This window comes from Melanaphis sacchari, unplaced genomic scaffold (assembly GCF_002803265.2).
Source record: "Melanaphis sacchari strain LSU unplaced genomic scaffold, SCAv2.0 Contig178_pilon_pilon, whole genome shotgun sequence".
Taxonomy (NCBI): Eukaryota; Metazoa; Arthropoda; class Insecta; order Hemiptera; family Aphididae; genus Melanaphis; species Melanaphis sacchari.
Window position 1 is genome coordinate 345,471 of NW_020270843.1, and position 72,089 is coordinate 417,559.

The 72,089-nt window shown below is 28.9% G+C and overlaps 5 protein-coding genes across 10 annotated transcripts; 2 read left to right on the forward strand and 3 right to left on the reverse strand.

The window, feature by feature from the left end:
* Positions 1–2,819: 2,819 nt before the first annotated feature.
* LOC112592520 lies at positions 2,820–15,918 on the forward strand. Its single transcript, XM_025336603.1, has 4 exons — positions 2,820–2,925; positions 9,571–9,682; positions 11,667–11,777; positions 15,641–15,918. The coding sequence occupies exons 3-4, from the start codon at positions 11,693–11,695 to the stop codon at positions 15,916–15,918; spliced, it is 363 nt and encodes a 120-aa protein (XP_025192388.1). The 5' UTR covers positions 2,820–2,925; positions 9,571–9,682; positions 11,667–11,692.
* Positions 15,919–18,174: 2,256 nt separating this feature from the next.
* LOC112592551 (mitogen-activated protein kinase kinase kinase 10) lies at positions 18,175–44,797 on the reverse strand. 3 transcript variants are annotated; one of them, XM_025336640.1, is made up of 15 exons: positions 43,375–44,797; positions 31,619–31,799; positions 30,829–30,977; positions 30,578–30,753; positions 30,480–30,500; positions 30,152–30,413; positions 29,970–30,083; positions 28,098–28,298; positions 25,494–25,794; positions 24,536–24,627; positions 23,250–23,443; positions 22,317–22,377; positions 21,513–21,910; positions 19,351–19,438; positions 18,175–18,580 (listed from the first exon to the last, which is right to left on the reverse strand). In XM_025336640.1, exons 1-15 carry the CDS (start codon positions 44,201–44,203, stop codon positions 18,327–18,329), a joined length of 3,321 nt encoding a protein of 1,106 aa, XP_025192425.1. In that variant the 5' UTR covers positions 44,204–44,797; the 3' UTR covers positions 18,175–18,326. The 3 variants fall into 3 exon arrangements, with proteins under 3 accessions (XP_025192425.1, XP_025192427.1, XP_025192426.1); XM_025336642.1 differs by lacking the exon at positions 28,098–28,298; XM_025336641.1 differs by lacking the exon at positions 30,480–30,500 and having other exon boundaries at positions 18,176–18,580; positions 43,375–44,796.
* Positions 44,798–45,051: 254 nt separating this feature from the next.
* On the forward strand, positions 45,052–49,523 carry LOC112592500 (tetratricopeptide repeat protein 8). Of its 2 annotated transcripts, none has more exons than XM_025336569.1 (9): positions 45,052–45,754; positions 46,085–46,321; positions 46,877–47,043; positions 47,152–47,446; positions 47,529–47,803; positions 48,093–48,242; positions 48,338–48,509; positions 48,573–48,779; positions 49,256–49,523. In XM_025336569.1, exons 2-9 carry the CDS (start codon positions 46,193–46,195, stop codon positions 49,370–49,372), a joined length of 1,512 nt encoding a protein of 503 aa, XP_025192354.1. In that variant the 5' UTR covers positions 45,052–45,754; positions 46,085–46,192; the 3' UTR covers positions 49,373–49,523. The 2 variants fall into 2 exon arrangements, with proteins under 2 accessions (XP_025192354.1, XP_025192355.1); XM_025336570.1 differs by having other exon boundaries at positions 45,052–45,704.
* On the reverse strand, positions 49,522–59,035 carry LOC112592501 (neuroendocrine protein 7B2). 3 transcript variants are annotated; one of them, XM_025336572.1, is made up of 7 exons: positions 58,867–59,035; positions 57,723–57,828; positions 53,202–53,457; positions 51,555–51,683; positions 49,939–50,090; positions 49,804–49,854; positions 49,522–49,691 (listed from the first exon to the last, which is right to left on the reverse strand). In XM_025336572.1, exons 2-7 carry the CDS (start codon positions 57,804–57,806, stop codon positions 49,620–49,622), a joined length of 744 nt encoding a protein of 247 aa, XP_025192357.1. In that variant the 5' UTR covers positions 57,807–57,828; positions 58,867–59,035; the 3' UTR covers positions 49,522–49,619. The 3 variants fall into 3 exon arrangements, with proteins under 3 accessions (XP_025192357.1, XP_025192356.1, XP_025192358.1); XM_025336571.1 differs by having other exon boundaries at positions 49,924–50,090; XM_025336573.1 differs by lacking the exon at positions 58,867–59,035 and having other exon boundaries at positions 49,924–50,090; positions 57,723–57,865.
* A 10,447-nt stretch (positions 59,036–69,482) lies between these two features.
* LOC112592521 lies at positions 69,483–70,868 on the reverse strand. The gene has a single exon (XM_025336604.1). It carries the CDS (start codon positions 70,866–70,868, stop codon positions 69,483–69,485), a length of 1,386 nt encoding a protein of 461 aa, XP_025192389.1.
* Positions 70,869–72,089: the final 1,221 nt, after the last annotated feature.

Below are 72,089 nucleotides of genomic sequence, written 5' to 3' on the forward strand. Positions count from 1 at the left end.
TTAGCACCGCTGGCGAGTCGTGTTCGAGAGGAGGGTTACAAATGAAAAACATAACACAATATAATAATTGCAATAAAACATAGGTATGATGGTGATAACACTGTATCGCCACAATACTAATATAAAAATTAGCTCAGATAATAAATATAGCATAATAAATTGTATAACAATAAAATTTATTTTTAACCATACCAGTTACAGTTAAATAAAAATCCCAAATCTTTAAAAAATGGGAAGGATCAGTCTATAATATAAATTTCACAAACATATATTTATATATAAGTTTGCCCAAACAATATAATCGATAAATTAGGGGTCTGTGTAAATTCTCTCAAACGATATTTTATTTTGGGTCATTTGCCCAAGTGAAAGCCGCCCGTCTAAGGGACACCCGTGTATCTCAATGACAACATAAACGGAACTCCGTTCTTTTGTTATCCATTAATACAAAGGTTTCCAAAAATGTGTTAATCTTAATTTATACTTCTTGCCCATAAAACGATAGCTGTCAAGTGTTTTGTATAGATCAGTAAATCACAAATACTTGATCGAATATGTACTTTAATGGATGTTGTATGTTATTATATAAAGGACCAGGTAGTGCATATGAAGTGTCTTGGGGTTTTTTGTGTCCCAACCATATAAATAATATCAATGGATAGTTGTATAAAATATATATATATATACTATTGAAATTCCAGACGAAGAAACGTGTTTGTAAAAGGCATTCAGAAATTTTGAAGAAATGCGTTATGACTAAAAGATTATATAGAAGGAAAAAAATATTCAAATGGTTCTAATTTCATTATTAAAAATAAATAAATACACAATTTATAAGAATCATTAAAAACAACTTTTAAAAACATACATTTGTGGATTTAGGAAGTGCCTAACTATATTAATAACTCTAATTACTCTATTCAGTTTAAGAATGCTTATTCGTTCGGCGAATGGCTGCGTTCACGCATGTCTCTCACCACTGCAGTGCACACTAATATCTACCGTATAGTGCCGCCATCGACGTGCAAAAATACGTAGTGAACTACAATATTATACATTTTTTCACGGTACTACTGCTCGAACGATTTACGCTAATAATATGTATTGAAATTATTTATGAATTCATTATTCCCAATAATAAATATAAAAATATAATTGCGACCGTTCACTACCTAATATTACAACATATCAATCATATAATGATGTTTTTATGACTATCTGTATGCACGACGATGACCTTCGACCCTTCGACGCGACGAATAATGGTAGTGGTCGACACTAACGACCAATCACAACATACTTGATCAAACCAGGAGGACCTTACCGTGCCGACGGCTCGTGTGAATGCACGAAATTTGACTTTCTTGAATAATTGCACGCAGTGTTGCAAATATTTACTGTTAACTAGTATAAATACGTACAGCAATAAATATATACCAATAAAATTTAAGTTATATAATTTAAATATCTAAAGCCTTGTAAAAGGTATGCATATTAGTTCATCTTTACAATACATTTCAACAAACCAACCATCTATTAAAATTAAACATTGTTTCTGAAAACCTGTATGAAATGGAAAAATTATAAGGTCCTAGCTTTAACAGGTTTTACTTTAATAATAGTATTATCTCCGTTCATATAAAACTCAATGCCCAATAATCTATTCACATTTTATGAAATGAGTGATATACAAAATATACGAAATCGAATAACAAATAGATAAAGAAATAATTTTTTTACAACTATACAGTTTTAGTGAGGTTATTTTAAAGATTAGTTTTTTTATTAAACGACTCCGGGGAATTGTATATAATATAATAACGATGATGGTATAGACTATAGAATATCGGTGTGAAATATTGATTTTCCTTTACACAGTTAAACGTCACGAGAACGTGTCAACATAAAGAGATCAATAATATTATACCAACGATAAAATAACAATAAATATACGAGGGTAGAAAATGAAATGTATAATGGATGCCTAAAACCAGTTTGGACCGATAGTGTCATATAATGTGGATCTGTGAGGGTCAGCGTGCGTAACCTTCCGATGAATAGGACGACTTAAGGTTCGACTACCTACCACTGCGACGGTTTCGGTCTGGCCACGGGGTTCTACATGTAAATTATGCCTATTGAAAAATCTAACAATCATGGCGCCGATTGTAGACAAAACTCAACATTTTTCTTACATAAAAAGGCATGGAAAATAATCCGACTGATCTGGGTCTGCAAAGAACGACAATATCGCCACATGACATACATATTCAATGTCAGCATTGAATAAATTGTTTGAACGCGTGAATGTGGTGCGCACCAGAAAGGCCAGAGTTTATCTGGAACATAAATGAAAAGCACAACAGTGGGATTCCAGATTGTACAATTATAGGGACCCACACCCAAACAAAAAAAAAAAAAAATGTGTGTCCAGTAAGGCATGTTAACATGATCTGAGTAATTTTATCTATAGCACTGTTTGGTGGGGGAGTAAGCATTTTGATGAGTTCTTAATGTTATAACCTATAAGTGCCTACTTCATTTTGTCACGGGATTCAGACCGTATTTGTTGTCCGTCCGTCGCCGGCTACAACTGCAATACAGCACCTCCATCTCCATATCACTCGGCAATAATTTATTATTGACGATCGATCTACAACATGAATATGCGTGGAGGTAATGTATACAATATAATACAATAATATTACGACGTGTATTACTACGTCTGTTACGTTTTCACGTGTTATAATTTTTATCTTCATCCTTTAAATTATTTTTTATAGGAACGTTTGAGTGTCTTTTGTGTGCCCGTAACTATAACTTGAGGTCCGGATTGGATGGCCATATACTGAACTATCATAAGAAAGGTGGCTTGAAAAAAAAAAAATCTTAAAGTAGCTGGAAAGAAATCTACTGACAATCTTCGTAAGTTTATTATAACATTACAATAAGTCTAACATTTGCTACTAAACAATAAGCCCCTCTGGTGAAAATATTGGTTTTACCATTAATTTTAAAATATACAAAAAATATTCTAAAATCAATGCTTTTAGTTGATAATTAAAAAATTTAGTACTTGAATTTAATTATTAAGTACCTGGTAAACATTTTAATGAATGTATGATATTTATCGTTTAAAAATAAAACCAATAATTTTTATTGTTTCCAATAATTCATTCATTTTGTTGGTATATTTTTTTTGAGCACGGTATTTACCTATTTTGTGAAAAACTATTCATATAAAAAAAGGTTTAATGCACACTAAATCAGAGCGTATTTCTTGTATCTCATATACGAATTATCAGTCGAAATAAGCACTAATATTACCTAGACGGATTGTATGTTTCATCAATTATTACGCAGTTAATTTTCAATACATGTAAATTTTACCAGTACATTATTTTACCTATAAAAAAAAATGTTAACTTCACCTTTTATAACTAATTTTAGTATAGAGTCACATTAATTATCACACAATTTCAAAATTAACATGACATTATATTAAAGAGCATAAACAATAACCTAATAACCTTAAATACTGACAATTAAAAGACACCAACATTAGTTACAGGTGGCAAAATTTACAATGAAAAAATGGGTTTATATAGTTGTAATCGGTAGAATTCAATGTCAGTTAAACCTATCTAGTTTTGTTTCATAAATAATATTTTCATTTAAAAATGTACGCCTTATTGTGATGCGATATTTTTAATTGGCCTAACCTTAACCTTTACATTTTATTAAATAGTAATTTAATTAATTATTTTTATATTTAAAATCTAACAAACGTAGGAACAAAATAGGGAGCTCAATGAAATGAATTATATATTGCTATCTAAATATTAGAGTAAATTGATTATTATTATAAAACTTAAAAATTATCTTTGTTTTTGCAATAGGTTTTTATGTTATAGTGAATTTAATTAATAAGTTAAATATGTAACACATTAAAATTTAAAATGCTCGTAATGCACGAATAAAACATTCCTAATAAAACTATGTAGGTACAACACGTAACATTTATTTATACGTATAAGAATTATAATAGACTAATATTGTACGTTTCTAAGACTGATACAAGACAAGTGGATATGATATTATTTTTATTAATTTTAAATGATTAAAATATATTTTATTATTTGTGAAGTCAACCTATTAGGTTTTTATTTTTTAATATTTATAACCGGATATGCACGTTGGTTTATGTTGGTTAAATGCATTTTAATGAGTTGAAATTTGTATAGAATCTAAAATAAAATAAAATAAAACCGATATGGAATTCGCCATTGTAGTCGATGGGTGGTATATAAGGAATTGCACAACAAAGCAATACATGGCATGCTAACAACCTAGTGGTCGGTGGCGGCCATGTCGTAGCCATAGAACATATTATAGTAGAAGCGATATTGAAATAGCTAATCGTTTACATTTTGACGGAGGCTCGACATGATGTTGAAACCGTATCATCATTCAAAATCCGTATTAAAACTTTACTTTAAAACATATTTTTTATAACATTTCTTCGTGTTTATTAAAAAACCAACCATACAAACAAATTGTAAAACATAATTTAAGTTTTACTAAAATTACTAATGTATAAATAGTTGATATTAATTTTTATGTACGTATATAATATTTTAAATCTTCTCTTTTAATTACAATTATACAATAGATACTCATGCAATATCTAATATAAATACACATGCACACAAGAAGGATAAGGAATCAGTGGCATCTCGAAATGAGGCACGCGGGCACGTGCTCTACCTAAAATATTTAAAATTAAATTTATTTATTTAAACATTTGTACTTAATTTCAAATTAATGTATTATTTATTTAATTCTATTAAAATATTTAGTTAGTTTATTTGACAATATTATTGTAACAAAAAATGAATTCGAAAATGCGGTCGTTCTTACCTACAAGACGTCGGACACAATATCCGATTTTCCCCGATTAACAGCAGTAGATTTCACCCATTATGGCTTTGTTAGACACAAATTCGTAAGCGCCCGAATTCTATTTTTATTACGATTTACTCAAACCGCCAGTCTTATTGCCTTCGTTGTAATCGTCAGTTTTAGCCACAAACCAGAATTTAGTCACTATTTAACCACCATATATACAACCAGACAAACGTAAATTGCACCAAGTATTTTTCAGGTATAAATTTCTATGTAGTAAATTTGACATTATCCTGTAGAGAACATCACGAAAAGACGACTATCACTGTCCACCGAAAAGTTGTTTGTTACTTAGTTTGCATGAAATAAATAAATTAGTAAATATATAATTTTCGTAGATTATAATTTCATTTTCTTTCTGGCTAAATACAGTTCATATATCAATGTTTTCCTGTGATACGAAAAAACCGTACTAAATTATTAGTAGTCGTAATATGTGTAAAAGTTATTGTATACCTAATATCATAACAATTTAAAATACTTTTGTACATTTATTGGTGTAAAAACCAAACGATAAACGAATAAATGTAAAAAATTGATAAAAACAGTTATCGATGAATTCAAGATCACTTAGATACTATAAGTGCAATTTAATACATAGAACTTTATACAGTCAAACTTGGTTAACACGAAGTTGAAGGGACCGGAAAAAAGTTCGAGTTATTCAAATTAAAAATTTTTAAAATAGTACAAAATATATTAATTCTTATGTATTTATTATAAATAAAGTAATGTAATAAAAAATATTTACTATATATGTATATAAATAAAAATGAAGCTAGAAAATGATTTTAAAAAAGTATTTATTTTTGTTTGAGGTTTGCTGTTGATCGCAACGTTTGTAGTGAATCATTCTAAACCATTTATCGGTAAAGATAACATTAATGACTAATGAGTTATTTTCTATTATAAAATATACATAAAGGCACATAAAGGAAACATCATAATTTTATAATACTAATAAAATTCAAAACTTAGAGCTATCTACCAAAACAAGATTTGTTTACATTGTTTAAATAGAAAATTCTAGGAACTGGAGAAAAAGTACGAGGTATCGACGATTTCGAGTTAAAATAGTTCGAGATAACTAAGTTCGAATGTACCTGATAAATGCCGGGCGCAATTTACCATACTAGTTTTGCTACCTGTTCACTGTATGCGCCATTTACAATCACCCATACAACCTAGGGGTTAAAGTGGGAGGAGTGTAGGACAACAAGGTTCCCTTACCTTTAATGGTGATTAAAAAACGTCCTTCAAAACAAATTATGCGTACGGAACGCTGAAACGCTCCAATTTTAATCTAACATTAGTTTATATAATTCAAAATTCCATTGGGTTTAAATCTAGATTTTATTTTTTTTTATCAATAATTACTTTACATTTATAAAATGTATTTAATACAAATCATAAACTATCTTCACTATCTAATAAACATTTAAAAATAATTGATTTTATTAGTTATTTTAAATGGCTATACTGTGATTAATAGGTATTCGATTAGCCGATTACATAATGATTTGTAAAATTGAACTTAATACATTAATATAAAATTTATATATATATAGGTAGAGTGTGAATGTGTGATTTTTTAACATTCTCACTCCGCTATATATAGAATTTGAATTTTTCTTGTAAAATTTAAAGCATTGAAAAGTAAAATACTATATTTTTACGATATAAATATTTTTTGTCTAGCTGATTCCTTTAGTTTCCTTAAAAGACAACCCCTGCATACAACACAATTTATATAAAATATTAATTATTGTTAATAAAGTATTGTTTGTGATTTAAATTTTCCATGAAGTTAATTACAATTTCGAACTTTATTCATGGTTAAAAGTTGTATGAGTATGTTATACAAACGCCGTTTATACATTACACATACTATATGTATTATAAATTATACATAAAATGATAAATAGAACGCTTAAAACTATAATAAGACATAAGTCTCTCCAGGAATTTTTCCCACTTTAAGCCCTGCTATATGGACGTATTATATAGTATTTTAATACAGTTATTACTATATTATACAATAGTCAATATTACAATTTATAAATTTGTCTTTTAAATTCGCATCGTCTTATAAGAAATAATGTAAATTAATACTATAATAATTAATAATTATTATTAGATATAGTATAAAAGTTTTAGGTTTATAAAAATTTATTTATTATTATTATACCTACCTATCGCAATACTGCACAAGTGTGTATTAAAAGTTTTTTATACATAATACAAAATATATTTTGCTTAATACTATTGTACTCGTAACAAAATGATTACGTCAATTGTAAAATCTTTAAAATGTTGAAATACTTGTTGGCAAATAACAAATACACATACTAAAGTTTATTTTTTTTAAATAATTTATATTTTTCAGCGGAAAATAGTAGAAAATTTTATGATATTTTGAATGCTATCTGTACAAATTAAAAAGTTTTTATAACCGAAGTTCGTTTTAACATGATAACAATTTTATTTTAAAACCCACGTTTATCTCGGTGTAATGAGCATTACCCTAGGTACACATCAAGTCAATATTAAGTGGATCATACCGCCAAAATTTCAAATTTTAATATTTTTCCTTTAGTGTACTAAAAACTACGCTTTAACAATATTAAATTTACGGTTTATAAAAATCTAATAATTTCCCGAGTTTGTCCTGTAATTACCCACAAATATGAATTAAAATATGAATACAGACGGTCGGACTGATATATTTGGTCATCGCCGGTAAAAATATTTTGTGTTTCAATCATTATCGTAAAACATATTTTTATAAACTACGATTAAACTAAAATCGCATTAATATTTAATATTCATTTAATGACAGGAATTTTTAACTTGGTAAACGATTATAATATTTAGACAAAAAGTGTTTTAGTTATGTTCTAATGCCATTATAATCATCGTTTAAAAAATGTTAATGCGATAATTGTTAAATTTTTATTGATTTCTAAACTAAAATTTGAGTGCAAAATATTCTGAACAATATAAACTTCTGAAAAACAAAATTAGATACTTTGATAATTTGATTATAAATTCCTACACAATCATTGAATACTGTTAGTGTGCGTCACTTATACCGGCGGAGTAAAATTGCGCGCGAAACAGGGTGCAAAGTTGCCAAATTTTTAATTAAATAAATATTAAGTTATATCATAATTATTTTTAATATTTAAATACATAGACAAATACTTTAATATAATACAAATATAATTTAAAAAAATAACTATAAAATTTAACATTGTAACACAGTTGAAACATGAACACAATTAACAGTAAATAGGTATAGTCATTAGTCACAACGTTGCTTTAAGATAAAAATATTTTAGCGCGTGCAACCGCATGCCTAAAAAGGTATTACCTAATAAGGACCGCGCGCAATCGTATCGCGCCTACAAATACAATATAGGCATCAGCGTTTCTTTATGATGCTACATCATTAATTACAATACGATAGTAATAATTCAGTACTAGAAAAGCATTACATTTAAAATAGAAAATCAAAGACATATTAATGATCGCTGTTAAATAAATTACCCATGTATAAATGTAATTTTATGTATTTTATATTTATATATGCGATGAATCTGTAGATCGTGTACACCTGAACACTAATGTTATTACTTGTAAGATTACTGTAGGCAGAGCTCTCACATCATGTCCACCGTTAATCACATATAACTACCTTAAATAATGTCAGTCACAAACACACCTAAAATAAAATTCACGATTGGCAGCAAAAAATATTGTACATGCTAAAATTATGTTTAAATCTAAAATATTATACATTGTTACCAGAATGCACTTTATCGAAGCGTAAACGAAATGAAATTCAAATACGAGTATAAATGAACATCTTATCCAAATTATAACTAATGAACGGGAGGGAGGGGTCCAATGTCTCACCATTACCATTTTTTTTGAGCATCTAGGCTATTGATTTTATTGAATTGAAAGGAAGTTAACTTCTTCAAGAACTCCTGAAATAATATAATATATAATCGAAAAATTATGATTAATAAACATTTTTCATATTTTTCATATACTTACTAAAAAATTAATATAAACATAATACTTTTTTATAATACTAATTTTTTTCATAGCACCCTCCATGGAAAAATCCTGCGTACGGATTCGCACATACAGCTTATAGATACACCTTTAGGTATATTTTATATGGAAAACTGTTACTTGTTTTCCTTACAATAAAAGATTGCATTAGACAACCAAATAGTCAGAAACCACGAAAGAATAATTATTATGAAACTTTTAATTTACAATATTTTTTTCTCTCAAAGATTTTTAATCAAAAAATATACAGGAAAAAACAGTTTAAGAATAGATCCATAACTGTAAAATACTAACAAAACTTGTATAACTTTTAGATGGTTTGGATCTATCGGTAGCTAAAGCACATTTTATTTAGTTATATATATTATATATATATTTATTTAGTATATTATTATTACATACATATAGAAAGCGTATTTCTCGAATAATAAAATATAATAAAATAACATCTAAAGCGATTATGTATTAAGATTAAATAATTTATCAAACTATAATACTATATATTCAATTAAAATGTTATAGAAATCATTCATACTAAATCGAGTTGCCTTGCATCAGTAAAACCGAAAAAAAGCACTACCAACACCACCGGAAACTATTCCATTACTGCTCAGAAAACTTTTGGAGGAACATGGTAATTTTAATTATTTATAATTTTAGAATTAACAATTATTTTAAATAACATGTCCAATAAGATAGAACGTTGTTAAAATTAACTGTAATAATTTGAAAAGGGCTTATATATATATAGTATTATGTATTACCTTTTTCTTCTTTCTGACAATGTTTTCTCTATTGACGTCTTGAAGGTAACCGGTATGCGTTAAGAAATTACAATACTTATTTTATTTGATTAAACTTTTTAACTTAATTACAAAATTTTTTAATACATGATATATTTTTAATTTTTACTGTTAACAACCTTCAATGCTTATGTCTCCTTGTATATACGATCTGCATAGTCTTTTACTCTTGCTTGTGATCGTCTATACAAAGAGACATAGGACACTATGTGTGACCGGCGGTGATCGGCGGTGACCGGCTTTTTTATAATTAATATCCTATGTGTGTGTGTGTTTTATCTATTGTTCTTATGATCCGACTATAGGTCATTTTATTATATTATAATTAAATATTTAATTTTTGTCTTACATGATTATATTAATAAATTACTTATAGCTAAAAGTCATAATTATTTATTTTATTAAATAAATATTTAATTATGATTGCTTAGAAGCACATAATTACATAACTGATGCCGTGTGTATAATTTTGTACGTTGCTTAAGTTTGAAAAAGAAATATATTTACATGTTATACAAGAAAAAAAACTCAGTGCCATTTCAATATGACTCACCTAGATGTGTAGCCTGGAAGGGGGGTATTTGTGTGTTAAAACATCCCCTCGGCTATTTAAATTTATGTTTCAAAAATATATTTTATGCATAAAAAAGATTCAGGTTTTTACAAAATATATAACTAACAGCTACTATTATAAATATTAATAAATAACGTTGTGAACCGTGGATACAATTATAGATGAGCTTATTTTCTGAAGATTTGACAAGACAGGGTCACCGCATTAGACTGATATAAATACTTTTAACATTTGTATCATTATATAATATTACATAAAAATATATTTTGTTTGAAGAACATTTTTTACAATTTATTAATATGACCTTGTTATCCCATAATGGATATGAAAAAAACCCCTTTCTCCAAGTTATACATAATAATAAATTAAAACACCCCTTTAAAAAATGTCCTGGCTACACGTCTAGAATTACAATTAATTTTTTTTACCCAATAACTCATACCACTATTGCAACAGATTTCCTTTTTTTGAAATTAGTAAATAGGTAAGTAAATTTTGCATATTTTGATAGTATTTTTAAACTATTGTATTCTTTATAAATATTTATTTAACGTTTTAGTGCAATTAGTTTTGAACTTTAAATGAGTTGGGAATTAAAAAACACATCAATTTTATAAAATGTATTTATAATTCTTAATCTTATATCAACGTTTACCTTTACGCATTTCAAAAACTTTTGAAATTTGAATTTCAATGGCACTAAATAAACATAGTTTTTTTTATAACTATAAAATATTTTAGTTGAATCGATAAATCAACATAATTATTATCTATCGTCACTTATATCACGGAAGTCCATTAATGTATATTACCATATTTGTATTTCTGTTTAGTATCATAATAAGAGGAAATTTGTATTTTTTAGATACTAGTAATTTAATACCTATATTCTATTCAGCGAGAGAACAAACAGTGGCCTATAAAAAATTGGTTCTTCCGTACTCCCCCCACGCGATACCCTGCTATAGTGGAACCTATGTTGATGGCAGGGTGTTGCATGGGGATGAGCAGGATTATCATATACTCTCGTTGGACAGTCTGTAGTATGCAATGGCAATTTGTATCTTTAAAATGTTTAATGTATTGTTTGTTTAGCATAATTATAAATTATAAATTAATCTCATAACTATACCTTAGTAAATATAAACATCTATCAGATGTGTTTTATTATCATAGAATACCTTTATTAAAAATGCAAAATTTTAATTAATTGAAAACTAAGCATATATTGTACTTTTTAGATGAATCATTATCTTTCGAAATCGACATGATGTATTCATTCGACGCATATAAAAACATAGTAATCATGGATGATTTTGAAATGGCAAAATCTATTGAGCAGAATAGTAAACGTAAGTTAATAAAATACGTAATATATTCAAATAATATTAAAAATAAAATTGCAAAAAATATGAATATATGTTTAATTTCTTAGTTCACTTAAAATCTAGCTTATTAAAAGGAAATAGGAATAGAATGCATAGGTATGTTACAAACTGTTTAACACGTTTTCAAGCCTAGACTAAGTGAAAATCTAAAATCAAGTAAGCTTAAAAGTTGTGTTTGTATGTAAAAAAAAACAATAACTTTATTTGATTTTAATTTATGATTAGACATGTTAATGATCTTAATTTAATAACTGATATTTAAATATTAAATTTAAAGCTAAAAATATAATTTATATATATTTATAATAAATTAAGAAAAAATAAAATTATAGGGACAAACAAAGCACTTTCAAGAAGTAAAGAGTAAGATTTACAAATGGTTGTTTAAATGATTTCATTATACGCGCGATTTCAAAACAAACTAATTGAATTTTTGATGATACATAAAATTTAAAATCAATATCGATTGGTCTAATAACAATTCAAATACATTCTAAAACATCATAACTTTTTAAAAAAAAATTAGAAATAAAATACTTTTATTACGTTTTATAAACTCCGTGTTATTATTTTTATTATTATTTTTTTTTTAACTAATACAATTCATTTAAATTTACTACTAAATAGTGAATACTGTATAGTGTATATCATTCTCAGAATTGGATTCTTTTTTTTTTTTTAATTAGACCACTGTATAACACTGTAACTATTTTATTTATATCTAAATTACCCAAAACACCATTATCAATAAGTACTCAAAACATTAGTGAATAAAATCTATAGTCATTCATTGTTGACCTCAAGCAATATTTGATAATTGTAAATATGATAAATATCCATTTATTAGTAGCATTAGTAGCAACACGTTTAACGGTTAACAGATGCATTTAATATTAATTGATAATTAAAATTAAATACTATTAGCTTATGGCAGAATATCTTAGTATTTTTTCTTTTCCCATCATTTTTCAATCATTTTGATAAAACTTGTTGCCGTTGTTGAATAAAAATCTGTTGATATTACTTTTAATATTTCAAATTCATGTTGAATAGAAATGAAATCTTTGCATTTTTCGAAATTACTTTTGAAAGTAAATATGAACAGAACGTTTTGTATAATATTCTATACGGTAATATTTTCTTTCCTGAATAGAAATGAAAAATTTTTGTACGGAACACTATTGCAACAATAAATATTTTTAAATCATCCTTTAACAGACGTAGTAGTAAAGAAACTATACATTTAAAATATTTTTAATAAAACGTATAAAAATCCGTATCATAGATTTTAAATATAATTTTAAACTTTATATTACAATATTTACAACAAACGCCACCAAAGCTCCGTGATCGAAATTACGGACAACTAATGAGTCAAACCACCATGTTTATTATGCAAGCTTCCTATTCAATAATAAAATACCTAGCTCTGATTTCTTACCCGTCCATTTGTTATAAATGGTCATTCCGGTCACGAGAGGAATTATTTAAATCGTCAATAAATTTGGTTATAAAATAAACAATATCATAGCCTAGTATTTAATAAACAGATGAAATTAGTCGGGTATCTTAATCAATTATTCTAATGAGTATAGTTGTGGTTGTGCCGGTTGTGGTCCTAGTGTAGGGCCCCAAAACGTAGTTAAATATATCATTAGTGTTCGTTAAAATAGGGACATTATCAGGAGAAATCCTAATTTCTTACCTAAATTAATGATGTAATACAAAACTTTCATACCATTTCTAGTTTCTACTACCATTTTACATCACCAATTACATCACGACCGGCGTACTTAAATACAACGTGGTTTTTTATGTAAATACATTAGTATCAGTAGTAGTGATTAAGGTTAGACTTTTAATTACCTAAAAACCAAAAATTTAAATTATTATTCAATATTTAATATTGAAAGTATTGGGGAGATCAACCATGTCTCGTTCAGTTATTTAGATTATTTTTGATATTTTATTTAATGTTGCAAATCTAATATTTTTATTGAACACCGTTTTTTGTTTGTATACAATCAATATAGCTATATCAATTTTAAATTTTTATTTTTAAATTTTGTTTTGAAAATCAACCTAAATTTTATAGTTTTAATCAGTTTTGGACCCAAAATTTCTAAACGTTTGAATTATTTAGACAGTGTGTTAAAATCAACTTTTTGGTAATTATCTTTATAGTTTAATCGTCAATCAAATCTTAAATTTTACAAATAAAAATCTTCTGTATTAAATTCCTTCAAAAAATTTTTAATTTAACTCAAATTTTCATAGGTAATACTTGGTACTTACCATAGAATTGCATTCATCCGCGTTCCCAACTTACTGACAACAGAGTCGAGTGGTACAGTCGCTAATCGATATTAATGAATGAGATAAAAAAATTAATTTCTTTACTATTTTTGAACATAATAACATTTTATGGTTTTATAGAACATAATCATTATGTTTGTGCTTTTAATATTCACCGTTGCCGGTAAACGAATTTATTTATGACCTGCCTTAAGACATAGAGATATTGTTATAATTGAAACGGTTCTATTTAAATTCAAAAAGCACAAAACCTCGTGTGAGTAACAGTAGAATAGGTTTCTACTTAATAGTCGACCGTTTATAGAGAGTATGACATACATAATATGTTTGGGTTTAAAATATGAGTATTATTGTCGCTGCCATTGTACAGCCTACAGCTATAATTTTCACGCGCGGTAAACGCGTCCTAATTTATTTGTTTGATTCAAAGTAAGAAAGTACATACTAATTAATATGATTCGCAGTGTTTGTTGTCATCTATTAATTACTACACTAATAGCCTGTTTGTGAACAATCATTCGTTCGTCATTACATTCCACAGTAAGTTGAGCTGAGGAGCATACAAAATAAATACACAACACTCAATTGCGTTTTCTAAAAGTAATATAATTTAAATGGGTCGATCAAGAAAAAAATCCTGGTTATTAAATAAATATTTTCTTGTGCGACCTAAACTTAATTCTGAGCGTATACAATTTTTTTTTTCAGTCTACTAATCTACCGATAATATTATTTGCTCGATGTTTTATGCGTTTATATTGGATTTCCCCACTGCAATTTTTAATTACCCACCGTGTAGTACCTATTAATTAACCACGCCCTACGCACATATAATATATTATTAGCTTACATAAATTATAAATATGACGTTATGCCACAACTCTTTTTGCCAAAATCTAAATATCGTGTAAATACAGGTACATTAATTAAATATATATATATATATAACTCGCGCAGGTACTACAGTTTATCGAAGTAGCGTCTAGTCCGCGACGTGGTCGAACGTGCCTTACCGTAATTACCAACCGATCCCACGCGAATGCGAGTATTAAATTTCCATCAATACAGTCACAAAATCCAAACCACAATCATTGAGCATTGAACAATAATAACGCGCGCTGATCAATCGTAGGTACACAACGTAAAGCCTAAATTAAATTTATTATACACTACTTCTTCTTTGAACGCACACCGTAAATCATCGATTACAAACACTGGTATAATTCATATTTCATAATGAACGCTAAGGCTATGATACACTTAGATGTTAACATATTATTGTCTTGTTTTTTTCCGCCACCGTAAACTGAATGGTAACAACTTGGCGACAAAAGCGTAAATCGAAATCTATATAGTCAATTTTTCTCCGATAACCGACAATTATCGACACACTACAATAATAGTAATATAAAATAATGAAATAATATATTTTAACGATGATGTTCGAGTATTGCGCAATGACCAATCGCGAAACACATAATGTTAAAATTTTTTTCGCGTTATTCACACAGGTGATCCGACTCCAACCGAATCTACTGCATTGTCGGACAAGGACCAAAATACCAGCCAGTCCGATCATCAATTCCGACGACCGGAAGTTCCTTCCTTGCGCCATTATCGCCATCCGACCGCAAGCGGTTTGAATAGCAACCGCGGTAACGTGTTGACATCTAACACGTACGTAATCGGAGGTGTAGTCAATACAAAAGGCGGTGTTATCGTGGGCGACGAAGATCTCGGCAATGGATACGTTTACGCGGACGAAAACATTTGGAATTACTATTATTAGTAATTACTGATGGTAATTTTGTGATATTTATTATTATATAATTTTGTATCGTTAAATTTATTACCTTCATTTTAATGACAATATTCCATATTCATTTACTCTGTTCGCAATTGAATTGATTTTTAATCCACTTTGTATGTTTATAGACTTTTAAATAATAAATAATATACAAACGTGAATGTTATACTTAATATTTTTTTATTGTGATTTACGATCAATACTTCCTTTTTATAATAAGCATATAATTACACTGAATAACTCAATAATAATTTTTGATTTTATTACGAATTGGCCGGGTTATCCTAGTTATAAAATTAAGATTGGGTGAAAGTATTAGAGCATGGTCAAAATGACAAAATGCTCTTTTGTCTAAAGATAGAAAAATTACATTTTTGATGTACAATAACATAATAACTTTCGGTCCATTTCACTGCAATAAAAGATAATAATTGAAAAATAGAACATTTATTACTCAAGGGTTTTTCAAAATTTTTTATACAGTCACGTGGTTACGAGTTTCATTTTTTTTAACATAAAATATATTATTTAACTAAAAAATAGGGTTTTCTTGCACACATATCATCGTTTAAAGAAATAAATGCATGTAGTTTTAAGTCCACTATTGATAAAGAACCGCAAAACGCTTTTATTTTATAGTTATTATAGATCATAGATTCTCAACCTTTTCTGGTCCATGGATCCTTTTTAAGTACAAAATATAATCACGGACCCCCCCCCCCCCCCCCCCCCAACAAAAAAAAATAAAATATATATATGTATCTAGTTAAATAAATGTGGGCTAGACATAATTATTATTATCTTAAAAACGCTATTAAAACAAATTGATTCTGGGTGACCCCCGAGTAACCATCTACGGACCCCCAAGGGGTCCATGGACCCCTGGTTAAGAACCTATGTTATAGATGAAGACACAAATAAATAACCTTATATAATTATTTTAGTGTTAATAGTATTTCGTGCTGCTGTCAGTCGTCATATTACAACTGTACATTCATGAGTGTGACCTCTTTAACTGTACAAGTTAAATTAATTTTTTTTTTTTTTTTTTGAAATATTGCGTAATTGGGCAAACTAAATTAAATATGGTATTTAACAGTCTACTTCCTTTTATTCTCAAGTTACATTATTAATATATGATGATGAAGTTTTCCATACCTGTTTTGGAAACCAATATTGATACCGATTATTGTCTAGCGTAGAAGTTCCCAAACTTTTTATGGCCCATTTTGGAAATAATTTAAATTTTGGCAACCCACAATAACATGATGGTTGTATCTAGTTTTTTATCTGATGACATTTTTTTATACTTTTTCGATTTCAATGACCATATATTTAAAAAAAATATATATTATTTAAAAATATAATACGATCCACTAAAAATATGATCGCGATCCATAGTTTGGGAACCTCTGGTCTACCGTATTAACTAACGATAATAAAAAAGATTATTTAGTTCAGAGATTAATAACAGATTTTTCAAATAGTTTACATAATATAGATTTATACTTAAAAAGCACTGTCAATATTGATTACCTATATTATCAATGTTTATCTTCTAATAAAATAATATAATAATGATGGTAAAAACTAACTGTGGTTTGGAGAACATTTTAACACTGTTAAATTAAATAAAACTAAATAAAATAAAATAAAACATTATATTTAACAGATGTCACGATTATCTATATAATATTATATTAATAACTAAAACAAATCCTTTATATTTGTTTCAGTGTATAAATAGGTATTATGCAAAAACACATAAATGATAATATTTATAATAAACATTAAAAAATATATAAAAATAAAAATAATGGTCGTGAGGCCAACAAACGTACAAAAAATCTTTAACAAAAATCAACTCTATTCGAAGCGTCGATTACAAAAAAATATACTATCACGATGGCCGTTACAATGAACCGAAAATTTATCAGAAAACTTAATTCGCTATGTAAAAAAATAAGTTTGAACTCGTAAAAAAATCACAATTTATATTTTGATATCATAAATTATAAGTCATAATCAGATGATCTTACTTATTATATAATAATGGGAAACGTATAGACGATAACATATATATATATATATATATATATACGTATATAATATATGTAAAAAGACTGAAATGTCTGATAGTCGAAACGAACTCGTCGTACGAAAACTTAATAATAATGAATAAAACAAAATATATTATATTATACTTTATATAAAATTAAAGAAATAATAAATTTAAAAAAATTATATAAATTTAAATACGTATATAAAAAGAAAAATATTTACGCGAGAGTGGATAAAATGCTGCAGCTGACACCATAAATAAACGGTCATTTTTAACGTAAAAATCGCTAAAAAATTAAATAAGTACGATTATGACAGTTATTGATGAGTCACGCGATAAACTCCGAAACTGAGGACGATCGTCTGGAATTGGGAGCCGACGATGACGACGAAGTTGACGCGGCAGCTTGCAGGGGAACCGTTGAATCCTGGTGCTGACCGTGGGTGGGCAGGTCCAGTAAAGTAACTGGCGAAAACCGAACTCGAGCTGTAGACATAGACGCTGCCGAACTGTCCCTCGCCGACATGTAACTGCTATCGTCGCTAGTCAAGCTTTCCGGTGGCGTTGGATTGGTCGGCGACACTACAAAGACATGAGGGCAAATCATTATTTCGCGTAAATTTATATTTCATCACTCTAGTCTGCGGACACGTTCGCCGGTAAGGTAAGGGGAGGAATTAAAACCTTCAAACCACCCACCCTGCAATACCTAATAAAATTGTTTGGAAAATTTTAGTCCCAGTCGGAAATTTTATTATCATTTATACAAAACAACTAAACACACGTCTTATATTATGCAGTGGTATAAATTTACCTTTAACCGCAAAAAGGATTTTTTATTTACATATCTCTACATCTTGTTTTTCTCTCACATTAAACAATATGACATATATACTAAATACTTAAAGAAAACAATTCCATAAAAAAAATATTCACGGCGACAGTAAGTTGTGTTATTAGAAAGATTCTGCGTCGTCTATTTGTCTATCAACTTAAAAATGGCACATATAAGGTGGAGAAACCGTACCGGAATATGACCGTGAAAAAATAGAACACCTCACTAATCCAATTATACAAAATTATCATGATTCTAGAATTTGTGTAGCGTTACGAAATTCCAAGAAAAATCGCAAAGCTAGGACGCTAGGTACTGATAACTTGATATTGTATCTTTTTAGATACGCTATTTAAAAATAACAAATATACAAAGTATCTTTGTTTTATGCATTACATTATATCATATTATTTTTTATAGAGACATACCAATGAATATATAAATGTTTAGTTGTAAGTTAAGATTGTTTTCAATAGGCAAATGAGTGAAATTTTAAATTTATTATTAATATGCTTACCTCCGGGACTCGACGAACCAACAGCCGTTTGCCGACTACCATACACAGTTTTCTTTAGGCTGGACCGCAGCCTCGACGGCGTACCGGGCTGTAAAAAAAAAAGCCATCCATCTGGTTAAACGCGGACTATACTATATTTTATACATCTGCGTAAACTCTATCATATATAGAGTAACCTCCGACGGCGGAGCAATGTGTGTGGCTATAGAGTGCTAAATACTGAAAAATAGCGTCATTAAATTATTTGTTATTCCAACAACTGCCTAACTCGTATCTTGTCAAAATTAACGCGGTAAAGCAATTTTACAGCCATGATGGCCGATCGTCAAAAACGAGTGCTGGCCGATTTAATCGTGGGATGTTACCTGAGACAAAACCGAATGAAAATTTGTCTCTACCTGAGATTACTCTAATATGAGACAAAGTGCTTTCACCACTCAAACTATTTATGTTTTTTAAGTTTAAAATATGCAATGCTTAATTTTGCTGTTATGTTATTCTTAATACTAGCATAATCAATAATTATCATGTAAAAAATAATAATTATCATGGGCTTTCAGCCAATATTGCTGAATATCACATGAGTTTTTCAGACAGTTTGGTCGTCAGCAATCTAGCATGCTGATCGTCGCGAATAAACACTCCGTATTGGTACTTTTGACGTCAGGAGACGTACAACGGGTCTATTAACCTCCCGTCGACTGTGCGGCTACTATCTGACCTAATCTGTATTTTGTGGAACGCGAGTCTGACTGATGACATTGCCAAAGACACACACCATGAGTAAGCTCGCCTAATCGATCTATTCTAAGTGATCATACGTGCACATCACCATTCAGTAACAATTAGAAATGATTATTATACGATAACGTTATTATGCACGTAACAATTTTGAATATCAAGATGAAATAAAACAGCACGTATCGTATTGGGTAAGTTACTTACACAAATGTGATGGTTATAACTTATAATTTTATAAATCATAACAAATTTAAAAAAAACACCAGCTAGTAGAATAAAAAATCAAAAAGAATAAATAGTGCGGAACGACAACCTTGATATTCTCCAAAAGTAACAATGATCACCGACCAACAACAACTGTCGACGCTGGGGTCTTTCCGTGTGATGTAAGGTTTACCCAGCACCACAGGGGTCTTCGGGGCATGTTTGGTTTTTCTAAACACTACTGGATGCCATCGCGTTACCGACGTGAGGTTGGTAAATATGGGTACGAAACACTACCCGGCCAATAGATACGCGTTTTACAAAAACCAACAGTTACTAGAAACGGACAATTAATAAACTCAATAGAGCAAATTACAGTCCACTCAGTAGTCAAGAGCTCAACAAAACACAGAATATATACTATATATTAAACTCGTCATTCTGAACATAACACCACAAATCATCTTTTACAGGTAACCTATACTTATCTAAAAATGTATAACAAGTGGCGTAGAAGACGTAAGGGTAGAAAATTAGACATATTTTATCGAATAATGCATTAATGCTGAATTATAATAATTATATAATTGAAATAATTTACAGTAATTATTAAATAATTATTTATAAATAGTATGAAGTACCCATCAGTATTTTCAATTTTCGTTTGTTAATTAAGGTACTGTGATACACGTATAAAAACTTAGGTTAGGGCAAGGTCGAATCTAAGAATGTTAACACACATAGATAATAATAAGATATGCCTATTTTGATTTAAATAACTGAGACGTTACACTCTTAAAAAAAAGAAATTACTTCAGCCTCCTTTACATTTCACATTTACCACATACCTCCTAATTATTTTTACAGAAAATATTAAAACAACAAAAATGTCTTCGCGTAGACAAACTATGAAATATAATTCATGTGATTACTATTGTATCTATATTTAATTTCTCTATTTCGCATAACATTAACATATTAATTACCCGTGTACATTATACATACATTGTCATTGTAGCAACAATAACAAAATATATTTTATAGGTGTTTTTCATTTTAGAAAACGCAAAAAAAAAATGATGTACTCTCCGTATTTGTCATCCTCTCCCATTCTCCCCAACATGAAAAATAATTCCTGTGCCACTGCCATTAATATTATATATTAAATAAATAACACGGCGGTGTGAATTATACAGTACTGATATTTAAGTACGTACTTCCAACGAGGTTGGTCGGTTTGGAGCTTCGACTAAATGCGGCTGTGGTAGGCGATCGTCTCTTGAGAAGTAATTTAAATAATCGCCAACCCGCCTCTGGTGTAGATATGGGAGCGATGGCGAAATCGACGGCGCCCGCTGTGAGTGATGCGAAACCGCCGATGAAGTTTCGGCGGACTCCATGGTGAACGTCGGATTTCCGCCCCCGCATCGGTATCGACTTCGACTGAAAGACGGCGGATCGTCGACACCTCCAATCGCGTCATTGTGGTTAGCGGTCGGATTGTCGTACGCATACAAACCACCATTTTCGTACTCGTACCCCACACCGGTAACTCCACACCGGTCATTAGACAGCTGGCGGTATCCACTCCTGTCGCTGGACCACTGACGGTATCCTGTACAGTATACAATATAATATTACAATAATATTATTGTATACGTAAGCACTCCGTCGTCGAGCAAATCTAATTTCACTGGAACTTCGACAGTTGTACGCTTACATAACGTGAATAAAAATAAATACTTGATACAGGTATTCTTAAAAAACAAATATAATATATATTATTATTATGTTGCTGTAAGCATATTAGTGTTGTATCTTTGGTTAATGTTTTAATATTTATATCAACGAACACACACTGTTTTTTTTTTATTTTATTTTTAATATGGTCACTGTATTTTATAAAAATATAATGTATATATTAGAATACAATATTTGTATGATCGACGATCAAAAAAAATTTTTTTAGAAAAAATCATAGTTGCATAAGTAATAAAATGTAAATTGTAATAGGTACTCACTAGTATGAGACAAGTCCGTTTGCTGGTAGTAGTCGCTTGACGTCGTACCGTAAAAAGAATGCTAAGGAAAATACAAAAATCAAATTAGATACAATTGTAATCTTAAATTGATAATTATATTATATTGGTTCCTTTCAATAATGGATACATTATAAATATCTCATAACATCAAATTATTGACATTCAATAGTATTACAACAATGATGTATATTATTTATTTAACATAATATTATAAATTAAGCAAAATATAATTTGATAATACTTCAAATCACTATTAGTCTTTAATTTTTTTATAACTAAAAGTTATCTCTTTATCATACAATACAGTTACCAGCCAGTACGTAAAGCCACTACAGTAATTATATAAGTTGATACTAAACACCTTTTCAAAGAGAGATTAATGCGAACGAAAAAAAATTTCAGTAAGTAGTAATTTATATAAAACATGTATTAATTTTGAACTCATAGATTCTAATATGAATAATTATTAATCGCATTATTTAGGAATTATTTGTTTGGGGTTTTTGACGAAGTAACTGTTATTTTTCGGTTTTTTTTTTCTATCCATTCAGCACTATAATTAATATTTGTAAAGAACTTTTTTTTAAATGGTAATCTATTTTTTACGGTACATAATATTATTTTCGTGAAGCATCGATAATAAACAATATGGTTTTTAATAAATTAATATTGTATAGATATTCTTCACTTGTAAAAAAAAAAAAAAAATCTATAGAAAAATAGAACGTATAGCGCTTTTTTTACTATAAGGTTCATTTGAGAAATATGGATCAAAATTCCTACACGTGCCTATATGCCTATATGCTCTCTCACCTTATCTCCTCAAAGACTTAAATGCCCCAATAAAAACAAAAAACACCTGAGTAACTATAGTCATTCCCAGATCGAAAAGCATCAACGATATACACTTACGTGGTTCTTGTCATCTGTGCACCGGGTCACGCTGCTTGACTTCCTACGGGGCGGCGTTCTGGATTTCCGCCGAGAACGGCTCAACCGGTGTTGTGGACTGTCGGTGAATCGCAAAGGTTTAACGTCTGAACTTTGCGGCAACGGCAACCGAAAATGCTTAGACGAAGGGCCATGATACGTATTGTGTTTATGCTCTAGAAATTAAAACTGAGAAATCAACGCCGATAATTGGTATCTAAGTTGTGTAACGCGACGAACTCAGAATCTCTATGATAAACGATTCATATATTATTGTAGCGTATTGATATATATTTATATTCAAGATATGGAATTCCATGAAGTACCTAGTACAACACCAACAATTTCCGTGGGCACAAACTACAAATTTTAAAACCATCAGAAATGAGTAAATTCGAATCGTTCCGTTTTATTGTTTTAAACAAAACATAACAAAAATAGAAGGTTATTACTGGACAGTTCAAGACTTTTATTAAATAGATAATTAGTATGACCCGTTCAATTCATCTTAGCATTAAGAGACCACTACGGTTTTCTAAACAGGAAATTTGTTGAAAAACATTTTAATTCAAAATGTAATACTAACTTGATTAATACAATTATGAAAAAAGAAAAATATAGTTTTAAGACAATAGCTGCTATACTAATTTTTAAATGGATTTTATGATCAGTGCGTCGCCCAAGTATCACAATGAACTGAACGGGTTATAGTTTAACTTTATCATACAAAGAATACAGTTTAAATATTTTATAAACCGAAGTCTTTCCTTAGCTCTAAGAAATGTTTACCAGATTAGCATAGCGACAAGATATTAATTCGCATATTTGTTTGTAAAAAAAAAAACTAATACTTTAGGTATTTGACAATTATAATATCTTAAAAACATACAGTACCTACTTATCAAATTAACACCACTGCGAAAAACGCGTCAGATGTTGTTTTAGATCAGAGTATATGCATAGGAAATTAAAGCACACACATTTTCAGATTGCTACATATCCTTCATATAACACTATTTTTTTTTTAAATCGTATTACATGTACCTACAGTATTTTATGTAAAATAAAAATATTGATTAATGATGTTAGGAATAAGTTTTTTTTTTTAATTTACCAACTTAACATTATAGGTTTAGACCGATTGTCTTTGCCATGTGACAAAATACTGATGACGTAGTTAATCTAACAGTGAATACAGCGAAAAGTTGAACTTAAAGAAAAACATAAAACAATAACTGACGCAGGCATTCATCATAAATTATACTTACGGTGGCCAGAAGAGTTGTGTAGGCAGAAATTTAAGTCCGATGTGGAAGTTGTGGTATTGGCGGTATCGGTAGAAGTCGGCGCTACATTACGACTGAAAAGTAAAAATTTACATGAAGAATTAGTGGTCACTGGTCAGATAAAAAATAGTGGCTGTTTTAAAATATATTTCTAGAGTTGAGTGGTAACAACACGGAACGATTGCCTTTCTACTTAATTTGACATTGGATATTGTAAACGTTTTGAACTAGAGACATTTTCGAATATCTATAACCAAGATAATAGGACTAGGCTTAGTATAGCACGGTTAGATTTTAAGTATTGATTATATTGCGAATTTAAATCTATTATTATTGATATTCAATTTCATTAGTCAACCAATAATTAACTCGAGCAAATTTATTTATTTTGATTACTCCCACAATAGCTCACAAATCACAATATTTTAAAATATATACATTTAAGCCACATATAGGGTGACCATTTCTTTATTCAATTTTTTATTTAATTTTAGATTTTTTTATGTATATTTACGTCTACCACGACACTTTGTGGACTTGATAATAATTGTCATATAAATTAAGCAGATAATATGAGTTCTATTACAATTAAATAGGTAAACAAGTATAGTAATAAATAATTATTTAGTACATAATACGAGCGCATGGACGACGAACATAGATATCAGACCATCATAATAAAGCGAAATAAAAAAGTATTTTTAGAATATTTAAATAAATTTTTATGAGCTAAATATTCTTTAAATTCGTGGGTACTACACATTTAGATTTTTGTACTGCAAACTAAAATAATAAGGGATGAAGTCGACAACCGTTATTTTTTTATTACGCGCGATGACTTATTCATCAATTCATCTACTGGGTATTATAGTCAACACGAAATTATATTATCCGTAAACAGCATTATTATTTATCAAAACATATTCGTCCGTCATCTTACCTGGAAGAAGTACACGTCCTGATGTCCGCGCCGCCCAACGCAAGACCTGCCAACATAGATGCAGCTGCGCGCAGGACACTCTCCAACAGCGGCGTGGTCTTATGATTGGTAGTTGCCACCGCTGAAGGAGCAGTCGATGACGACGATTTCGACGATACAACTGTGGTTCCGCCGCCGTCGCACGGTGTGTTCGTCCAGTGACGATCAGATGATCGCGATCGCTGAATTCGAAGTAGATCATCGTCATCTTCATAGTCATCCGGCCAACAGTGTGCCGCTGACATTGGTGGACCGCTGTAGTCTACAAGGAGAAAACGACAAAAAGAAAAATTTTATAACTCGCTGATACACTTAAATAAGTAATAACAATAACAATATCGTTATGATTCTAAGTTGTGGTGATAAAGTGGGTGTTTTACAACGATATATCACCGATGGTTAAATAGTATTTTCGTTAATAAAATGGTTGGTCGTGTTGTTATTGTTATTATTGTTGTTATATTAATGGAATTATGAAAATTAGTACAAAAAGCTGTTAGTCGAGATCGCCGTATGCAAAGGAAGAATATTTTTACTTTTTTTTAAAAATAATTTTTTTTTATTCGTGAATTGACATTTCGAATAATATTTTCTTGGTCACTGATGATTTTTTTAAGAATATGAACGTGCCGAACCGTATAACATTGAATTGAGTCCCGCAAATACTTTTGGGTTATCGAAGTTAAGTTCGACCAATATTGTTAAGTTATTCGAGTTGAATCCCTTTCTTTAGTTGTAATAACACAATATAAAGAGTCAATTAATTAAAAAATATTAAAAATAATAATAAATAAAGGTACTTTGTATCTAAAGAATAGTTTTTTATCGACAGTTATAAAAAAAAAATACCAAAAAAAATTGAAAATTTGTCATACATATAAGTATTTCAAAGAGTTAAAATTTGTTGAAAATTTTATCATAATATAGATACGGAAAATAATAATTTGAAAATTTCAAATACATACTTATCTTATTATTTTTTTGAAATAAAACAAAATATTAAAAATTATTTGAGGAGAAATAATTATTTTACGGATGAATATCTAAACATACACTCCATTTTCCACTCGTAATAATTTGATAAAAACTAAGTAAGTATTAACTAATGATGTGTAACCAACTATATAGGCTGTTATGAAATTTTATTTATACGGACTAAATTCAAAAATATTAAGATAATAAGCTGGACCCAAATCAAACACATAAAAGTAGCATGGACTCAATTCAATATCATCGAACAAATCAAATCTAGATTAATATATATTGTAATATCTCGTGGTTAATGATTATGGATGGTTAGTGGATACATAAAACTTTAAATTAAAGGTATAATATGATTCATGAAATTTTCTTAGTGTTTTCAACATTTCCAGCTAGCTCGGGAATAAAAAATTATATTGATACTTATATTTTGTTAGATATTTGTTAAGAGAAATTGAGATTATTGATTATAAAGTATATGTACTCTGTTCACACATGCTTACCAAATAAATTGTAGTGTCTACTTATCAACGAAATGAAACATGCACGATCTACAATGCTCTAAACTATTGCGCGTATCAATCTAATTACGATACACCGATACATTATAATATATTAAAATATTATACTAGTTCGTACAAAAGAATAACGCTATGCAACTGAAATCTATAACAATAACAATGTCGTTTATACTTACCCCATACAATAATTAATACATAAATATAACAATATTATCATAATAACCTAATTCATTTTGACGAAAGTTTGAAATAATTCTTGCTAAGACTCGTTTCACTGAACATTTTTTTATTAATTCATTTTGCATAATCCCAGTATAAATATTATACACAAATAGTAATCTAAATAATTATTTATAAAAATACTAATGATAAATTTTGAAAATTTGTCAAAAAATAAATTTCTTAAAACTAATTAAAAAAAAAAAAATCACTACGATAAAGGTTAAAAATAAACAACTTTAATTAAATGGGAGGAGCAAAATGTGTTTTTAGTGAGGGAGGTGTGTATGTGTGTGTGTGCCTAATATCTCGGGCAATAGGTACAAATTAAAATAATAATAATAATAATAATAAAAATAATTATAATAATAATAATAATAAATAATAATAATAATAATAATAATAACAGCCATTGGCTTAAGTCTAAAGATATACAGAATACAATTTTTGTGATGTGCAAACTGGAATGTGTGCTCTTTATATCTTTAAAAGATATTAAGTTAAAATAATAAAAATAAACAAATCAACAGTCAAGCAGTGCTTAAAGCACAAAACTATTATAAGCTTCATTTTGAAATAAAATTAATAATAATAAATTTGTAACAAATTAATAACAATTTTTAAAAAAAATGACCTTAGAACCAGAACCGTCAAGTTTTTAATCATTTATAAATATATATATAATGCAATATATATTACATTATTCTGTTTTTACTGTATTCCACCACCAAGAAATGATTTGTGTAAAGGGGTTAAAGGGTTATTATAGTATGTAGGGGATGCAAAAATGAATATTATAGACTTATGGTCTCAGCATCATCATCATCATCCTTGTCACGGGTACCTATTTCTTGTAAAGCCGCAAAGTTTGAGCGAACCGACAACTGATGTTTTTCCAGATTAGGTGCTGATCGAGACCATCCTTTAAATGACGTTGTGGCTGGTGACGATGGGTAAGATGGACTTCCACATATAATTTGTACCCGCTCACGTTGGTGAAACGTACTAGGGCCCCATGTTTTGCCCTTGACTCCATCTGCTGGCACTGAAATCATTTATATAAAGGAATACGAGCATAGTGGGCCAGTCATGTACATTCTATCATAATAGACAAACTTTACTATTTAGATTTTTAAACTTTGTTAAAACATCACAAAATCACAACTCAACATATAACATTTTTCACCATACATAGAAATATTTTCTGAGACAATTTTTAAAATTTTTCTAACTCTTTGACACAAAAAAAAATATAGGTAATTTAAATTTATGAAACCAGCATGTATAACTTTAATATTTTTTTTTTCCAAAATATAAATCTAATGTCGAACAAAGTTCCTTTACACTGAAAAATGTTTTCAAGAAAACACAGACATAAAAAGCAAATCCTTTAATACATTAAAACAATTAGAACAAAATAGCAAATAAAAATTTGTATGCGAAACATAATAAATTTGTGACTTTTTCAATAATTGAATTAAAAATAAATTATATTACCATTCAAAACTTTCAATTCTACTTTAGTTTCTAGAAAATTGTAAATGGAAAAAAAAAAACAAAACTAAAAGTAAATTTTTCCTAATACTACAGATAAATACAAATTATATTTTAATTAAATTTCACCAAATAAAATCAATTCAAGTTTATTGACCAACACTGGGTACTCACAAAACAACCAAAAACATTGATGAACATTCATAAGTAGTCATGAACATACCTCACTATAGAATTGAGAAAAATTTCTTTTTGGTCATTTACTACATGTATATTTGTCTTCAAAATCAAAGAATCTATTCAGAGTAATCATCAGTTGTTATACATGCATAAATTGATCTCATAATATCGGTGATTAAACCAAGTTTTGAACATTTTATAATAAGTGTAATTAAACACATGACACCTTCATTTGCACAATTTCAGCTTCCCTGCAATAGTGTAATATTTTAACACAAGTAATCTGATATAACATTAGTTTTTTACTTTAAACACATCTAATACATCAGTTATTACACTTAATTACAAAATATAGTTTTTAAATTAAACTTCAATACTTCATTTAACTTTTTATTTCCTTTGATACTTAAACACAACTAATATCTTTTAATTTTCTCTCAAAAATCAAAATCAACCAACATATTTAGTCATTACTGGTAAGAACAGTAATACAAAATATACCAACATTTTAAAATACATATAATTTATAATTTTAACTAAGTTTAATAATATCTTAATTGGTTTTGGTTTTTTTTCAGACTTAATACAAAATTATTTCATAAATACCTATGAGAGGGAATGTGACATAAAAATTACAAAAGTTATAAATTAACTTTAAATTATCAGTAAGTAAATATTTTGTTGATAAATCTAAAAAACAAATCTAACAACTAAAAATAAAGAATAATATGCTCTTAAAAATATTTTATGTTGATTTGTTTTTCTACAAAATTTAAATAAATAAAAAAAAAAAAAATCAACAATAAATTGAAATAGTTAAGGAAAATATTTTGCAAATAACCAAGTTAGGCAACTATAAATACATCATTAAAATTTATTGCAAAATCTTTAAAATTATATAGTAAAATCTAACAAGTACTTAAAAAAATTGCTTAATAAATATCTAAACAAACTTTAAATATATGCATATAGTTCAACATTTTAAAATACAAGCAATACTCCTACTACTGTCTAGTCAAAATACAGACTTATTTAAACTTACGTGCAATAGCTCTCAGTCTAGGAATATTTGGGGAACCAGGTGGACTGTTTGGACCAGACGCATCACGATTTTTCCTGTCGCTGGTATGCTGCACAGTTATTGTATGTCGAAAATCTACAGGAAGTAAAAAATTTAGAATAAACATCCTTATTTTTAACTTCTAATGCAATTTAATATATTACCAGATGGAGAACTAATAGGCAGCTGGTTTGGTTCTTTTTTCAACATCTTTAAAATATTGGACTTTTTGAAATGTCCACGGCGTTTATTGGGAGTTGGTATTGCTGGCGATGCTTGTTGCTGTTGCATTATGATATTTAATTCCCATTTGAGCAATTCCATTTCACGTGCTTCTAGATCACGTTCTCTCTGTTTTAAATGTTTTTCAGCAATTTGTTGTTGTACCTGAGCTCGACTTAATTCTTCTTCACGACACCTTAATTCCTAAGCAAATAATAATGTAGAATTATTAAATAATTACTTTCAAAATATAGCTATGCATTAACTTACTTCTTCTTTAGATTTAAAAGCCTTAAGTAAGCATTGAAAAGAAAATAGTATAATATATAATTTATAAAAAACAATTTTATAGACAGTTATAATCTTACTTTTTCTTTCATTCGCAATCCGTCAAGCACTTGCTCAATTTCTACTTTCCAAACATCCTGCAAAGTATGAAAAGATTCGTGAGGTGTTTGAGTAAAAGCAGAGTGTACAATATCGTCCAACGATGCTAATATGTCTTCAAAACTAGGCCTCATATGAGAGTCAGAATGCCAACAAGCTAATGAATGATAAAATTAATTAAAATCACGGTATACTAAGTTAATAGAGAATAATAATAAATCTTTGTAAATACCCTCCATGAGTTCTCTGAATGGTTGTGGACAAGTTGAGGGTATTGGTAATGTAAGTTTGTTTACTGCCACTCCATAAGCAACAGCCAGCACATCAATTCCTTTGTACGGCATTTCTCCAGTAAGTAATTCCCAGAGTAAAACACCATAACTACAATAAAAATAAATCATAAGTTAAATTTAAAAATTTTATAATATAAAAAATTGATTCAAAAACAAATTATAATAAAATTTAGTTATTAATTTTGTAAAGAGCTGATTATTACATCAATTATGATTCACTTAACTATTGCCCTCTAAAGTTTTTATTAAACAAAATTTATTATTTAGTTAACTAAGGTAAAAATTTTTTTTTCAAGAAATTGCTTATCTATATTCTAATTTAAATAAAAAATACAATAAAATATACAAAAAATAAAAACATTAAATTAATTTAAAATGCCTATAAAATGATTAGCAAATATGGTTAATTATTTTTAAATTTAATATACAGAAACAAAATTGATAATTCTTCTATCAAAGTGTTCAGAAAACAAGCACTTTCTACCAAAGTCAATTTAAAATACAGTTGTTATTATTTAAAAAATTTAATTTATTTTAATATTAATATAATATTATGCGCTTAACATTTTTAAAATAACTATAAAAATAAAAATAAACTTATTTATTTTAAATTCTTTATTATTGATTAATAACCTATGAAAAATAATGAATACAATGACATAAAATAACCCTATATAAACATATTTAATACTATTATTTATTTATATTTTATTATTAATTTCTCCAAACCTCCAAACGTCGCTCGCTTTTGAGAATATTGATTTTTTTATAACTTCTGGAGCCATCCAAGCATAGGTTCCAGCAGCAGACATTCTGGTTGTCTTGTAGACTTCTCTAGCAAGACCAAAGTCTGTGATTTTTAATGTCTTAAATTGTAGATCATTGTTTTCAATTGTCTCACTCAAAAGCACTGAAAATGTAAAATGAAATAAAATTATTTTAAAATAACAGTGAAAACATTTCACACATTAAGTGTAATATTTTTAAAATATTATAGATCAGTTACAAAAACTACTATACATTCTTTTTTTATAGTAAATATGGAGACTTTGAGAAAAAACCTAATTTAGTATCTATGGAGATTAATTTTTCACATATAATAGATTGATCTCCCTTATTGGATCTTAAAACAAACACATTTTATTATTTGCGTATTAAACCAATTGAATAAAGTTATTTTATACCTATTGAAGTTGTAATATAATTTAAAAAATTGTTAAAATATAAAAATATTATTTGCAATGTTAAAAATACCTGTTTTGATAGATCTGTCAAAGACTTAACTATTTTGTACATTATGAAAAGTTGTTTTAATAACAAGGCTCAGCAGTGCTGTGCCTAGGAGGGGGGGGGGAGAGGTGCGTATGCACCAGGTGCCATGACCACCAAGGCGCTAAAATCTTTTTATAATCTAAGTAATATTACTAATAGATGAAAATCAATCATATTAATTTATATTTTTTAACGGTTACAATATAATAATATTATCCTGATCGGCGGTGTCGATTCATTATTTTGACTGGCGATGAGATAACGTTTTAAAATGTATTGTAGGCAATTATGTAAAAATACCTATTCATGTATAGATATAATTTGTTTTTATTTTTATCTTGGAATAACAACGTCGTTGATCATCAATAGCAATAGTATACTATAAATATATGTATATTGTATACTGCATTATTATTATTATTAATTTATTTAATTATTAATAATTTAATAACAGAATTTCGACTGGAACAAATTGTACGATTTTATTTTAAACCCATCTATGATAATGTTCAAATCACTCATTGCAGAAGTAGGTACAAAATTATTTTTTTATACAATCGAACATCGAACAAATTTGATTCGTAAATAAATGATACCGGTTTAGTATGATGGGTACCTATCTATCAATATTTTTTATTCTACGTATACAGTTTAAATATTATATTACTAATCTATTAAGTTAGAAATGTGCAAAAAAAAGGTAAATCTAACGAATTTCTCTCCCCTACTCTTATGTTATCTCTTTAGATATAAACATACATGGTAGAGGGAATAAGGGCATTAAAAATAATTTTTGGCACCGAGTACTAATACGAGTAGTGCTAGACACGGCACTGTAACTCGGTACTTGTTCATTAATCGAACTTTTTTTTAGGAAGATGCACATAAAATATTAACTCGACACAAATTTATTTTATCGCATCTTCACAAAACTTAAAATCTAAAAATTTAAATTGTATATATTTTCAAATATGTTACCAAATTTTAGTGAATTTGTACTCAAAAATATATAAATATATCAAAGCATATTTTATCAACAAATAATAAAAATTCTATAAGAACTTCTACTTAATGAAGATCTATATTTAAATTATACTTAAGATTTAATAACTATTTTTATTTTTAACTGCATATATTTTTATTTATAATTAATATTTAAAGATAAATCAAAAATAGATTTTTCATGATAACATAATAAAACAATTTACGTATGTATATTTTTGAAAATTACAATAATATTTTTTTGGGGGGCTATTAGATTTAATGCTAGGTAAGATTGAAATTAATTCCACAACAGTACGAAAAAAATATTAAAAATTTAAAATACATATTTTTCAATTTTACCATTTATTATGATTAATGATGTTTACAACACAAATTAAAAAATAAAAAAATACTAATAATGTATATTTATTTTGTGGGTTTTCATTAGTTATTGTTGTATAGTGTATTACAAATTCCTAGTTGACATCAGAGATAGAACTAGAATTTTTTTTAATAATAGTCCTTAAGTACTTATATTATGTATAATATGGGGAGGGGAAATAATTTTATACTTAAACAGTGAGGAAACCCAGTCTTGCATTATGCATGTATTTTGAATTTATTACATAATTAAGCAATATAAAAATTATAAACAATTTAAAATACATAATTTTTAATAATTAGATACATAAAAATACAATATAATATAATATAATTTTCTTTTCTGGTAGCCCGTACCAAAAATTCGCAAGCTATTATTTTTATTTTCATGGTGCTCAGTTTATGAGCACACGGTATTGACAATATCAATTAAGCAGTATAGAGACGTATTATAAAATATAAGCTATACCTAAACTACCTAAATAATTTTCGATGAAACGCTGTAGTAATCATTAAAATATTATCTAGTGTATATACTTGTAGGCAAAATCGTGTGCTTACGCAAATCGTACTAGGTACCTACTATAATTTTTGTTCATGACGATTTAACTAGATATATAACAAAGTCGGGTTTCAACTTTTTTCTATCAATAAGCTTAGGTTATTATTTATGAGAGAACAATTATTGACTTAGAACCTAGGCCGTCACCCATAGGCGCAATTTAGGGGGGTGCTTAACACTCTCAAATTGCATATTAGCACCCCAAATTTTTAATAACATCATCGAATTTTTTTTGATTATAATTTTATAAATTATGAATAATTATGATCTTATGTCATAGACATCAGGATAAACTTGATTCTACGACTTTTCATCTTCATAGTAATAAATAATAATAATAATAAAACATACCAATCATTGATCAGAATAATATAGAAAGTATTATTGTCAATTTATTGATTATATTATGAACTATGATTAATAGGTAAATTATTAAGTATTAATTACACAAGAAGATTTTATAAAACGATTATCGATAAGTCGATAACGATTACGCCGAAACGTCTTTCGACTATTCAGTAAATGAAAAATGAGAGAGATCTTAGCACTAAAATTGATAAAGATAAAATAATAAATAATTTTAGTAGGTATGTCTCAAAGATGTATTGTATATCTTTAATATAATATTTAAATAAAAATAAAAATGTTATTACTCATAAGTTAAATTTAAAATTTGTGTTTTATTTTCTTTATTAGGATTTTATTTTATTATAAATTATTAATAATTTATAAGTAATAAGGTAGCGCAACGAAAATGTATGAATGATATTGTAGGTAAGTGGTGTGAAGGAAAAGTCACTCACGGATCATTTTGGTCAACATGATCTAGCAATCCCATAAATTTAATCCAAATTGCGCCTATGCGATATCACCACTTCATCATAATCCTATACACGGGCCGGTAGACGGCGACCACTAAAATAACAAATGTGTATTTTAAAAAGTTATTTTAAATCATAATTGCAAAATTTTAAAACTATAATACCTAATATGTTTATTTGTAGGTATATATCATGTACTGACTGACCATATATTGTTAAAAATCGTAATGTCGCCGCGATACTTAACTAACTAAAAGGAGGCCTACCGCCTACGAACTATATAATGGATAACACTGGTTCGGTAATTGCGGGTTTGAACACCACAGTACCTACCTAGTAAACATTTTCGTAACCGTCATTAAAACCAAAGATTGGTGCGCAGCGCGAGGGCTCGATTCCATATTTCTCGGAGATAGGGATTTAATCAAGGTAAATAAAAAAAAAAAATCGGCTGATCGAGTATCAAAGTGACAATATGATTTCTTTACTTGTCCGGTGAAAGAACAAGTTATGATCAGACAAAAATCGATTTGTTTAACGCATTTCTGCACGTTGGGAGTTGCGACACCATAACGTAGAGTTCTCAGTTCCTACTGAGACCACCGTATAAACTTATTATCAAATATCAACGGTGAACGAACGATTAACGAAGGCCGGTAGCACTAGCGCTCTCTCTAATCAGTCAGCACGAAATTTTTCCTTATACTCGCATCTGTCTACTTTAATACATAAAAACGTATTAACACGTCTTATGAACTAGAATTTATTTAATCAATCAGTAGTTCGTACATATGATTTGATTCTTAGCACGTGATAAGGAACTCGATTTATTTAATAACGACTATAAACAATGTATTATTTAGCTAATCTTCTAAATGTCTTCTTGACACTTGACAAACACAGTTGAATAAAATAGTTAATATAAATTAATAACAATATTTACAATAATACAATCCAAAATACACAGGCAGCCGAGTCAATAGATGGTACATATCTACGAAACAATATATTCGAAAAACGTTCGTTGTTTCTTGAATCGCAAACAAATACTATATTTCCAACAATTTTCGGTTTTTCATTTAATTATTTATACTAGCTAAAGGTAACTACTACTATTGTCTACAACCCATTTTTTAAATTTAAAAATTTAAAACACCAACAACATAAATAAACATATAAACTTATCTAGGTATATGTATCTCCAAACGGCCTAAATATCAATATTTTTAATTATAACTTCAAATCAAAACGTAATAAAAAGCTCTATGCCACTCTACAATCTGTAGGGAATTATTAAAATGTCCGGTACAAGCCATATAAACGAGTTTGTGGGACCTGTATGAAAATAAGCATACTGCATTTTAACAGAATTAATACACAGATAAAAACCAAAAATGCATACTTGACAATAGCTATCCAAAAAATATATCAACACTATTGAGTTATCAAACTCTGATGACTCTATAACCGATAATAATGCTAGGCCATCAACATCAAACCCAAATCGCCAAATAACCAAGTTATTTAAATCTGGAACAAAACTGTTGAACCGTTAATCACTGAACAAAAAGAAAAATGTAAAAACTATTTGATTTCTGAAAGATCTAAACTGATTATACAAAGAAATCAAGTAAACAATGCAATGCAAGAGTTAGATGATAATCTCACAAAATTATATAATAACTTATATAAGTTTGATAATCAATAGAAGTATGTGTATGATGAAGAAATAAGTATTGTAAATTTTTATAAACCAGAGAAAACTGTAGATGATGATGTAGCCATTGTATCAACTAAACAGTTACTCAAACTACCAGAAGATTTACCAGAAAAAGGAAGATTAAGAAGGCGCTAATTAAAAGTGGGTGACAAAGTATAAGGCATGAAATATTCACAACTGCAACCATGGGTTGAGGCAACTATTAAATCTACAGTTAGTGATACATATTTTAATATTATATTTAACGACAAAGAAGAAATAATTCTAAATAATAAAAAGTGATCGTAAAATTTAAAGATATGAACATTCAATTGACGGATAAATTTTATGTAAGAGTAGTAGCAAAACCACCAAAATATCTCAATAATTTCAGGTTTATAATAAAATACATTTAAATAAATAATTTATCTAATATATAAGTATACATACAAAAGACTTTATTAAAGAATTATTTTCTCTTTTGATTTTTGTTTTTAAATATCATGTACTCTTAAAATTAAAACTACTTTTATTATAATTTTCAAATGTGAAAATACACTACAGTTTGTAAGTTTGTAGCTCTATTTTTTTTTTATTTTTTTTTTAAACCACAATTTTGGCCTTATTGATCTAAGTGACAATAAACTTTGTTTTTTTGTTTTTTTTTAATATTTTACAGATAAACAAAATAAATATTTTGATTAGACATAATTAAAGGATTAACTAACAAATTTAAAAAATATGTACTTAGATTAGAATATCTTATACCAAAAATGTTTTGACAACTAAATCAATTTATAAGTATCATTATATCATTTTCATATATCAAATGATGTACTTATTTTATCATCAAAGTATGTTTCCATGTATGCACACAAGAAGTTATAAAATATAGTCAGTTGTTACTGTTGTTAGTTTTTAGTTTTTACATATATTTATTTTAATGAAAAACTCAGCAATTTATTATGAAAATGTTGAAAATTATTTTAAAACCAAATTATCAATAGTTTTAAAATACATTTTTAATACATTTTAAATAATCATTTAATTTATCAAAATATACAAAAAAATTTTTATTATTGGGAGTTAATACTTTTAAATAAAATATTATAGTAATAAAAATCTTATTGAACATCAAATAATAACAAATTATTCAACCTATAATACAATGAAAGATTTTTCAGAAAATATCAGTGTCAATTAAAAAAATATTATACTACTCATATTTTTAAAAACAATTGTCATAATGTTTAAAAGCAGACAAAGAGTATTTTAACATTTTTTCAAAATAACTAACCTAAATATTTATCACATATTATAAAATAAAACATTTATTTGATTTGTGTTAGGTACATGATATTCTTTGATGATGAATATACACAATATATATACCATAAGGATTCGCATTATGTGTGGTGTGTCATCAAATACAAGTGATAATGTACATGAAAATATTAGAGAATTTATCAAAATGTATTTACAAAATTATCCAGAACGCCGTATGGTAAAGTTTAAGAAAAAACAAATAGTGCACACAGAACTAAACAACAAATGGTATTTAGCCAAAGTAACAAACTTAGATGCTTCGTTAGTTCAGTTAAAATTCCTTAATATTAAGAATGAGCATATAGAGTGGATGTATCGAGGCTCAAATTATGTGTATATGTGATACGTTGTTGGTTGATATTAATAAGATATTAAATCAATCGTATATTGAAATAGAAGATCTGAATGAAAATGAAAAAAGCATTAATATTGTTAATGATAGCATTTCAGCATTATCATTTAATTCAACTCTGGAAATATAGAAATCTCAAGAAAAAAATGGCATTATTAAAATTATTGAAATACCAGAAAACTGTCCAAAACCACTTCCCTACAAGCACTATTAGTGTTCTTTTATGTATATTATGGATTCACTATGACTACACTCAAACAAAACATATAAATGTTTTAAGTATTCCATTACATCATGGATTCACAAAGTTGATAATAAAAGTTAAAAACACAAAATTAAAAAAAGTAATGTATATCACTCCTTGTGGGTGTAAAATAAACGATGAACAAACTATGTACAATTATTTGAAAGTAACAGGGTATGGTAATAGCCATATAATGACTATAGATTTATTTAATTTTAATTATTTAGTGAATCCGCTGTCTTCATTTAGTGTACCCAAAGAGTATATTCGCATACATGACATATCTTATGAGATGGAATTTAAAACAATAAGCATTGCCAACAGTTTAAATGACTTGGTACCAAAACACATTAAGTATATAACTGAACGCAAACCTACCCCCGGTGTTAATTTAAACTTAGACTCAAAAGTTTTAAGTGGTTGTGATTGTACTGATAATTGTGAAGACAAAACAAAATGTTCTTGTTGGCAACTTACTTATGAGAGTAAAAAAAATTATCCAAATATATTTAAAGACACTAGTATTGGCTACAATTTCAAACAACTATAATCTAGTATACACAGGTATTTTTGAATGTAATATCACTTGCAAATGTACAAAAACTTGTTTGAATCGTGTTGTTTAAGAACCACTGAAGACTTCACTGCAAGTATTTTTAACTGAAAATAAAGGCTGGGAAGTAAGAACACTTACTGATATTCCTAAAGGTACTTATGTTTGTACATATTTTGGGGAGGTTCACACAGAGAAAGATGCTGAACATGATTGCGCAATTAACGATGATGAATACCTGGTAGATTTGGATTTTCTCAAGACAGTCGAAGAGATCAAAGATGGATATGAAAGTTATGTAACTGAAGAAGAAAGTGAAATGTATACTAGTTCACCTGATGAAGAGTTTAATCCAAGTTGGGCAACCAAGAATAAAATGAATATGTATGAATCAAGAATGTCATTAAGGACAAATTTACAAAACACTAACACAAAAATTGATGGCAAACATCAATTGTCTGAGCTAAATATTCAACAAAGATTTGAAAGTAAACACAAATCCATGCAAGAGTACTTGTACAAAGACTGTAGTGTTTACACGTTAGATGCTAAATCAACAGGAACATAGGTCGTTATTTCAATCATTCCTATGACCCAAACATATTTATTTAGAATGTATTTATTGATACTCATGAAGTCATGACCTTAAATTTCCGTGGATAGCATATTTTGCGTAATCAAATATTCCAGCTGGAACTGAACTAGCATGGAATTATAATTATGTTGTAGGGAGTGTGCTAAACAAAAAACTAAAGTGCTACTGTGGGTCAAAAATTGCAAAGGCAGACTATTATAATTTTTATTTATATTTTTTTTATTAATTATTAATTTTTTTTTTATTTACAAGAGATCTAAAGATGTTATATTTATATTATATGAAAATGTTAATAAATTTCATTATGTTTTCTTAAATATTTTTCTGTCTTTATAAATTTATAAGTACAACAGATCACAATAATTGCTTATTATTATTTTTATACATATTTACAAGACATAAATATATGTTATTGAATTAAATGTGCTATGTCCTATACCTACTTAAAGAAATACCATTTTTAACTGATTGCCTTATTATTCCAACCACTCTCTTAGGGGCACTAAATTGTATTTTTTTCAAAAAATATTATATTTATATCTAGTTTTTTAGTTTTCAGATGATAACACATGTCATTATAACTAAATAATTTTAAAACTGAGAAATATAGTAATTTATTTTTTAATCCATAGAAAACATTGATGATAATTATTTTCCAAATTTTACAACATAATCAAGTTTATAATTTTAATACCCTACCTAATTTCAAAATTTGGTTCATATTTATTATTACCAAAACACAAAAACTTAAAAAATATGGTATTTTTTTAATATTTTTATTTAGTTTATTATGTATGTTAAACATATATTATAGTAGGTAGAATATTTTATTAACTTATACTTTTAATTACAACTTAATATATTTTAGTAAACCAGTTTGAACATCTCAGCAATAAAAATTATCCTTTATACCTTGTTATATTTAGCCATATACCTTCTAGGTTTTTTTTTAATTTTGTCATTTAACATCAACTTAATTATCATGCAATTTTTTTTTTTATTACATTTTATGTTTGAAGTTTGACAACTTAATTAAATTTATAATTAAAAATGTAAGTGTTAAAATTGTTAATTTATTTAGGTATGTTTAAGGTAATATACAGGTAGGTTTAATTATTTTTTTTATTTATTATTACAACTTTACAAATCATATTAAAACATAATTATACAATCAAATACAAAATAACAATTATTAGTAGGTACTCGGAATAAAATTGTTTTCACTAAAGCTTCACATTAATGTTTTATAAAACTATATTGATAAACTATTGTAATGCAGCCCCAAATTGAGCTAGCAAGATACCAAGAAAATCTCGTGGGTCAGTTATGAGGTTTGGTCGTAATTTTATTTTTTTTTATGATAATGATAAATTACTACTAACATTAGAAGACAATTTTATTTTAAACAAATTATTAAACAGTAGTTTATATATTATTAGCTGTAACTTTAATCCTAAAACTTAGTAGGTCAATCTTATCTTCCCTATCCAGCATTATTCGTGATTTATTGATTTGTCTTTCAGATAGTTATATAATAATTATATAAACATATTCCAAAAGATGTCTGGTTAGATACATGAATTAAAAGTTAGATTTCTAATACATATTTTGTTCTATGAAATTGAATTTAAAAAAAAAAGCACAATAAATAGTTGGCAGTTTTTCTTCATGCATACTAAAATAAAGAATTTTGATAAATAATATTAACTTTAAGAATAATTTACATTAAATAGAAAATAAGAAAATACTTAACATTGATCAGGACATACAACTCTATAAATATATTGTGCAATATAATCATTTATACTAATTTAGTTAACAATTATCACTAAGATTTTAATTAATAAGTAAAAATAAATGGTTTGTTTTGTTGTTCTTCAGAAAATATTCATAGACTTAGAAATGTACAGATTAAAGAATAGGTAGGTATAGAATTTTTATTATTAAGAAAATTTAATGATTCATTTTATAATATGTATAAATAATTGGTATTATAAATATCATGACCTAAATATACATATTTTTGTTGCTAAGATCCCACCACACATAATAATCTAAGCACTATATACAACAAACAAATTAAATATTTTATATTTTATGAATATTTTATCTGTAATACAATTTTGATGACTTGATTGTTTATTTAAAAGTAGAATAAATAATTCAGGACAGCCTAAAATCCTAAAAATATTTATTGTGATTTCATTAAAAAATGTTTTGTATTCCAATGTCATTAAATGCAATTTAAAAAATAATAATAATAATCTTAAATTATCTGAAGTACCTCATAAATTAGTAATGGAGGTTAAACATATATTATTTTGAGACAAAGTTTAAGACCATACTAAAAAAATATATATATTTCAAAGTCGCTATTCTACAATATTACAAAAAAATTGACTTGGATAAATATATTTTTTTTAAATCTGGTATTAGCATTCTACATAAATTTTTAGTAAAATTACTAAGAATAATGTTATTTTTATATTATCATAACTAATCATGAATGATTAAATAACTACATTTAGTTATGTGAGGTATCTGTGATACAAAATTAAAACTTTTAACTTTGAAAGTTTATTTTGCTTAAAATTGTATTTAAGATCTATGATTAACTTTTAAAAATATTAGTTATTTATAAAATATAATAATATAACATAATGTAATACTACATGTAAATTTAAATTTTTAAAAATTAAATATAATTAATTTTTTATTTCAACTGAGTCTGCCAGTCTTCAATAAATTACACAATAATAACAATTATTAACAATACATTCTTCTAAAAAAAACTTAAGTTACTACTAAAATCTAAATTGACTAAAAATTGTATAAGTTTTATACAAGCACTACTTCTATTTTGTAAACTATTTGGAAGGTAGATTTATGAATTAATCAACATTTAATATTCTATAACCATATATTAACTTAAATATTGAAAATTTAAGCTGTTTTGGCGCCCATGCACCTAGTGGTAAGTTGATTATTAATTTTAAATATCAATCTTAAGAAAAAATCATAGATATTTTTAAAAAATGTATAAATTTTAACAGTAACATTAAATAATTTTATCACTTTTATGTTAAGACCATTAAGACCACGACACATTAATAAATTAAAATCAAATAAAAAAACAAATTTTATTAAAACTTCAACACACTACAGGTGTAACTCTGAAAGCAACTAACAATTTTAAAAGAAAAAAATATATTCTAACTATACTTGTCCATAGTTAAAGACCCAGGACCCATGTAAATTTCACACTAAGTTTTAATGGTACTACTTCATAATAATTGTACAGAATTGATTGGTATTAGTAGAACTTTTAAATATATTTTATGAGTAGATTTAGAATTTAAAATAAATAAAAGATTAAAAATGTTCAATAACTTGTAGTTATTTCATAAAATTTTTAAAGTTACAAAATATTAAGTAAAAAATAATAGTTTAAGGAATTGTTCAAATATTGGATATAATTTTTACATACCAATTAATGTTTATGTAAATAGTATTTGTTTAAGTATCTGACTTAAAATTTAAATAATATTTTAGAAAATGAATTAAATTACAAACTTTAAAGTGTTTCTTAAAAAAAACCAATTTTGTTAAGGTATATACATATAAGTATGTTTGACATATGACAAATATGAGTGAAATATCTTCTTAACTCTTTAAAAAATAATATTGCTAACTCACCATTTGATGATTTTAAGTCTCTGTGAATCAATGATATTGGTGCACCATTATGCAAATAGTTCATGCCCCTGGCAATTTGAATGGCCCAATCAACAAGTACATCTGGTCGTATTTTTCTTCCCATCAGTACACGATTAAGCGAACCCCCCCGGGCATATTCCATAATGAGGCACAGATTTGGAATTTGTAAACAAACACCCAACATGGACACAATGTTCTCATTGTCTAGTAGCCAAAAGAGGTTGGCCTCTTGTTTGACATTCTTCACTGTCTCGCTAATGTCTTCATCAGGATCCTGGCGTGCAGCCTTGACGGCCACCTCCCTGTTGTTCCAATATCCACGATAAACCTTGCCAAAACCACCGACTCCGATGACCTCTTCGAGCTCAAGCTCGTCAAAATCGATTTCGGTAATATGAGCATTGCCCACAACTGTCGTCACGTTCTCCAAAATATTGTTCTCGGTAACAAAGTTGGCGGGGAATATGCCCACCTTATCACCAAGCTTTCCCGTCCACCAACCTTCATCGCCAGATATCTTGGCGTCTGTTGACAGCACCTCAACAATGTCGCCTCGCTTGAGGCTAAGCTCATCTTCGCCCTGCGCATCATAGTTGTATATGGCCGTCCACAATGGCAGGTTGGCGGCAGCCGCCTGGTGCTGAGTGGCATACTTGTTTTTATAGTATGCTGACGAGGTAGTAGTATTAGCGTATGCGGCGTTCGAGCTGTGGAACTTTGTGGTCCGAGACGGCGAGTAGGGATTGCGCAAGTTGGGACTTCCGAAACCTGGGCCTAGGTGTTCCATGGACGCCGACGCCGGAGGCATTCGTTACGGCTGCTACCTGATTTTTACAGCGTCACTGCAATGGTCCTGTTGAACGGACACTAACATCATTCTCAGACGCAACCGATCGCGCGAATTCGTATTGTTGTTGCCCAGGTACAATGTTTTTATTGTTATTATTATTATTGCTGTTAAATGTTATATTATTATTCTGACTGCATCACATATTAAAATGTTGGTGGTTCACGGTGTTATTATTATTATTATTATTATTATGATCGGCTTATCAATGTTGTTGTGACTGTACAATCTTATGTGCGCGCCTTGTCACACAGTCACTCCGTCATTAAAGTTACTATTAGTTTCGCTAATCGCTATTTACTAAATAATAATGTAATGTTGTTATGATGTTGGGTGTCCAACGGCTGCAAAACGTCTCGTGGCGAAATTATACAATTCAGTATCCGCTAACGTCACCAGTGTTCAATATTCTGTATTCACCATCACTAGAACTATAGATAATAAAATTAAAAACAAGTATCTTCATTATCTATCACGAGAACGCGTCAAATTACAATTTAACGGAACCAAACTAATCATAATAAAACGTATATAAATTAAATAAAAATAAAAAATACCAATAAAAAGATGAAAAAAAAAATAAAAATATAACACCTAGCACCTAGGTACTTAAAGTTTTGTATTTAACGTGAATGTTCGATCGCCATTTTGAATTTTAAAATACTGTTATCTTCATTATCATTTAGTATGATACGGAAATGTATAATCACAAAATAATTTATATTTTATTATTTATCAATAATAAAAAAATATAACATCCAATATCTAATAGACATCTATATTTTATAGCATAATTCAAAGTGAATTTACCTACAATTTACAATTAGCCGTCGACATTTTTATTAGATATTTTCATTTTGTGAAACAAATCTGATTATCATAACATTCATAACTATGTAATAATGATTATTTAATAGATAGGTACTTTAATAGTTAGATATGTAATTTTACTAATTTTAGATTACCTAATGTTCTGAAAACTGCAGAGACATGAATGGAGACACAATTTGACAATTTTATCACATTATTATCGTACTTAATTGTATCTCATGCTTTAATCTAAAATACACTACAAAAATTGTAATCATTTATAGAGAATTAAATATTAATATCGTTTTCTTTCGTTAACGATATAGATAAAATCCATATTTTAAATATCTACAATACATTGTGCCCTCGTTTTTAGTTTAAGTTTTATAATGTTTGATAGTTACCTATCACATAATCATTAGTGATCTAGTATTTAATGTAATTCATTTTAAATGCTACTACAATTCATTGCGAGTTTGAAGTTATGTGTTGTGTATTTTTTAAATTATTTATTTTGTTTTTCGTCGTGATTTAATGAAATTATAATAATTTTCAACTGGTTATTGTCATTTTTGTAATCATTTAAAATCTCCACAAGAGCATTGAAAATATCAAACTGTGAGGGCTGGTAAACTGTAAACTTAATAACAAGGTGGGTATGCTCTTGAACTCTGGCTTCAACTAGTATAGTGAAAAACACTGGTAGGTATAAAGTGTCTTTTGAATTAATTAGTTTGTAAATTGGCAATTTTAAAAGTAGCTATATAATTTATCAAATAAATGTATTAATTAGTAGAATCTTAAAAGTCTTTTAATAATGTTTAAAGTTCTTAATTTTTCTATTATTTACACTTATTTTATTTTGACAGTACTTTTAAAATTATGTTTATAATTATTAAAAAAGAAAACCACGAGAAAAATAAATTATTTTAATGAAAAAAAGTATTTTAAGAGAAATTATGTATTATAATCTTATTAATTAGGTAATACTTACCTGCATTTTTAAGTTCAATATCAGTATTATGTTTACAGCCTTTGCTCTCTCTCTAGCACTTTGTCAATAAATCAAACTAAAAATTAATATATTTCAAAAGACAACAAAGTTTGGTACTCAAAACTAGTAATAATTATTTACCAACAATGGACGACACTAAAGTGATTGCGTCACTTGATACTTTCTATTCTGCATGCATGGATTTGCGGAAACACAATTACGACAGGTGCATCGAGAACTGTACAATAATTTTATCGAAAAACCCTTACGACCAGGTAAATTATAATTACTTTAATTTCTATTTAATGGCGATATTGGTATGGTATGCCTGACATTTATTCTGGGTTTATTGATCAATTTATTCTATTAAATATTATAATAATTAAGTAGATATTCTTACATAAATTTAAGATTTTATTTAGTAGACTTACTAAACTTGAAATTATAATTTTTTTTGTTTTATTTATTGAGTAATTTTTACGTTTCTAATAATTATTCATATGGTTATTATCAACATTTTAAACATTAATTTGTATGATTTAATTTTGAAATATTTTTTGGATTTTGTAGTTTTTAGTCGCAGTTGTGTCATTATAGAAATGGCACTACTCATTTGAATACATTCAATAAAATAGTATAATGTGATATAACAATAAGCTCTCATTTTATATATTTGAGTCCATTTTTTACTTAATGCTTGGATTCAACAAAAACTATAATTCTTAACAATTTTCCAAATCCATATGGATACATTATAATTGTAAAGACACTTACATAAATTAATTTCTTAAATTTTATTTAATTTGTATATTATTTTGGTATTTTCTAAGGCAACGTGGGCTCTAAAAATGCGTGCATTAACTGAACAACTGTCAATTGATGATATTGAAGCAGAAGAAGAAGGCATTGCTGATTCTTACTTTAACTCAGATGCAATAGCTGAAAATGCTAGAGTAGGTACATCTTTAAGGACAGCACAAGATACTAGTAACCAAAGGTAAAGCAGAGTGAACCAGTTTTATTTTCCAGTGTAAAGTTAATTCATAGTTAACTTATAATAAAAATTTTAATTAAAACTGAATAATTTTCTATTGTTTATTTGTAGGCCTCGTACAGTTGGCGGAAGACCCTTAAGTGGCATAGTTCGTCCATCTACTTCATCTGCTGGTGGCAATAATTTACAATTGGCTTTGAAAACACCACGCACTGTCGGTTCCTCAAGACCATTAACGTCTCAATCAGCTAGAAATATACGCCTTGGTACTGCATCAATGGTCTCCCAAATTGATGGTCCTTTTATTAATATATCCCGATTAAATTTTCCTAAATACGCATCTGATAAACAACTTTCAAAGTTGTTGTTCAACTACATCTATTATCAACAAAATGATATTAGAAATGTAAGAGTATATGAATGATTGTTTAATGTCTTAGTTATTAATTTTAAAATGTATTTATACATACTTTAAATACTTAATTTAGGCATTAGACTTTGCTGCTGAAGCAACTAAATATTGCAACTTTGAGGACCCTTGGTGGAAAGTGCAGTTGGGAAAATGTTACGTAATGTTAGGATTATTACGAGATGGGGAAGCACAGTTTAGATCTGCTTTACAACATGGTCCTAATATTGAAGTATTCTTACGCCTTTCACGATTATTCATTCGCCTTGACCAGCCTTTAAGTTCATTAGATATATGCCAGAAAGCCATGTCTTGGTTTCCGCATGAAGTTACATTACTTATAGAAATTGCTAGGTATAACCAAAAAATTTAATTTTTTTTATTATTTTCCTGGCACATGTGATTTCATCAATTTCCACGTAAGTAGTGATAGCACTTGTATTATAGATTATAATTTTTTTCACGTTGTTAATACACAATTATCAAACACAAATTCAATACTGCTGACTAAATATAAAAAAAAAAATTGTAGAAATAAAATTAGTATACTTTTTTATATTTAATTCAGCTTCCTAAATAATGTGCAATTTACTGCTTTACACATATTCCACTAATATAATTAAAATATTGTATTTTATTTCAGAATATTTGAAGGTCTAAATAATATACCAATGTCAGTTAAATACTATAGAGATATACTTGAATTGGATGCTACAGATATGGAATCAATTGCATGTATTGGATTGCATCATTTTTATTCTGATCAGCCTGAGGTAGCCCTAAGATATTATAGGTAGGATAACTAAGTGGTTAATTAAATTTATATATATATATATATTTCCTTTTGTATTTGAATTAAAACCTAAATAATATTGTTATTTCATGCAGAAGACTGCTACAGATGGGCTTATACAATGCTGAACTCTTTAATAACCTAGGGCTATGCTCATTTTATGCCCAACAATTTGATGTAGTTACTGCCTGTTTTGAAAACGCATTAAGATTAGCATTGGATGATAATGCAGCAGACATCTGGTACAATATCAGCCATGTGGCAATTGTATGTAACTATTATAATACATATCTATTAATGAGAATAGTTTTAATATTGTGTTATCTGCAGGGTTTTGGAGATTTGGATATAGCTGAGCATAGTTTGCATTTAACATTGTCTTTAAATAGCTCCCATGGTGCCGCTCTAAACAACTTGGCTGTATTACAGTGGCGTAAAAATAATGTGTCCCAGGCTGAATCCTTGTTGAACTCCGCAATAGCAGCTGAAGATCACCTTTATGAACCACATTATAACAGAGCTTTATTAGCTCAAGAGGTAAAGACTCAATGCTTAAGCTACATAAATAAATTGTGTTAAGTTAAACTTAAAAATCTTAAATAAGGTTTTGAATAAAAATTTAAACAGTTTACATTTTTTTTAGATTAAACTTTAGTAGAACAATAATAAGAAACAAAATTTTTGAATTTTATAACACATTACTCATAACTTATTAGTATAAATTATACTGTATAATATTACTTTAACTTAATTATTTTTAACTGATATTTAAAAATATTAATTAATCTTAAAATATAAATGAAATATATCTAAAATAAATTGGATTGTTGAACTTTCCTTGGATAAAAACTCTTTTACACAAAATAAAACATCAAATAATATGAATATAATATATCATTGGTAGTATATTAAAGAAATATTTAAATTAAATAAGATATTATGTAAATATTAAATAATTCATAACAATACATTATATTACTAAATAGTAAATTAATAATATTTTCTTTTTCCAGGAAGGTGATCACCAAACAAGTTATGCTATGGTAAAGAAGTCGCTTTCAATATATCCTAATCATTACAACTCTAGAGATATTTTAAACGAATTAAAAAAATATTTTTCTAGTCTTTAAAAATGATTAGTTTAGTCTATAATTTATTAATTGTATAGTTGTATCTCTTGGTCATATCTTTAACATGTAATTAAGGATGATATTATAATTAAATATTATCTATCAGGTAACATTTTTTCTTTTTTACTTATAAACAAACTGGTTGAAATAAATATATATGTTTTTTTTTCTTTTGCTTTGTAACATTTTTGTTAAAATCGTCTAATATAGAATGAATTATTAATTGGTCATTTTGGATTAAGATATGTTACAATCCGATATTAATTCCTTTTTTTGCTGCTATGGGCAAAAATTCTCCTTGTAAATATGGATTAAAAGCCTGTAAAAATAAAAGTTCTATTATATTATGTTAACTATTAAATTATATTGCTGTAGACTGTAGTGTCTATATATAATTAACATTATTAGAAAACAAAAGGGGAAAAACTAACCTTTTTAACATGAAATTTCTTTGCTACCAAACTTTTATGTTCATCATCTACCTATAAATATTAAATGTAATGTTAATACATCTCAAATACAATAAAATATTGAGTAAATATTCAAAATACCTGAAATGTTCTTACAAGTTCATCCACGTCAACATTGTGTTTATTGCCAGTATTTGATCTTGTGCAGTCAAACATGTGTTCAGAATCACACATGCATTCTTGAGATTCCTGATAGTCTCGACTGAACGCTGCCGTATTTTCAAAATCTGTTATACAACCATCCTCATCTAAAAATTTAAGAGTACCGGTTCTTTTATACATTTTTTCTTAGCTATAATTGTTTGACATTTAATCATTTTTATCATATTTTATGATTAATTTGAGTGTGTACTGATATATTAATTTTTGTTTCAAGATCCTTTTAATAGACTTCCTTATATAACATCCTACTGAGAGGATGGTAGCCTTCCTATGGTGTTATAATGATTCTTGGAAATGTTATGCTTATTATATTTAGAGCAATAGAGCATTATACTGTTGTGACAATTCTGTATTATACTGCAACTGGCTACAGAGTACAGACATATAGCATTCAAAGAAAATCAATTGTATGCTGTTACTGCTGTTAGTTATAATATTAGAGTGAATATTATAAAAGTTAAGGATGAGAACATTTTCTGTATTTAACCCTTTAATTATTCAATACCTATTTCAAATTTAGGGAGATATGAATATTGCAAGTATCAGTGGCGCCGAACACGTACTTGAGGTGGTGCATTTGCACCACCTACGTATAATATTGGTGGGTGGGTACTGGCCACTGGGTGTCTGGGTCCATATGTATTATATAAATAGATCATGGATGTGTCGATTTATGTATAAAACAATATTTTATTAAAGTTTTATTGAAAATATTGACTTTGAACTTAATTGGAATTAATATTTTGTGGGCGTCTAGGTAGGAGTGGGTGGTGGATGGGTGGTTAAAATTTGTGTTTGCACCACCTACTAAAAAGTAGTTCGGCGCCACTGACAAGTATTAAAAGTTAAAATTGCTCATATGTAGCACAAAAATTAAAATTAAAGCCAAGGCTTAATCACAAATTTTTTTACCATTAACTTTTATAACAGATCAATTCACTCTAATACTCAAGTTAACAATATAAAATTCAAAATTGGACATTGACTATACTGAACTGAAGGTAAATTGGCTATACCTAATGTAGTTATTAGTTTATAAGACAAAGAGAACACGAGAATGCGGGTGTAGACCATTAACTATATTTTATTATTTTTAACTATTTAATTAAATTGCTACCTAATACCTGAATTTGTCGTAACTTAAATTATTTGTTTGTATATAAAAGTTAAGCCCGCCTACATTTTTTGAAAATAAGTTACTATTAATGATCTAAAATTAATATAAAACCTCTTGCAAGCCACTCTTGAAATTGCATATAAAACACACACCATCAAACCTACTCTATTCATCTTAAAAGTACAATATTATAATTTTGGTTTAGAAATTATTCTCAAGAATATTTTCTTTGAATTTACTCTAAAAAATTGTGTTATAATTATAGTATATATTCATTAAACGAAGTTAGGTATAGGTAAGTACTAACTACTATAATTCAGTTTAAGTTTTTAACTTAATTATTTACTATTTAAATTGAAGTTGTTTTCGTAACTAATCTTAAACTGAGGTTATTACTTTATTAAAATATAATATTATGAAGAGATTTATTTACCTGTGTATCCCACCGGACATGGGTTGGGTGGATTGCAGTAGGCCGGCAGTGTGGCGTCGGTTTTCACTTCATTTTTGTTTCTTGTCGGGCTATCTGGGTTCAAGGTTTGTACTCCCTCGCCAGCACCGCCTGCAGCAAGCAAAGATTTTCATATAATGTTTTTAGAAACAAAGGTGGTCATTATAATTAATTAGTTAAAAATTTGTAAGTCATTAATTATTAGTTTATTAGTTATTACCAACCAAATTTTAAGTTTATTAGACTACTAGAAATGCGTAGGTACCAAACTCTATTTAATACGGAGATTTGATAATGTATTTATATATTACTACAAGTAATTTATTTTTCTATTATTAATACGGCATGTTGAATTAATTTTTGGCAAAAACACTGCCCCTATATATTATTTTGCTAATTATTATAATATAATAGCTCCATATATGGCCTATATGTTGTAGTTGTACCCAAAAGACAAAAGTGTAAATAGATTCGTGGTACAAATAGCTAAAAAGTAATCTACATATTTAAAAAATAATAATAATGAATTATGTATAAAAAAATAGGTAAAACATTGAACATTGAAATAACCGTAAATGTTTCAAGTTTCTACAGTTAATATATTTTTTTAATAAAAATAGCAAAAATCGTTGGAGAAAAATATTTATTAATTATTTTATAGGTACATTAATGTTCATAGTTTCAAAATTTGGACTTCAGTGTGAGTCGCTTATAAAAAATGTATTAGCTATTTAATAAAAATATTATTTTATTTAATTCCAATAAAAATTTAAGAAGAATTTTGTATTCATAAATCATAAGTCTTAGATGTTAAAGTTAAACATTTTATGAGTTTTTAACTAAAATATTATTTTTGTCATCTTAACGAATTTTGTAAATTATCAAACTTTAAACTTTATCTGTAAAATTAAAATTGTAACTTAACGAAGTTTTATTTTTAGTTTTTTTAGAAATAACTTATAACTTTGTATTTAAATATTGAAGTAGCAATAAAGAGGAAAAATATTTATCTTGGAAATGATAATATAAATTTTTAATGCAATTTTAAAAACTATGTTTAACTATATTATTTATTAAAACGAATAATATTAATTTCACTACCTCATAAAAACAAAATCGATTTGGACAAAAACTCAAGTTTTATTTAAATATTACCGTTTTCCCTTAATTTTACATTAATTTTTAATATTCAATGTATCAACTTAGTTTATTCAATCAGACACCATTCCAGAGCTAAAGATTATACGAAAAAATATACACACATTGCAAAATACTAAAACCGATATCTATAGGTACGTACCTACTACGTAATATTAATCGCTTGTGTCAAAATTAAAAATATAAATTTTAATGTATATCTAATACCTTGTTACTACAAAGATTTGGCATCACAAAATATTACCAAAATAGTTATAAAGATAATAAAAATAATAATTTATATAATGGATAACGATAACGCTATTCCATGAGGTTTATATCTAATTTTTTTTTTTATACCTAGGTATCTATAACCGTGTAAGCTTTATTTAGTGTCTAATTTTCCCTTCTAAGATCCTATATATTTTTGTATCGCTTCCGACTTAAGTCCTAAGCCATAGCAAGTAGAAAGAAAACGAGCGTTACACATACCGCTCACGTATTGCGCTCCCCACAGCGTGCCGTGCTGCACGTACTCGTTGTCCCGGATCGACGGCACTGCGTTCCTGCCGTCCGCGCCCGCGTCGTCGTAGTCGGCCCCGATAGGTTCACGTTCGGTGGTCTTCATCCGCGGCCCGTACCTCGCCGCCGCATCGTACTTGCCACCGTCCATCTCCGACTTGACGATGTCTTTTTCCAGTTGGTTGATGACGTTCTCCAACAGTTTGCTCCGAACGTACTCAGAGTCCTGCGGAATTATCGCGAAGACAAGACGCTTTTAATAACAATACGACGTATAACATAGGTATTATACTTTCACAGGAGGTCGTCGTCGCGTCACGTTTAAGAAGGGATAAAAATCAAGTACCCAGGAGTTGAAGTGTGTAACGGAGCGTGTACTCCAATACAGAGAATAGCCACTTAGGTACTCGTAACAACAGTCGTAACTCGTAACGATATTTATGTAAAGTAAAACATGTACGTGCGAATGAAAATATTAATTTACGAGTATACCTACGCAATGAATGGTTAGCACAATGAATATGCAGGCCTGTCGTTAGGGGGGGGGGGGGTAGGATTCCTCCCGGGCCCGAACGTTTTAAAGGGCCCGAAAAAAGATAACTAATAATATGTAATATATAAATACATATAAAAGATGTAAAATTATTTAAAAGGCAATTTAATTAAAAAACTAATATTGTTTACAAATTTGTGTTTTTAATTTGTTACTTGAAATAGAAAAAGTATAAATATTTGAAATTTATTTGGTCTTGTGAGAGGTTGCGGGAAGGAGGGTGACCGTGGCTCCTGAAACCACCACTAATAGGGGCCCTTAAGCATTTTCCTCCCGGACCTGAACTTTTCTCTCTACGGCCCTGTGAATATGGGTATTGTTTTATTATCTGTTTACTCACATATCCCCTGTTTACTAGTTACATTATATCTTATAATATATATTTATCATTTTTATCTGATTCACTTCAAACATTTAATACATATAATAGACATAAAATGATATATTTATTATTAAAAAATAACAATTTTTAGGTATGTATTTATATTAATAAAATTGCAACCAGTTATTCAAAGATATACATTTCTCCAATTATATATATATTTTTTTTATTAAATGTTTATTAGAAAATTATTTAGATAAATCCTGTTGTGTATATCTATATAATGCATTGAAGTTTAAGTCAATAATTCAAAATTCTTAACCTTTCTTTATTGCTGATAATAACCTTTTACATATCGAAGAATCGATCAAAATTATCTATGATAATAAAAACAATTCCCGATATATCTACTAAGTAAAAGTAGGTGTGAAAAACACATTAATAGCTTACGTACTATTGTTTGTATTATTGTTTCAATTTTATAAAATAATTTGAATAAACCACGTTTATTATAGATAATTAATGGAGATTTTAAATTTTAATATATAAATAATAATATATATGTTTGAAGGGCTAAGCCTTTCCAACTTCCAAGAAATCCCTTCTTCGAATCTCTCAAGTGAATTAATTTATTGAAGGCAATAAATCCTATTGTCATCTCAACAAGAGCTATTGGCATTTAGCTTTAATTTTGAACAAAATATTAACCAGACTTAATTTAAAATAAATTATTATTTCAATTAAAAATGTATGATAGATTTTTAAGATTTATCACAATTATTCACAATTTTTCAGAAGACAGTGTCTTCAAGACACGCATATGAAATAGTTACTTTTTCGCCATAGATAAGTACCAGTGCCAGGTACTAGCAATCTATCTGTTTTCGAGTGTTTTAGTCCGAAATAAATCAAATACTTTAAATAAACAAAGTAAATAAACTAATCTGTTGAAATTATCTCATAAGAAAAAAATATAATACCTAATCATAATATGCCTATACACTGGTTAAAGATAACCGCATTTCAATCAACAATTATAATAAACATAGTGAAAACTTACATAGTTAATAAAAGTTGTTGCAATGTTTAGGTTAAATTGTTTATGTCCAATTCTAATTATTTTTTATAAAAAAAAAATCCGCAGTTAAAAAATCCATTAAAAATTGTAATTACTCAAGTATAATATAAGTCATGAAGATATATTATGGTTGGCTACTCTTACACCACAAAATGTCCGTAATATATTTCATTGTCGAAAAAACAGACTTTATTTTGACAAAAGGTCGACAAGTAAATAATGGATTTTTTTTATGCTTGTTTTTTTACAAAATTAAACCGTAAATTCAACACTATTATGCAAGGAAAACATAAAATCTTTTTATACATTACATTTTAAGGTTTATTTTCAATTAATTTTGAAAAATAAAATATTATTAGCCCTTTTTGCATTATACAACATTATATGTAGTGCACATAAACATCATAAACACACTACACGACTGACGCACACACTTACTCACCTTTAATTTTAAAACACCTAAAGTCTTAAGTAATTAAAATATAGCATAATATGTGATCCACGCTATGTATGTATAATAATTAAATCTCTTAAATATTTACTACTTTTTTAATCCCATATAATAAATTAAGTATAAGTTCTAATTTTCTTAACTTTCAGATTAAGTACGTTGAAATATTGAGATGTATTAACGAGATTATATGAACACTCGACAATTATAGCTTCCCTACTTCTATGACAATAAAAAAAGGTATAATTTTGTATTTTCTATAATGTGAAGCTTTAGTATGATAAATTTATGAATTATAACATATTATATAACTGATGGCAGCTAATAATATTTTCTCATCTGATATGCGTGATGGTTATCATAATATAACCTTTAATGTTAGATCTGTAGAGCTAACCGTTAAATAAGTAAATATTAACAAGATTTTTCAATAGGACAATTCTGGCTCTAGTTATTATAGGTACTTGGCCGTGGCAGCTACGCTTATATTTTGTTTTATTTAGTTCCGTACCACTACTATCATGATGGATATATAGTAACCATAGAATATAGATATTAGATACATGCATGTTCATTTGTAAGAAGGTATGCATACGATTTACTTTTTTAACTGTTTTATATTATTATTTCAATTCTGCAGATTGTTATTGTATTTATATTAAATTTCATGAATCAAATCGAGATTACAATTTTTTTTTCTTTTCTAGGAGCAAGATTCTATCCAGAGATAGAATTTTCATATGAACTTTTGACGAAAAAATAAATTTATGATGTTACGTTTAAATTAGATAGGTTTATAATACGATACTGAATCTTGTGCTCTGATAAAATATTATGTTGTTCGAGCAATGACGATGTGTTAGTGGGTGTCAAACGTCCACGTTCAGTACGTCATTAGTCAATAATGACCGGGGTACCGGAAGGCAGAAAACGGCATTAACGAAAATTTGTCCCACGAAATACCCTGCAGTTTACAGTGTTAATTATTAACTGTGTAAAGGTACCTACATGCTTAATTTTTTTTATGTAATGTTTATTACTTCACGCACGTGATTCACAGGTATTCCACGTGTAATCTCGGTTGTGTAACTTATACATATAAGCGTTTTACATATAAGGTTTTCGCAGTGGTATTTTTTTTTTAGATTTCGATCCTTCGTAATACGATTGTTGCATATGGATATAGTTTACAGATGCGCAGGATAAACAGACGATATAATAAATGTTAAATAGATACAGTATTTTTATCAGGGTTGGATTTAAATTTTAAGGGTCAAAGGTAAAAAGTTGTAAATTTATTCTGTTGGCTGATTTAATGGAATAATAAGTTTGCAAAAATTAATACATATTGAAAGCTGTTGAATGATTGTATAAAAAAATTTTACAAATATAAGCACGAAAATCAATACTAATTAGTCGTATAAAATGTAGCGCGTATCTTAAATGTCTCACGACAATTGATTATTCAGTCTTGATCAGTAAACTGTTTTATATTTCTTATAACAAACACTTTTATTTTAGAATACCAATATTTTTTTTTTTTTTTATATATATACGTATTGAGGCCTCAAATTAAACACTTTATATTTTGGAACACAAAAAATGCCTATGAAAAATATGTGTGGATATATGGTGCCTTAATGCTCTCCGTCAAATTTAACCCTGCGGGTTTTCAGTAATCATTTACAATTTTATTATTATTGTGACTAAACTATGAGTAATAGAATGCGGAGTCTAAAATTATGAAAAAAAAATGTTTCATAATGTTTTATAGGTATACCTACAAAGTTTTTTACACCCCTTTACTGTAATTTACATTGATTTCGAAATATTTATGTATATTATATACATTATACGAACAAAAGTGTAATACATATGTTGAATGTGCACCTATATAATATTTATACATATGTAATTTAACGAATATTTAGTTTCACCTCCTCGTCAATCGAATGCATCACTGTGATTATTACAGTTATAGATATAACTATACCATCACTAATGATCTTACGATTTTCTTAACTATAATAACACATTGAGTACATATTGTACACATCATAATATATTATTAGTATATGGGTACTCACTTTTATATTTTCCGAGTACTTTCCAAACGCGATGACATACGCGGGCACCAAAGCAATGCACAGTATGATAACGTTTGTCGCCATAATGATGGAGCTTTTCGTATGCCTGGAAAACGGATGGAAACGAAGATGAAAACAGACAGATGGTAGTTAGGTAAGTACACGCGTCACTGCGAGCGGGCGTACTGCAGTGTATGACGACAACGATGTAATATAAATGTATGCGAATATAAATATGTATATATTATATGTGTATGTGTGTGTGTTATATATTTATATCGACGGCGTGACGACGATTCGCGAGTAAGGCGCGCCACGGTGGTGATTTTGGATGTGAGTGGTTTTTCCCACGATTTTCTCACGATAGAGTCGATCGTCCTACCCGCGACGACAATACCCAACCTTCCACCCGTTACTACGTATGCGCGCGATTAAATATTGAAACATTCGCGCGTCGTGTTACCCTCCGAATACATTATGCGATATTGTATCGATGTTATACTAATGACTACTATTATTATTATACAGATCGTGGGCGCCTGCAGCTGATATAATTAATGTTTCTACACAAACCGACCGAGAAAATAATGCACTCGCGATGCACTACAGTAGATATTCTGCACAATAACACGATATTAAAAAAATATATAATATGTTATGCCCGGTGTCGACTGTGTAAAATGTAGCGCGTGTGTCGATGCAGTACGACTGTGCAATCGATATCGAATGTTAAACAAAACAAAAAAATAAAAAAATGCGTCGTAAGACATTGCCGTGCTATAAAATCGTTGTTATTATTTATAATATATTTATGTAGATACTGTCTAACGCGGAAACTATCCTCTCGGTCATACGGACCTGTGCAGCTGTCGATGCACCGTTTTTTCCTCGGTCGTTTTGAAAAACCGCGAATGACGGCCTTTTTAAGGCGTTACTGCGAATCGCGTCCGTAAATTATTTACCGCAAATATTATAGGTAGGTCTAAAATATTGATACTGTCGTGGATCGCGAAACGTCTCGCTCGTCCCGCGTTGCACGAATTATTTTATTAATTTTTTTTAACCGCGGCGCATTACGTGTGTAATATGTGTTATGTTGTCGTTGTCCGTATCGTGGTTTTGTTTTCGCCGTTATTTAAATTACCTTTTTCAACGATATGACCCGCATATATGTGAATCCACTCCGTGTTCCACAGGTAGACGACGGCGTCGGCGGGGGGGCAAGTCGTGTTTGCGGCGGATCAATAGGCGCGGCCGCCGACGATGTGTGTGCGTGGCGTTTGGCGTGTGCGAAGTACAACGCCGTATTATTATTATTATTAATGTTACGGACCCCGTCGGAAAATTCGGCGGCGACGGCGACCGAGCCAAGACCACGACGCCCCCCGACGAGAAACGCGCCTGGTGACCGACCGTGGCGGAAAACGCTATTTATTTTATTATAAATAATATTATTTTTTTTTTATTCCTCTCGCAGTAATATAATTTATGGCCGTCCTCCACAGTGACGTTCGTTTCGACGATGTTCGAAATCACAACAACGTTCTAAGTGTTTACGGGTATTTTAATGATAAGTATAATATTATGTTGTTCTACAGAAATGACCTCCTCCCATACAAATACCCATTTCTCCAGGTCTAAAGAGAGTATAATAAAAAAGATCTCGACCGAAGGGGAGGCAAATGCTGCTTTCACCGCCCACAACTCATCTGAAAACGTCGTTAGATCTGCAATGGTATATATAACTATATTATTGCAATGAGCGCCCAGACATACGAATTTATCAATACTGCTGCGTGATATAATATAATGTATCATTGTAAGAGAATACAATTTATTGTTGAAAAACAAACAAGTATTTTATATTTTATTTAAATTCAGATTTCTATTTATCTACGAGAAAACGTCGAGAAAAGAGTCACGTGATTAAACGATTGCGCTGCGATCAAATCAATCGTTACTTGAACCGCGGTGTTACGAATCATTACATATTATTTTATAATTTGCAATATTATGCTATTAATTCATACATGTGTTATTATGTGTATATAATATACTTCATAAACATTTTACTTAACAATATATAATATAATAGGAAAAACAATTTTAAATTAAAAATATTTAACCTAATATAAAATTGTGTTGTATGTATAATGTAGTAGAAGCACTAGAAGCTGTAAGAAATTGTAATATATTCTGATTTTTTAACCTATTTAATGTATAACTATTATTCAAAAGGAATACACATTCATATTATTTTAATGGACACACTTTTTATAACTTATTAGTAGCATTGTTAAGGCTTCCTTTCAATTGGCAATTAAGCAACTATTTAGTCAAATTTAAAGATTTTATATTGATTGTATAAATTAAGTATTTACTTGAAATTATTTTTTTTTACCACCTGTCCACCCTACCTATATGCAAAAAATAAAAACTATATTCAATTTTCCATAGAAATTACTCCAATAGCAAAGATTTAAATATTTTTATTACTCCGAAAGTTGATACCATTCACAAAAATAATTACATTCACTAAACGTATAAATTCCAAAAATCAGTTTTAAATATTTATGTATAGGTAGATATCAGCTCAATCAAATGATATAATGAGAATGAACTTTTTTGGTGAATTACCCTATATGTAACCATGATATTATAATGTTATTAAGATTTATTTTTTGATAATGGCGATTGTAAAGATAGTATATAGTCATAAAAACCAAATTTCGAAGAAAAAGCTGAAAAGATTACTTAAATGTTTTTAATGCAGGAACGCCCACAATAGTGTTGATATATGAAATCGAGATAGAAAGTAGTAACTATTGAGTTTATTCACTATATATTATAGCCATTTTGGATAAAAAATACACCGTAGCCCGTTTGCACGTAATATGATGCGGTATCATATATGTGATAATGATACATATCATATCTATAACTATATATTATATATTTGGTAATTTAAATTTATCGCAGGTAATAAAACTAATAAGGATGATAATATTAAAAGTTAAAACTATATATGCAATTTTAGCAATACCTATTCTGATTTATAAATCTTTAAATCTTTTTATCAAAAGATAAACTCATATACACACAAAACACTCATGTTATAAAAATGTACTAAAATTATTATAATAACACATCATACTAAATATTTATGATAATTTTCAACTCATAAGTGGTTTAAATATTATACATTTATACCATATAAATATTATAGTTTTTTACCGTATTTGTCCACGTACAACACAGAAAGACTCGAGAGACAAAAACAATTATAAATAGCCGATACCCTTCGAATCCCGGTTTTAACATAAATTATACAGGGATACTGTTTTAATAGAATTTATATTTTATGTTTTTAAATAACTCTGTTGGAATAAATTATTTTTCCCTGCAATTTATTTTACAAATAGGTTAGGTATCACACTGATGTGTCCTTATTCGTATACACGATTAAATTGTATGGAATACAACGTAGCAACAGAACAAGTAAAAATTCAATTATCCCCATGAAAAAAAAAAATTCCAAAACACTCCAGAGTCTCGTAGCTTATAGGGTATATCGACATATCGTATATGATACTTATTAGGTATATAATACAATATAATTCACTCTGTGTATACTATATACTATATAGTATATAGTGTATATTAACTTAACCTTTAGTTAATGCATTGCGTTTATATATATATATTGTTATTGTATATAGACATATAGTAAATAATATATAGGAACCCTTTTCTGACAACAATTTATTTCATATTTATCATCTAATATATATTATAGATCGGTGATGACTATGGCCTGGATTTATATGCTTTAAAAACTTCAGAAATATTCACTATAAAATATGCATTTATGCTCTTATTTTATAGAAATATACCCTATTAAATAAAAATATGCAAAAAAATCATTTATTTTCTCTGTTATACATAAGATGTCAATTGGGTCATTATTAAAGATGTATTATTATATTTGAATTCAATGATAAATCGTTAATCGTTATTCGTTTTATATGAAAAACAATTTTGAGCGGAAATGGATTGTCAGCCCCCTCATATATTATTAAGTGTATTTCATTATACATTTTTTGATGCTGCTTTAGTAATTAATTTTACTTTTGGTATTACAGTAGGTTGAATTTTTTCCGAAAATATTGCATTTATTATATTATTAGTATTCAGTTGTTATAATAACATGTATTTATATCATATTTTATCAACTTATATAACTCAAAATATAATAAAATCTTTCTATAAATATTGTAAAATAATAAAAATAGGTCCATAGTATAAATAAATAATATCTTAAAATAAATTAAAAATATCATATGCATAGGTATAGTAAAATTCATAATAATGTAATATACGTAAAAGTTTAAGTTTCTACGAATAATGTTTTTAAGTTACTTATAACAAAATAATTAGAACCGTTACATACCATTGAAATAAGTAATTTTGTCCGAATTTTAACTGAAAATGTCTATAAAAAATAATTGCTCAAAATTAATTTTTAGATTGCACTTTTGATTGAACTACTTATGAGAAATCTTGCATTAAGAATTCAAAACTTAGAAAAAGGAAAAAGGTTTAACAGCCATATAAATATTTACCTAAATAATTGTATGTTCATGGACTCATGGTGTCAAAAATCTCTTATCGAGGGGGTTATGTATTTAGTGTTATATAGTACTTGTGCTATAATATACGTACATAATACATTGTAATTTGTCATATTCATTCATATTTATATTTTTTATTGGTGAATGGAGTTAATAGTAAACTGTGCTTATTCTAGAGACTAAGGGTGAAAATTGTGTTGCGATGAAAATAATTGGATTTCAAAAGTTGGTGTTCTTAAATTAGAAATACTCGATAACGTAGCTGAAAAAATATATTTTGTATGATCATAATATATGATGTATCATAAATATTGTTCGCAATACTAAAATAAAATACAATACAAAACGTTAAAAAAATGAATTGTGTTGGCATTTTTCAATGTTAATATGGGTGCACTTAATATAATTTGCAGGTGTGCTATTGAGGTATCATGTACACGCAATATGCTACAGTAATAAACTCGCCAAAATAAATTTCAAAAAATACAACCATATATAGGTACATATCTAATTTATTTTTTATGTATATGCGGGCATAACTCGGTTAATCGTATTTGCGCAAATCAGCTGTAAATTTGGTTAAAAATCATAATATCTAGTATAAAAATATTATTTTTTTTTCTATTGTTTAATACAGGCCGTAATTTGAAAGGTTGCAATGTAAGATTTATTAATTTTATTTTTATCTTATCGAAATATTATTATATAAACCCGTAAAACAGAATACTGCAAACATATATTTTATAACAAATACGGAAAACTTTCCCAGTCCTCTGTATGATAGATGGTGTACAAGTAAATTATAATTTATTGCCGCAATATACAAGCGTATAGACGTATAGTAATCGTATAGATATATTGTAATATAGGTGCCCACACATGTAACAACGTGTGCGTCAAATATACATATAGAATATATATTATATATATCTACTCTAAATTTGAAATTAATTCGACAAGGTATGGCCACAGAATTAATGCAATTTCATTTATTCTGTGCTCTAAGTATTGTAGCGTCGGTAGTAGTGTAGTACCTAGTTGTATTTTATGTACTTGCTGTACGACAACACTCGTTAGAGCCAATAAAATTATTTAGAAATATCATAAAATAAATTAATAATTACAGTATAATATATTATACATTTTAACAATAAATTAATGGCTAAAATTATATCTTTTAACTAGGTATTGTGAACACGATAATACATATTTTATGATTTATGTATGTAAACTGCAGTTAGATAAGCATTATCATTTTTAAACATACTTCATAGACATTTCTTACATTTCTTAATTATTGAATGTTAAGAATGCACTTGAAATGTATTTATTATTAAATTTCACTAACATAAATCTTAAAAACAAAAAATTATCGTTACACAAGATTTGATAGGCGTTTATTAAACCTAGACGATCTAGTTTAAGTCGAATTCATTCTAATCATACAACTTGGGTCATGGTAATGTATAATAATGTATGCTTCATTTATACTTAAAGACCCACCATCAGCCCACAAACTCAAAATACGCGGAATTATGTAAATACGATTTGCAGAATACAAGTTTCGATATCATTGGTGATTGAAAATTTTACTGCATAGCCTACCTAAAATTTGGAATTTCCTTAATACTTCAATACGTGATTAAAACAATGGATAATTGAAGTTGGTTAATGGTTTGTAAATAATTATTATCATTATTGTATAAATGCATCATACCATTCATACCTACTATAGTAAAATGTATTTATGTCATGCTAAACTAAAAAATGCAAAAAAATCATAATTTGAATTTATAATTAAATGGGTAAATATGGACAAATACCAAGTGGGTACTATAGCCTGTAGGTCCGAGTGGGCCATTATAATGGATGTGTTCAATTTGAATTCAATCATATATCATTTATCGTTGTATATGAAAAACGATACCGAGCGAATCCTATACAGTTATTCGATTTTATGTTATGCCAAAAATATAAAATCGATTTTGTCAAAACGGATATCGCATAGATATTGCTGTTTTCAATAAATGTTTTTTCCGAAAATGTTGTTAATCACTGCGAGTGTTTTATTTTGATCTTCCAGAGTACAAATTAGATCCGATTTCCTATCGAAAACCACCCGCAACGTTGAAGATAGAGACAAGTTTTCAACTATACTTATCGTACCACACAGACATTGTAAAATCAATAAATTCACAGTTCGGCTCGAAACCGATAAAGTATTATTTTTGCTGTTCGCGAAGTAACACAAACGACGTTAAACTTTCACTCGAGTCCGGGCAAAAAACGCAATGTCTGCAAGCCACAAGTCTACACACCGTGCACAGTAATCGAAATGTGTTATTTAAAAAAACAAATGCGTAATTATGTGCTGTCACTAATAACTGGACCGGTGTATTGATTAGTGCGTTTTATTCAATAATTACTGTTTAGGTGATTTTTTCGTCTACAACGATCTTCTTCGCGTTTTAATATAGGTATTCATTTTACGAATCCGGCATGGTCTTTATGTACGGTTAAAGTGACAGTCGATATTGTTGTCAATCACGCGCATGCGCGCGTTTAATACGTTATATCGTGTTACCCTGAACTGTTCCGCGCGGTTTTCTTCCGACGGCGGCTGCGACGGAAACTGAACGCGGTGGCCGCGGACGCGTGGCCGACGGACAGTACGCCGCACCCGTGTACACGATACCAGTGGCGTAGCTAGGAATTTCTGAAGGGGGGTGTGTTAATTATAAACATTAAATATTATATATAACACGTACAAACTAAAACTTTTATTTTAATTAATTAATATGTATACATAGTGTTTGTATGGTATGGTCGTATATATTTAAAAAAAATATATATTATAAAATAAAATCCATTCGTCGTTTTTGATTGAATGACAATTTTTGTATTACTTCTTCTACTGTTACTTCGACTAGTCTTTATATCGCGATACCGCATTACCGCAGCAATCGCGATATTGTTAACCTGTATATTATATGTAATTACTAATTAGTATTGTGCATTATTTTATATTTCATATTGTATTTACGGTTTACCTATGTTCCTATTTTATTATATATAATAATGTATATTGTAATACATAATATGTAATAATAATGTAGTATATGATACGGCTCAAGGGGGGTGTCATATCCACCAAACACCCCCCTTGTATACGCCACTGCACGATACCACGTCGCGAATCGCGTGTGTTCGCGACAGGGGAATGGGGACGACAGCACGGCGCAGAAGATGACGAGACAGCAGATAACAACTGTTGGTCGGGCGCAGAACTTCCGCAGATATAGGTACTCGCGCCCAAAAAAATCGCATCGCGTTTATATACTATGTATTAAAACAGTTCGAAAATAAAAAAATATTACGTTAACTATTCTTAAATTTTTTTTTTTTTTGCACAAAATATCTAATGTAAATCATCCGCGTGTCTAATTTGTTAATGACAATTAATCGTTAAATGTTTCGAACGAAAAACCTTAAAATTAAATCAAATTAAAACTTGAGTGCACAATGCATAGTACACATGTCACATACATACACACTGACTACGATTTGCATTCCCATAATATGAACGATGAGGTAATGCGTCCGTGTCAAATCGACCGACAATATTCGTAAATTTCCGTAACACGCAGCGATCGCCTTTAGTGAATGTCAGCGGGCGGTGTGGGTTCGTCGTTCGTTGTTCGTCTTACGGTGAGTATTCGCGGTATGAACGGTTGTCCTCCGTTGGCGACAATAGTAAACGACGACAACCGTACGTACCTATGTCCGGCGCCGGGACAGGCGTTTACGGCACACGGACGGCACGCCGTGCGCGCCATGTGGCCGCCGATGTGTTGCAGACGATCGAGGACGGCCGACAACCGTGTCACTTGAGGCGATGAGACGCGGCCGGTGACGAGCGAGTGAGTGACCGCGCGCCCCCCAGTACGACAGCCAGCCGACCGGCACCGGTGACGGCTATAGCCGATGTCTGGTTACCGCCGCGATGGCGATCATCAACGGTGGCCGCGCGTTCCGTGTAGCGCAATTATGTTTCTCGGCGGCCACCACGTCCCACCCAGATCACGCACCAGGGCTGTTCTCGTACCGCACGGGAACAGTGTCCAGCGCAGCAGTGTGCTACTTGCGATTAATGCTGTCCCAGAACTACCATCCTCCGGAGAAGGGCCGCAGCAAACGTCGCAACGTCGCCGGTACAACTCGCGCCGGCATTTACCCGGTGCGACGGCGTACCAGACACTATAATATACTCGTGTGCGCGTACCTGCTGTTCGCACCGCGTGCTATCACGCCGTCCGCGGCCGCTGCGCACAGCTGTCGCGTACGGGTTGAGTTTATTTTAGTTGCATTGCCATTGATAGCGATAGGTATAACGAAGTATTATTACTATACCATGTGATCGCAGAACGTTTAAGTAGTTTTTCAGCGGACAAATGTTTCAGAGTAACTATTTAACAGCATTTAAACGGGAAAAACTCGTCAAAGTCTTAGCGATTTAAGACTTGTAAGAATATTTGAATATAATCAATAATAATTCTCATTCGTCATAAATGTAGTTAATAAATTAATGTATTTGATCTTGTCCCAAATCACGCGTCCGAGCTGCACCTGCCGGTACAGTGTCCACGCGTACATTACCTACTGTCCCGAATCGTGAAGAACTCGCACACATGGATACCGGAAATGCGTTGACAAAAATACACGTTTTGACTAAAATTAATTTAAAGGTTTAAATTAAATGTTTTATAAATTTTTTTTTTTTTTTTTGCTCTCGATATTTTTCAACTTTCTTTTTTTTTTAAACTGCGCGGAACGTGTCTTTCTTTTTATCTTCTCGAGATCTTTCCAATATCGACGTTTGATCACATCAATTAACGGCGTTTTAGCTGCTAGCTTCTGAATATTGGTGTTTTGAAATTTTGTTAAAAACTACATGGACAATCTGAATAGAAATAGCAACCAACAGGTAACTGTGGTCCGTAATAGAAAAATAAAATTGTATATTTTTACTTTATTTTATGCTCATTATTTTCTAGCATCTCGTGTAATGACGAATATGAAGTTTCGAAATTCAAAACTTCATAAAAAGGTAAAGCGACATTCTACTATACATTATAGCTTGTTTCCAACAAATTTACACACACCTTACACTCTAAAAAAAGAGAAATTATTAGATTTTTAACAATAAAAAAAAAAAAAATCCAACAGGAGGCTGTAGGTCGTATAAGACAGAAAAAATTGCTTATTTTTCTCTTTTTTTTTTGTACTCATAGTTTTCTGACATCACATCTAATGATGAACATGAAGTTTCGAAATTCAAAACTTATTCCTTCACCTAGATCTTGCATGAAAATGGTTTTTTGGGGCCTTTTGTAGTAAAAATTTTAAAAATTATGTTAATGATTATATCAAAAGGTAGAACGACACCGCATTAAACGTTTTAGCCTATTTCCAATAACTTTTTCAACATCCTTCTACCTCAAAAAGCGAAATATTTGATTTTTTTTTTCTTAAAACCGACAAAAAAAATTTTTTTTTCTTTACATAACCTTGTTTGTGCTCATAGGTTTTTGGCATCACATCTAATGATGGATATAAAATTTTGAATTTTAAAACTTATTCTTCACCTAGATGAAATGTGATTGTTTTAAAAAAAACGGTTTTTCGAGGCCTTTTGTTGTAAAATTTTAGAAAATCATATCAATGATTAGATTAAAAGGTAGAGCGACGGTGCATCAACCATTTTAGATTGTTTTAAACAAATTTACAAACACTTTACACTCTAAAAAAGAGGAATTATTAGATTTTTAACAAAAAAAAAAAATCAACAGGTGACTGTGGGTCGTAGGAGAAAAAAAATGTTAAATTCTTATATTTTTTTTATGCTTTTTATTTTGAGGCATCTTATCTAATGCAGAGTCCATTTAGTGGGAATCAATGTGTACGGTTTATTATTTACTTTTAAAATAGTATCTACTTATTGACCTTCGCCCTGCTAAGATAATGTTCATAATTACAAATGCACTGTGAATTATGTACATCAATTGTTTGGTTTTGTTTGTCAAATTATGAAAAATTTCAAAGCTATAAGCTTACTTTTTAAAATTTTCAGTATTGAAGTAAGCTAGCAAGACCTATTGATTGCCGATTTCAATTAATTTTCATTTTACATGTAAACAAGTGTACAAAATTTCAAATCTAAGTTTACATATTTTCGAAATTTTTTTATGAATTTATTGTATGACCTACCCGTGCGATCTTTTTTTTATATTTATTGTAAATTTTATAGACTACCGTACCTATACGACGGTCCGCTGTCCGCTCCCTTTACGCCTTGTTATCATCCTGTCGGCCGAGTCTCGTCGCCGAACCGTATAACACTCATGTTTTCGTCGTCGTTACTGCAGTCATTGCAAACGACATAGCTGCTCATCACCATGCAATCAACACTATCGGTCGACTGCCACCACACTTATACTACGGAAGCGAAAATCTACTATACCAAGGTCCGAGATGTCGTGACTAGTAAAAAATAACAATATTCTATGAACTCACTATTTCCATTTCACATACACCACATAATGTTGTACGATATTGCGTATCATGTCAAATGTCCTGTCCAATGTCGATTTATTATTTTATTATTAATAATATTAAATTAAGCAATCGATAGATGACGCACAAACGTGCTCCTCGCATACGTGCACGCGGATACCGATAACAGGTTAGAAAATATGTTTAAGTATTTTGAAGAAATTTAATTTTAAGGTTCTATTGTTTTGTGTTTTTGTCTTGTCGTTTTTTACATTTTTATTTTTTCACGGCGCCGAACGCGTCTTAAATGTTACTCACTATAGTCGGGTCAGTCGGGAGAATGAAAAGTGGCCGCTGATGCGAATGCCCCCGGGTGGCAAATTTCTGTAATTGGTTTCCAAACTAATGTGAAAAAAAGGCGCGTATTTTGAATTATTAAATGCAATGTATTTACATATTTTCATAAAAATATAATGATTATGTCATTTAATAAAAATTTATTACAATGTATGTACAAGTCATATAAAACACAAATTAATAATAATATAAAATATGTACATAATTTAAACAATTTAAACTAACATTCTTCATCAATTATGTCGTCGTCATTTTCTTCATCGCCCCAATCGCTGTCGTCCTCTTGTAATGTAATGATAATTGGCTCCAATGTGATATCCCTCAATATTTCCTTTTCGTTGTCTTCATTCTGAATTTTTTCTGCGTGTGCAACACAGTTTTCCCACTCATTTTGTGTCACTGCATCAATAGCCGCGTGCGCCAACTTTTCGACATCTGCCATCTTTAAAGTATTGTTATTTTTGGCTACCTCCGCCTTAACCTGTGTCCATATCAACTCAATAGGGTTGTACTGAGAATAGTAGGGAGGTAATCTTATGACTTCATGACCCATTTGAAGTGCTATTTCGTCCAGCTCGTACCGTTTATACGTTGGAACCAGTTTTTTTACTCGCTCACGTAATTCGGACAGCCGTTCTTGTGGTGAAAAATCAGCATTTTTATTTTTCAGCCACTCTTCAACAACGGCTTTCCGGCTATTGCTTTTGGGAAAACTGTCCATCAGCATTGAGTGATACGACGCATTGTCCATGACGATGACTGACGGCTCTTCGAGGTGGTTTAACATTGAAATAAACCAATTTTTAAATACATCAGCATTCATAGAAGTATGGTAGTCGCTTTCAAAGTTGCTAACATTAGCTCGAAAAATTAATTTTGAATCGTTAAGAAAACCATACTTCGTAGATCCAGCGTGGCAAATAATGAGACGCCCTCCTTTTCCCGTAGGAACTTTTAGTCCAGCGGTCTCTTCAGCATTTTGCCATATGCGTGATGTGCTGTGGTTTTGGTTAATCCACGTTTCATCCAAATACACGATAGGACGGGTGTCTTTTTGTTCACGTAGTGTGCATATTTTTCTTAAAAAAGTACAACGTAGTGCTACTATGTCGTTTCTTTCCATAAGGAATTTCCGACCATCGTTGCACTTTTTAAAAGAAAATTTCAAATTTTTTAATAGCGAACGCATCGACCACACAGATCCTTCCCAAGCGCACTTTTTCCTCACTTCGGTTAAAATTGTGAAAGCTGTCGGGTACTCACCCCTGTCATAAAATTCATGGACCGTTCTTCGTACAATGTCAGCATCAAAATCGTCCAACTCGGTTAATGGTTTTGAACGTTTATATGTTTTCCGCGGAGACTTGAACGTAGGGCCTTGTACTTGTACCGCATCTTCAAATGTTAAACCATCTTTGCCTTCCTTGCATATGCGTCTCACAGTTCTCTCAGATAAACCACAAGCTTCAGCAGTGACTTTGAGAGACTGTGCAAACATTGACGGAAGAATTATATCTTGTTTAGATAGGTCTTTTATAAAGTTATAAACATTAAAAACCATTTTTTTTGTTTGACTCCGGGTATCACTACCACTTTTACTAGCCATTATATTTAAAAAATATTTAACTGAAAACAGTAATAACTAATAAAAAAAATTATGTATTTTAGTTTCTAAAGGCTACTATAACACGACACAACACTTAACACGTGGAATAATTGTTGCCAAATGACAAATATCAGAACAGGGAAGCAAATGTTGTGTATACAATACACATTCTTTTTTTTTTATATAATCATATATAATACATTATATTATATTATATTATATTATATGGTATGTAGTGTGTAGGGAGGAGACCCCACTATATAATAAAACTACAATAACCGAGGGTAAATAGGGAAAAAAAGGTCCCGTACAGCTGGTTCACGATGAACTGGTCTGACGATGTATACCGATCGCACCCTTCGATTTTCATTATGAAATCCCCTGTTTTTAGCAAAAAAAATCTTTGCTATCATATTTTTCAGCGGCCACTTTTTATTCTCCCGACTATAGAGCTTTATTATATTAGCGTTTTTTTATTCATTACTCATCAGATAACGGTGTATTAAGAGTCTACATTTTCGAGCATTATTGTTTTGAATATATTTTTTTATCGAAATCCGTTAAGAACTACTTACACGGAAAACTCGATATTTCTTTTAGGTAGGTAATTAATTTTAATAAATTAATTTTGTTTATTACTAAACGCTGCTCGTTTTTACATTTATTGCTTGCGTTTAGAAAAAAAACACGCGAATTCGTTGGGAAGAACTTCCACAAATATACTTACGTCTAAAAAAATCATATTACATTATACACATATGTACCTATTAAAACAATTCTAAAATATTATATTATACTACTTCTTAACGTCATGTTTTTGTGCGAATGGTCCGCGATTCACGAGTCCAACTTGTTAATAATAATTAATGGTTAAATGGTTCTTACGGGAAAAACTCAAAATTAAATCAAATTAATACCTCTGTAACTCTATATATGATTCACACAAACACAGATACATTGTCACTAAACTACATGCTTATATTATGGCAAGGGTGGCCAAACTGCGGCTCGCGAGCCACATGCAACTCCCGCCAGTCTCATATGGCTCGCATCTAATCGTAAAATACTAACATTATCACAACAAAAATTATTTTCAATATGAGTTTATGTATTTGAAGAAGTATAATATTTTATTAAATTTAAATTTATAGGAAAAATTTACAACAACAAAAATAGGTGTTTTTGATATATTATTGAAATATGTATTTATTTTTATTTTTA

Excerpts from the sequence above, each read along its gene's own strand:
- LOC112592521 (XM_025336604.1), bottom strand. The coding sequence starts at position 70,868 with ATGGCTAGTAAAAGTGGTAGTGATACCCGGAGTCAAACAAAAAAAATG.
- LOC112592520 (XM_025336603.1), top strand. The coding sequence starts at position 11,693 with ATGATGTATTCATTCGACGCATATAAAAACATAGTAATCATGGATGAT. Across the intron at positions 11,778-15,640 it reads TATTGAGCAGAATAGTAAAC|GTGATCCGACTCCAACCGAA; the intron begins GTAAGTTAATAA and ends TTATTCACACAG.
- LOC112592500 (XM_025336569.1), top strand. The coding sequence starts at position 46,193 with ATGGACGACACTAAAGTGATTGCGTCACTTGATACTTTCTATTCTGCA. Across the intron at positions 47,044-47,151 it reads CAAGATACTAGTAACCAAAG|GCCTCGTACAGTTGGCGGAA; the intron begins GTAAAGCAGAGT and ends GTTTATTTGTAG. Across the intron at positions 48,510-48,572 it reads ATATCAGCCATGTGGCAATT|GGTTTTGGAGATTTGGATAT; the intron begins GTATGTAACTAT and ends TGTTATCTGCAG.
- LOC112592551 (XM_025336640.1), bottom strand. The coding sequence starts at position 44,203 with ATGCCTCCGGCGTCGGCGTCCATGGAACACCTAGGCCCAGGTTTCGGA. Across the intron at positions 30,754-30,828 it reads ATTCAGAGAACTCATGGAGG|CTTGTTGGCATTCTGACTCT; the intron begins GTATTTACAAAG and ends ATCATTCATTAG. Across the intron at positions 30,084-30,151 it reads GCCTATTAGTTCTCCATCTG|ATTTTCGACATACAATAACT; the intron begins GTAATATATTAA and ends TACTTCCTGTAG.
- LOC112592501 (XM_025336571.1), bottom strand. The coding sequence starts at position 57,806 with ATGGCGACAAACGTTATCATACTGTGCATTGCTTTGGTGCCCGCGTAT. Across the intron at positions 51,684-53,201 it reads GGGAGCGCAATACGTGAGCG|GCGGTGCTGGCGAGGGAGTA; the intron begins GTATGTGTAACG and ends TGCTTGCTGCAG. Across the intron at positions 49,855-49,923 it reads AACTTGTAAGAACATTTCAG|GTAGATGATGAACATAAAAG; the intron begins GTATTTTGAATA and ends TAATATTTATAG.